Genomic DNA, 70,367 nt, shown 5'->3' with positions numbered 1-70,367 from the left:
GTTGGTCTGCATTTTGGTTTGTTTTGAAGCTGAGAGGAAAGTGAGGGAAATGGGTCACATCAGGGGCTTCGAGGGTGGCCAGGTTGGTGAGGGAATGTGAGGGTGAATGGGGAGGGGCGGGTGGTGGCTGGGATGGCGTCTCACTCCCTCGAAGGGCACCCCGGGTGGGCTCTGCTCCTCTGGAGCTCCCCCATCAACAGGAATGTGAGAGCTGGGGACCTCTCAGGGGGCCAGGAGAAGGACTCCACATTGAAGGGAGAAGACCCAGGTCAGAGTCATGGCTCTGAGTTCCCTCACTGTGTGACATTAGGCAAGGCCTGCTTCTCCCTGAATTTCAGCTTCCTGAGGCATCAAGCTCTGTTCCATCCTATGGAACATCCCCTTTTGCTGATGGGGAGCAGGGGAGGCACCACTGATGGGGAGACACTTATGATCTGACTTCCAGGTCTACCCTGAGTAGCTAGTCCTAGATCCATTGGAAAGCGCTTTGTATCTGCTGGGACCTTGGCCATCAGATGTGGTCTCCCCCAGCCCAAGCTCCCCTCCCCATTCTTCCCTCTGGTCTGGTAGAGGCCCCCTATCTGGGGTCCATGATCCATGCATGTGCCCCCACTGGTTCTGTGACCCCTCCAATAGGGTATGCAATTTCCTGAAACAGAAAAGATCAGTCCAAGGAATTTTCAGTCCAAGGGCAGAGAGGTCTCTTTTCTGACACTTCCCAAGGAAAGTCTAGGAAAAAAGTCACCTGAGCAAGGTGAACTCCATTGTGCCCAGAGCTTCCAGGAGACCAGCGATGTTCAGAAGGAGGTGCTGGGCTGGCCAAGTCCTTGAACCACCAAGGGAAGGAGCTGGAGGTGTTTCTCCTTCAGTGACAATGAGTTGAAAAGTGAGCACATTTGTTCCAGAATAAATCAACTGGATCCTAAATAGTTTAAAATTTAAATTTCTTTATTAAAATCCATCGGGCCAGGGATCCCTGAGTGGCTCAGCAGTTTAGTGCCTGCCTTGGGTCCAAGACATGATCCTGGAGTCCCTAGATCAAGCCCCATGTCAGGCTCCCTGCTCATTGGGGGGGGGGGGGGGGTCTACTTCTCCCTCTCCCTCTGCCCCTCCCTGCTGGTGTTCTCTCTCTCTTGCTCACCCTCTCTCTCAAATAAATAAAATCGTAAAAAAAAAAAAACTAATAGACTCCATCTGTTCGACAGTTCTTAATCTTTTGTGTTTTTAATCTTTCTAGTGGAAAGGGGTTCACATCCCTCCATGCTGAGCTTTTAGGAAGTTGAGGGAATCCAGGGAGAGATGACTGGCTCAGGTGCCCCATTTCTCATTTGGGGTAATTGGGCTTTTTTTCAAAGGGTACTTTGGAGAGATGTGGAGCCAGTTTCTTCTTTTAAGGCATGTGATGCCTGCTTAGAAGTAAGTCTCTCTTGGTTACCAGATCAGAAGGTAACTTTCTTGGGGACCCATGGGAAGGAGGCCCTGGACTCCTGGGCCCCAAGAGGGGCCTATTTTGGTGTTCCTGGAGCTCTTTAACCTAAAAAGGAGGTAACGACACCCCCCTTTTATTTATGTATTTATTTTAAATACTTTATTTATTTATTCATGAGAGACAGAGAGAGAGAGAGAGAGAGAGAGAGAGAGGCAGAGACACAGGCAGAAGGAGAAGCAGGCTCCATGCAGGGAGCCCCATGTGAGACTCCATCCGGGACCCAGGATCATGCCCTGGGCCGAAGGCAGAGGCTCAACCACCAAGCCACCCAGGTGCCGCCCATCTCCCCCTTTAAAGTAATTTCTACACCCACTGTGGGACTCGAACTCACAATCCCGAGGTCAGGAGCCAGCGGCTCTACCGACTGAACCAGCCAGGAACCCCAGCCCTTTTGATGTCTTAGTTGAGCAGATCATCGGTGGGTGGGAATTTGCGCTGCTCAGGTTGCAGCACTGCTTCTAGGACCCCTTGCAGCCCCAACGAAGCTCCACCAGGAACAGCGTGGAAATCCGGGGGTTGGGGGGCGCCTGCCGGTTGACCTCCCACACCCGGAGGGGATAAGACTCCAAGCGGCCGCGGCGAGCGCCTACAGCCCAGGCTCGGAGCGCGGCCCCCTCCCGGGCGCTCGGGTTGCGGCGAGCCGGGCCCGCCCCCGCACGGCTTCGGGCGGCTTCTGGCGCCACCTGCTGGCTGCTTCTCTCGCAGCGCCCGGATCTCCCCCTGGCCACGGCGGGTCCTCGCCCCGAGTCAAAGGAGGTCTTTCACGAAACTCCTACCAGCGGCAGAGGGGGGAGAGGCACCCCAGACGGATTAAATCATCATCTCTCGGGGTGAGGCTGGCATCCACGTTTTTTAGAATTCTCCAGATGGTGCCAAAGTAAAGCCAGGGTTGGGAATCACTGTGGGGGCAAGCGGGTTGGTTCCCCAGGCCTGGGCTAACCCACCAGCAAGGGGGAGTCCAAGGGGCTGGGGAGAAATTGCAGAGGCTTTCTGAAGAACATGCCTCACTCCCCTTGAGTAGACCTACTCAGTGCTCTGGAAATTCAGAGGCATGCGGACCAGGGAGTCGTGATCGCTCGGTGGAGAATGTTGCAACTAAAGAACCGAGTCTCTGATCTGGCCTTGACGTTAGGGTCTATGGACATTTCATGGGAGTCCCCAGGTTTTCTATGAGCATTTGCTCATTTTGTGTCTTATCTCAGGGAAAATATTTAAAAATCAACATAGACACACTTTGCATTACTTGGAGGTTTATTAACTGACTCTCTCTCCCAAGGTTTTAGTAATCCAAGGTCCATTTGGAACCTTTTTTTTTTTTTTTTTAAGATCTTATCTATTTATCCATGAAAGACAGAGAAAGAGGCAGAGACATAGGCGGAGGGAAAAGCAGGCTCCCTGCAGAGAGCCCAATGTGGGACTCCAACCCTGAACTCCAGGATCACGCCCTGGGCCCAGAACAGACGCTCAACCACTGAGCCACCCAGGCGTCCCTGGAACTTACTGTCTTATTGATGCTAAACAGAACTACTTTAGTTGTCATGGGCAAATTAGCAAAGGGTGAAAGGACTTAACTGGTGCAGAATGTGTTGAATCAGATGAAAGCTTAGAGAATATTCCAGAACATTCTACAAACAAAGGTTTTATAGCAGTTCCAACCAAGAAAAGGCTTGGGAGAATAGAGATCTCTTTTTTAAAAAAGTCCTTTCAGGGCAGCCCCGGTGGTGCAGCAGTTTAGCGCCACCTGCAGCCCAGGGTGTGATCCTGGAGACCTGGGATAGAGTCCCACGTCGGGCTCCCTGCATGGAGCCTGCTTCTCCCTCTGCCTGTGTCTCTGCCTCTCTCTCTCTCTCTGTCTCTAATAAATAAATAAAATCTTAAAAAAATAAACAGTCCTTTCATGCTTTTAGAATAAGGCTGTAGTTATTTTGAACTCTTAAGCATCTGCCTCATGCTGTCCCATGTGTATTTACCTTGTGAGTGATATTTGGAATGGAGAGGAGGAGTCACTGGCATTTGGACAAGAAATAAAGTCTCTACTCCTGACCATCGCAGGCAAAACCCTGTAGGCTCTGCATCTGCCTTTCTTCAAACCTCCCTTCTTACCCTTCTACCCTCCCTGGCTTTATTCTAGCCATACTCAACTTTTTGCTGCTTCTCAAGGATGTCAGACTTATTGCCACCTCAGGGCCTTTGCACCTCCTGTTTGCTTTGCTTGGATCACTCTTGTCCCAGATATTTACATGGTGTGCTCTTTGAGTTTTTTTCAGGCCTTAGCTGTGGCCTTACCTCACCATCCTAAGTAAATTAGGACTCTAACCTAGTTCTCCCTATTTTGTGTTCTCCATTGCAATCTTCACTCTTTGAAATGTGTCATTTATGTGTTTGTTTCCTTTACATTGTTGTGAACCCCGTGCATTATAACTCCTTGAGGGTAGAGGCCATATCTAGCATTTACTACGATGTCTCCAAGCTCTAGCACAGCGTCTGGTACATAGATGTGATTTAATACATACTTAAAAAAAAAAAAGCTCTATGCCCATCATGGGGCTTGAACTCATGACCCCAAGCTTTTCGGGGGACACAATTCAATCTGCTATATAATGGTATACTACATTTTATGTGAGAAAGAAGTGAAGGGGTATAAGAAAATATGTATATACATCTGAACATGGTCCAAAAAGAAGTTGAGGAAGGAGAAACTACTAATTAATGAGAGTGCTAACCTACAGGAAGGAGTGGACACTGGCAGGGGAGGGAATGAGAGCAAACACATAAATACACATAAAGTAGCTTTATCTTTTCATTAAAAAAATATTTTATTTATTTATTCATTCAGAGACACACAGAGCGGGGGGTGGGGGCAGAGACGCAGAGACACAGGCAGAGGGAGAAGCAGGCTCCATGCAGGGAGCTTGATGTGAGACTCGATCCCAGGACTCCAGGATCACGCCCTGGGCTGAAGGCAGCGCTAAACCACTGAGCCACCCAGGCTGCCCTATCTTTTCATTTTTAAAAAAGAGTTTTTATTTATTTATCTTAAAGTAAACTCTACACCCAACGTAGGGCTCAAATGCACAAAACCCCGAGATCAAGAGTTGCATGCTCTTCTGACTGACCCAGCCAGGAGCCCTGCACATGAAGAGGTTTTAGAATTGCCAAACCACAGCCTTCTGAGGAACAAATTCACTAACTAAAATATGGGTGCATATTCTTTTTGTTGTCTTCAGTCTTGGCGTGTGCCATCAAAAAATCATATTTCCCTAATTTATTAAGACCAGCTCTTTTCTTCCCCACTCTCTGGTGTGGCTGGCTTTGTTATTTCTTTCTAATAAAGTTAAATTCATTTCTTATCCTTTGTATTCCATTTGAGGCACCCCACATCCTGGTTGATTTGGATTATTATTACTATGATTTTTTGGTATGTGAAGTATTAGCATCAGGTTTTAAGACTCCGAACTGTACAAAGAGATTGGCGGAGAGGAGTGGCACTCTTTGTTACTGCTGTCTGCTCTCATTCCCTCCCCCTGCCAGTGTCCACTCCTTCCTGTACATTAGCACTCTCATTAATTAGTAGTTTCTCCTTCCTCAACTTCTTTTTGGACCATGTTCAGATGTATATACATATTTATTTTCTTATACCCCTTCACTTCTTTCTCACATAAAATGTAGTATACCATAGGTACTCTTAAAAAAATTTTTTTTAGGGTAGTCCGGGTGGCTCAGCGGTTTAGTGCCACCTTCAGCCCAGAGTGTGATCCTGGAGACCCGGGATCAAGTCCCACATCAGGCTCCCTGTTTGGATCCTGTTTCTCCCTCTGCCTATGTCTCTGCATCTTTCTCTCTCTCTCTCTCTGTGTCTCTCATGAATAAATAAATAAAAAAAATCTTAAAAACATTAAAAAAAAAGATTTATTTATCCATTTTAGAGAGAGAGAACACGAGCAGGAGGCAGGGCAGAGAGAGAGGGACAAGCAGACTCCCCATTGAGCAGGGAGCCAGACTTGGGGCTCAACCTCACCACCCAGGGGATCACACATCCTGGGCCGAAACCAAGAGTCTGATGCTTCACCACCTGAGCCACCCAGGCACTCTTTTGCATTTTTCCTTTCTTTTACTTTAATATCTCTTGGGAATCAATTTGTATCCAGTTCTTTCTTTTTCTTCCCAGCTGCAAGCTACTCTGTTATGTGGCGCACCATAGTTTATTCAACCATTCTCCTGTGCATGGACATTTAGGTGGTTTCCATATTGTGCAGTTATATACAATTCTGCAATGAATAACCCTTTGCAGGCATATTTTGTATTGCTGGAGGTGTTTCTTCAGAGTAAATTCCTAGAAGTGGTTTTCTGGGTCAAAAGGTAAGGGCAGATGTAGTATTGTGAGGTAACACATCAGTTTGCTAATGCTGCTATTACCACAAATCTAGTGGCTTAAAACAGCACAAGTTCGTAGTCTTCCAGTTCTAAAGGCCAGAACTCTGAAATGGTTTCACTGGTCCCCAAACCAAGGTTGTCAGGGCATGCTCCCTCCAAGATGCTAGGACAGAAACTGTTTCTGTACCTTTTCTCGTGTCTGGAGCTGCATTCCTTGGCCTCAGGTCTCTTCCCCATCTACAAAGTCAGCAGAGTAGCATCTTACTTCCATTGTCCCGGGGTCTCCTCCTTCTGTAAAGGACCCCTCTTTTGTCCATTGTCCCAGGGTCTCCTCCTTCTGTAAAGGCTCTCTCTTATAAGAACACCTGCAATAGCATTCAGGATCCATCTGGGTAATGCAGGGTAATCTCTCTATCTCAAGATCCTTAACTGAGTCCCTTTCGCTATATAAAAGGAATCTGTAAAATTCACAGATGGCCGGGATGGGAACCTCTTCAGAACACCACAGGGGGGATCCCTGGGTGGCGCAGCGGTTTAGCGCCTGCCTTTGGCCCAGGGCACGATCCTGGAAACCTGGGATCAAATCCCACATCGGGCTCCCGGTGCATGGAGCCTGCTTCTCCCTCTGCCTGTGTCTCTGCCTCTCTCTCTCTCTCTCTGTGTGACTATCATAAATAAATAAAAATTAAAAAAAAAAAAAGAACACCACAGGGAATACAGGCTTTTTTGAACGAAGTGAATATAATCCCTACAGATTTACTGCAAGTCTTCATTTTTATTATAAAATCTGTACAAGGCAAGGATAAGACCTGGAGGTCTTTTTTTTTTTTTTTTAAAGATTTTATTTATCTATTCATGAGAGAGAGAGAGAGAGAGAGGCAGAGATACAGGCAGAGGGAGAAGCAGGCTCCACGAAGGGAGCCTGACGTGGGACTCGATCCCAGGAACCCAGGATCACACCCTGAGCCGAAGGCAGATGTTCAACCACTGAGTCACTCAGGCATCCCAAGACCTGGAGGTCTTTAAAGTTCCTCGTTGTTGAAAATCCTATGTCTGGGGGTGCCTGTGTGGCTCAGTCGGTTAAGCATCTGCCTTTGGCTCAGGTCACAATCCCAGGACCCTGAGATTGAGCCCCACATCAGGCTTCCTGCTTAGCGAAGAGTCTGCTTCTCCCTCTCCCTCTGCCTGCTACTCCCTCTGCTTGTGCTCTTTCTCTGTCAAATAAGTAAATAAAATACTTTTTTAAAATTTTTATTTACTTTTAAATTTATTTTTATTTTTTAAAGATTTTTATTATTTATTTATTCATGAGAGACACACAGAGAGAGGCAGAGACACAGGCAGAGGAAGAAGCAGGCTCCATGCAGGGAGCCCAATGCAGGATGTGGGACTCAATCCTAGGACTCCTGGATCACGCTCTGGGCCAAAGGCAGGCACTAAACCTCTGAGCCACCTGGGAGTCCCTATTTTTATTTATTTTTTTTTAAAGAAGGAACAAAGAAAAGTCTATGTCTGGCTTTTGTTCTGTCTTGATGAGCTGGATAGTCAGTAAACAGTTGTTCCTAACGCTGTGTTGATCCCACACAATGTGGCTCTCCAGGATGAGGTGCTTGTAGCCTGTCTCATGAGTGAGTGACAAGTGATAGGATGGAAGTGGTGGCTGGAGCATTTTATTTTCTTTCTTCTCTTTCTTTTTTATTCTCTTAAAAGATTTTATTTATTTCAGAGACAGAGAGAGCATGAGCAGGGGGAGAAGCAGATGGAGAGGGAGAAGCAGACTCTCCACTGAGCAGGGAGTCTGATGTGGGGCTCGATCCAGGACCCCAGGATCATGACCCAAGCTGAAGACAGAAGCTTAACTGACTGAGCCACCGAGGCACCCCTTCTCTTTCTTTTAATTTTTTTATTTTATTTATTTATTTTTTATTTATTTATGATAGTCACACACAGAGAGAGAGAGAGAGAGAGAGAGAGGCAGAGACATAGGCAGAGGGAGAAGCAGGCTCCATGCACTGGGAGCCCGATGTGGGATTCGATCCCGGGTCTCCAGGATCGCGCCCTGGGCCAAAGGCAGGCGCCAACCCGCTGCGCCACCCAGGGATCCCTTCTCTTTCTTTTTAAAAAGATTTATTTGTGGGGATCCCTGGGGAGTGATTTAGCTCAGTGGTTTAGCGCCTGCCTTTGGTCCAGGGCGTGATCTTGGAGTCCTGGGATCAAGTCCCACGTGGGGCTCTCTGCATGGAGCCTGCTTCTCCCTCTGCCTGTGTCTCCGCCTCTCTCTCTCTCCGTGTCTCTCATGAATAAATAAATAAAATCTTTTTTAAAAAATAAAAGATTCATTAGTTTGTTTATACAAGTAAGTAATCTCTATACCCAACATGGGGCTTGAAATCAGGACCCCTGAGATCAAGAATTGCATGTTCTTCCCACTGAGCCAGCCAGGTGACCCTGGAGCATTTGCTGTTGGGTCTCTTGGTCTCCTTGGGACAAAAGCCTTGGTCTAGCAAATCTAGGCCTAATTCATGATTCTAGCACAAATGGAGAGCTGAAGAGAAAACTCCTTTACCCTGAGATGCATTGGTCTGAGTTTTTCTTATGATTAGAGTTGCCAAACAGGAACTTGTGGCTCAGTGAGTTTCTGGTCAATAGAAGTTCTAAACAGGTGCTAAATGACCAGAAGAGGACAACCTGGGTGGCTTAGTGGTTTAGCACCGCCTTCAGCCCAGGGCGTGATCCTGGAGACCCAGGATCAATTTCCACGACAGGCTCTCTGCATGGAGCCTGCTTCTCCCTCTGCCTGTGTCTCTACCTCTCTCTCTCCCTGTCACTAATAAATAAATAACATCTTTAAGAATAAATAAATAAAAATAAACTGTCTTAAAAAATAAATGACCAGAAGATATTGCTGGGGGATCTGTTACATTATTTAGGACCTCACTGTCCAACATAATAGGCACTAGCCATGTGTGCTATCTGATGCTTTATGCTTATTTTGTATTTAAATTGTTTTTAAAGATTTTACTCATTTATTTGAGGGAAAGAGAGAGTGAGAGAGAGAAAGAGATCACGAGTAGGGGGAAAGGGCCGAGGGAGAGGCAGATTCCTTGCCAAGCAGGAAACCTGATGCCAGACTCGATCCTAGGACCCTGGAATCATGACTTGAGCCAGAGCCAGACACTTAACCAACTGAACCACCCAGGCACCCTCCTATATAAATTTTTTAAAACCTTTTTATTTTGAAATAATCATAGATTTACAGGAAGTTGCAAAAATAGGAGAGAGGTCGGGATACCTGGGTGACTCAGTGATTGAGCGTCTGCCTTGGGTTCAGGGCGTGATCCTGAAGAGAGGTCTGTACCCTTGCCCCCACTTCCCTCAATGGTTACATTTTGTATGACTGTAGCACAATATCAAAACCAGGAAATTTGCATTGGTACAATGCGTGTAGTGTCCTATGTCACTTTCTCACATGTATAAGTTTGTGTATCCACCTCCATAATCAAGATCTAGCGCTATTTCCTCACCACAAAGCTCACTCACGTGGTACTCCTGCAGTCTTCCCCCACCCTTCCCCCCACCATCCTTAGTTCCTGATAACTGCTTCTGTTTTCCATCTCTGTAATATTATCATTTTGAGAGAATTACATTCATGGAAGCATAAAGGTATACTGTTTAAAGTTTAGTTCATTAAAATTAAAATTGAATTTAAAATTCAGCTCCTCAGTCGTACCAGCCACATTTCTATCTATCTATCTATCTATCTATGACAGAGAGAGGCAGAGACATAAGCAGACAGATCATGACCTGAGCCAAAGGGACATGCCCAACCACAAACCACTCAGACATCCCCAGCCACATTTCTAATGCTTAGCCACATGTGGCTAGCAGCTGTCAGGGGACAGCACGGATATATGACTCTTCCATCACTGCAGAAAATTCTATTGGCCAGTGCTGCTTTATGGAATAAGACCAGATCCATAGTTCACAAATGCTGATTCGTGGGGTGCCTGGGTGGCTCAGTTGGTTAAGCATCTATCTGCCTTCCAGCTCAGGTCCTGATCCTGATGCATGGTTCTGGGATCCAGCCCCGTGTCAGTCTCCCTGCTCCACAGAGAGCTTGCTTCTCCCTCTCCCTCTGCTGCCCCCCCGCTTGTGCTCTCTGCCAAATAATTAATTAAATAAATAAACTTAAAAAAAAAAAAAAACACAACCAAATGCTGATTCATATACCAAATCACCCAGAAGTGTGACAAAATAGATTCCTGAGTATATTACTTAACTATTATGTATAATAAATTATCCCCAAAGGTAGTGGCTTAAAACAATCAACCTTTATGATGTTGCATACTTTCTGTAAGTCGGGGTTCAGGAATGATTCAGTTGTGTTATTAGGCTCACAGGCTCTCATGAAGTAGCAGTAAAATGTTGGCCAGAGCTGTGCTCATCTGGAGGCTTGGCGGGCTGGAGGACCTGCCTCCAAGGTGGCTCCCTCAAGAGGCTGGCAAATTAGTGCTGCCTGTTAGGGTGACCACTTGTCTCCATTTGCACAGGATTAGATTAAGAGGTTTCCTGACTTGTAGGTAAGACTTTAAGTGTCAAAACTGAGACTGTCCTCGACACCCAGGAACAGCTGTTGATGGGAGGACTTCATTCCTCCCCACATTTGGCCTCTTGTGGGGCTGCTCTAATGTCCTTCTGACATGGCCATCGGGTTCTTTTAGAGTGAGTAATCCTAGAGAGCAAGAGAGAAGCTCCAATGTCTTTTCAGACCTGCCTTGGGAGTCGTATGGCATCACTTCTGCTGTATTTTGTCATTAGAAACAAGTCACTGAAAACTCTGGTCCACATTCAGGGAGAGGGGAATTAGGATCCACTTTTTTGAAGAGAGGTTTGGGAAGGGATTAGTGGACTTATTATTGTAAACCCTCCACACTGACCTATACCTGGAATCCTGATGGGACAAAGGGGGCAGGGCCGAGGAATCCATACTTTATCAAGATTCCTGGATGATCCCTGATGTGCCTGCCACCAGCTTCCCTGGCCTCAAAGGCCCTTCCCACCCTGAGATCGTGGACATCTCACCTACTTTGGTAAACACTCTTAGGAGGTAAGAGGACAAAGGATGATTCCAGGCCAGTTGAATTGGTGAGTTGAGTGATTCCTGAAGCTTTATTTGAGTATATGGATGTCATTTACTATGGTGTAAATGAACAACTAGGGAATCATTTAGAAAATCCTCCCTGGGGGATGCCTGGGTGACTCAGTGGTTGAGCATCTGCCTTTGGCTCAAATCCTGATCCCAGGGTCCTGGGATCAAGTCCCGCATCAGGTTCCCCACAGGGAGTCTGCTTCTCCCTCTGCCTATGTTTCTGCCTCTCTCTGTGTGTCTCTCATGAATAAATAAATCTGAAAAAAAAGAAAAGAAAAGAAAATCCCTGCTGAAACACTGAACCTGTTACAAATTATCATCAGCAAAACATATAGCAAAATGGGGAAAGATGTGACACAATATATTTATCAAGTGTGTATCACACACACTTAAGGGATGGTTGAGATGCTGTAGCAAGAGGTGGACAAGGTCTGGGAATGCATTTATTATACAAAAAAAGAACACAATTGCAGTTATGGTTGGTGGGTAGTGAGAGGGCTGTGAAGACTAAAGAAACTACTGCTGGTTTTATTGTCTCTTCAATAAAAGAGAGTCATTCCTTCTTCAGATCTTAGCTCAGCTGACACCTTTTCAGAGACCTCTCCAAACTTGGTTAACACTGGCCTCCTCTGTAATAGTTGATGTTTTATTGTCTTGCTTGTGTCCACATAGCACCTGTCACTTTTGCAAACATTATCTCCCCCTGCAGCCTGTGAGCTCCCTGAAGGAAGGCAGGGACTGGGTCTGCTTTTGTCCTCTGTGGTCTCTCCCGGGCCAGCACTAGTGCCTTGGACACGCTCACTGCCTAGGGATTAACTGAAGTATGAATGAGGTGAAGTCTGAAGGAAGGAGGAGGGAGCTGCTGGAGGTGCAGGAGGCAATCGGAGAGCTTGGAGAGCTCATGCTGGCTGGAGAAGGGGAGGCTGGGATCAGCCCTGGTGCAGTCGGCCCTGATCCAGGGAGACGGCTAAGATGACATGGGCCGACATTTGAGAATCTGATTCAATCTGTGTTTCTTGATCTTGGCGCTGTTGATATTTTGGGTTAGATAATGCTTTGTTGCAGAGGGCTGCCTTGGGTAAGATGTTTAGCAGCACCCTGGACCTCCGTCCAGTAGAGGCCAATGCCACATCCTCTCTTGTTGTAACAATCAAAAATATCCCTGAATATTGCCAAATGCACTGCCCATGGGTTGGCTCAGAGAACCAGTCCAGGGACGCCTGGGTGGCTTAGCGGCTGAGCGTCTGCCTCCAGCTCAGGGCGTAATCCTGGGGTCTGGGATCAAGTCCCACATCTGGCTCCTTGTGGGGAGCCTGCTTCTCCCTCTGCCTATGTCTCTGCCTCTCTCTCTGTGTCTCTTATGAATAAGTAAATAAAATATTTTAAAAAGAAAAGAAAAGAGAACCAGTCCAGCACCCTAGTGAGCCTAAAATCTTTGCATGAAGATGAACTGGGGATGTAAAAGAGGGACACTGAGGCCTGTCTCACGCGGGAAGGACTCTTGAGAATGATCTGGGCATCAGGTGCGGTGTGTGCTGGCACCTGCTGGTGCAAGGCTGGGAGTGCACCTATGGCAACACAACAAACCCGGGGACTGGAGCAACTTGGCTGGTGGGTGGGCGCCAGCAGTGCTGCCCATTAAGAGCCTTTCCTTAAGGATGGGCCAGGGCAGCCCCAAATAAGACAGCTGGGGTGTGCAGCAACCAGGGGAGCTAGTGGGAACAGGACATTTCCCCATCATTTTGGTCAAATGTTCAAGGATGTGCTTGTTAAAAAGAAAAAAAAGATCAGGCCAACTTATTTATTTCTCTTTTCCTTTTTTCTGCAGACACAATGGTCCCTCCTCCCTAGAAATTCTCTGATCTGGGTTTGGATCAGGACAGGGACCCTTCGAGAGGGGGTCATGCTCAGCTTCTTATTCCTCAACCACTCCCCTTGGCTAGACTGCTGGTGATCCCAGAGGTAGCTGCCTCCCATAGGCTACCCTAGTCGGGGTAAAGGGGTATGGGGGCGGGGGTTGATGGGGGAGAAGGCAGGAGGTTGGCACCTCCAATGGCCAAACCCACACTTCCCATCTTCTGCACACCTGCCCCTTCCCTATGCTCCCAGCTCAGTAGGGATGGCATCAGCTCTAGTTACAGAAATGTCACCTCCAACGTTGAGTCCTACAGGTTCTGCTTCCTTTTTTAATCTACCTTATCTACCTTCCCACCTCTGGGGCTGTTTTCACCACTGCCTGAGCCTCCCTCATCCCAAGCCTGGGCCACTGCTGTGGCTCAGTTGGACTGTTGTATTCCATGCAGTTTCACCTGAGGCCACACTTGTGGTTGCGTTGAGCTGAGACCTGGCCAGGGCTGGAATGTTCTATAGATGGCTAGTCTCACATATCTATCTGGTACCTGGGGCTGAGAGTGGGGGTAAGGAGGCAGCTCAGCCTCTCTCTCCTGCAGGAGAGTTGCACTTATCTGGGGGACTGGGGCTACAGAAGATGGAGAAGGAAAACTCCTTGCCTCTAAAGTCTAGGCCTAGAACTGGCGCACTGTTCCTTCTACCACATTCAGTTGGTCAGAACAGGATCCAAGGCCAGTTAAGTTTTAACAGGAGGGGAAGGAGACTCCACCTCTTTCTTTTATTTATTTATTTATTTATTTATTTTATTTATTTATTTATTCATGAGAGACATACAGAGAGTCAGAGACATAGGCAGAGGGAGAAGCAGGCTCCATGCAGAGAGCCCCACGTGGGACTCGATCCTGGGTCTCCAGGATCACGCCCTGGGCTGAAGGTGGCGCTAAACCTCTGAGCCACTCGGGGTGCCATATTTTTTTTTTATTTAAATTCAATTTACCAACATGTAGTACATCATTAGTTTCAGGTGTAGTTTTCAATAATTCATCAGTTTCATATAACACCCAGTGCTCATCCCATCAAGTGCCCTCCTCAGTGCTCATCACCCAAACACCCCATCCCCTCACCCACTTCCCCTCCAGCAACCCTCAGTTTGTTTCCCAGGGTTAAGAGTCTCTGTGGTTTGTCTTCCTCTCTGCTTTCTTTCCATTCTGTTTTCCCTTCCCCTATGATCCTCTGTGCTGTTTCTTATATTCCACGTATGAGCGAAACCATATGATAATTGTCTTTCTCCAATTGACTTATTTCACTCAGCATAATACCCTCCAGTTCCATCCATGTCAATGTAAATGGTAGGTATTCACCCTTTTTGATAGTTGAGTAATAATCTATTCTATCTATTTATCATCTATCTCACATCTTCTTCATCCATTCATCTGTCAAAGGACACCATGGTGCCTTTTATAGTTTGGCTACTGTGGACATCACTGCTAAGAACATTGGGATGCAGGTGCCCCTTCGTTTCACTACATCTATATCTTTGGGGTAAATACCCAGCAGTACAATTGCTGGGACATAGGATTAGACTCCACCTCTTGATGAAAGACTCTTGATAATTGGGAGGAACTGGCCATCACCTTTGCAGACAACCCACCATGCCCACCTTCCTCAGGTCAGGTCAGCCTTTCCATTAAAGATTCACTTACTCACTTTGTTTCTGCTTAAAAAGTTCCCTCCTTGGAAAGGCCTTTGCTTTCTACTGGACATTTACCAGCACTTGACATTATAGTTCATATTTATTGGCTAACTTTTAGCCTTGCCCATGAGACAGTAAGCCCCAAGAGGGGAGGGATTATGTCTTTTTAGTTCAGTACTGAGTCCTGGACACCTACCAGAGTGTCTGGCCCACTGTAGGAACTTAGTACATGTTTGTTGAAAGAATGAATGTTTCTAAGAAACTTTTTTTAAAGATTTTATTTATTTATTCATGAGAGACACAGAGAGAATGAGAGACAGACACAGGCAGAGGGAGAAGCAAGCTCCATGCAGGGAGCCTGACATGGGACTTGATCCTGGGTATCCAGGATCACACCCTGGCCCAAAGGCGGCACTAAACCACTGAGCCACCCGGGCTGCCCAGAAACTTTCTTCCATAACACTGGAGTTCATCATCATATGTTTATTTATATGGTGATTTGAGCAAAGTCTGTCTTTTCCACAAGGAAAGGAACAGTGTTTATACCCATCATTACATTATATTGCCACTTTTTTAGGGCAATGTCTGGAAAATAGGAACCCACATGAATTTTGGCTGAATGAGTGAACTCTGAGTGGAGGGACAGGCTGCAGGGCAAAAGTGAAGCATCTTCCTAGGGAGTCATCCCTCATTACAACGCACAGACCTTGGATCTTGAAGAAGAGGGCTATAAATAAAAATGTTCTGAATTGATACTCTTTATTTTTTTGAAAAGTCTTTTTTTTTTAAATTCATTTATGATAGTCACACAGAGAGAGAGAGAGAGAGAGAGAGGCAGAGGGAGAAGCAGGCTCCATGCACCGGGAGCCTGACGTGGGATTTGATCCCGGGACTCCAGGATCGCGCCCTGGGCCAAAGGCAGGCGCCAAACCGCTGCGCCACCCAGGGATCCCTGAATTGATACTCTTTAAACCTGCCTGAGGGAGTTGGTGTTTGGCGCAGCCGCACCCTGAATTTCTCTCTGTGAGGTTATGTAAGGTCATGGCATTTCTCTGAGGACCACTTGGGGTGCTTCTGAAAAATGCAGGTGGTGGCCCCACCCCCCAAAATATTAATGGAGCACCTTGAGTAGGGAGACCCCACCACCTGCATGTGCCAGGAGCCCTCCGGGTGATTCTCAGGTGCACCACATTTTCAGAAACATTGCTTTTCATTTCTGCATTCGAAGTTTGTGGTTCTGGGGGCTGGGTTTTCCTATAGACCACTTGTGTCTCTTAAGTCCTTGGTAGCTTTATTTATTTATTTCCCTCAGAAGGCTTTGTCAACAAGCAGTCTGTTCTATCATCCCTGGAAAATAAGGCTTGTTTCCTCCTCTTTTGAGGAGGCTGATGCTCAGGATCATGGAGAGGTCATATGGTGTAGTCCCCTGTGGCTGGGCAGGATCATGCTTAAACCACAGAAGGCAGAAAGGAAACAAAACTGGGTGTCTTCTCCTGCAGACTGATGATGTGTGGACTTATGAGGTTTGTGTCTGGGGCTTATAGAGAGAAGAGGTGGGGTCCTTGATATGGGGAGGCCCTTGGCTCAGTTAATGGAAAGCCAGTATCTCCCCAGGGTTGAGGAGGAACTGGGGAGGGAATGGGAAGGATAGAAGGCCTAATCTTCTTACGTAAGAGTCATGGAAGAACTTGTTTTGTAATCCCAGGGCAGCAGGGCTGCTAAGTTTAGATTTGAACCTGAAACTTCTGAACGTCGAGAGGCATCTGAGGCTGCCGCTCCCTTGGGCTGTGCTGGCAGGAAGGGCTGTGTCTCTGGCTCCATGGTCTCCAGCTGGGCAGTGGGGGGAAAACTGGGGCGTTAGAGGAAGGAGAGGCCTAACTAGTTTTAGGCAAGCTATGGCATTTCCAGAGGAAACTCTGGTGATCAGCCCAAGCCCCACAGTGTCTCCACCAGCAAGGACTATAGTAGGTCCTGGGGAGGGGGGTGAGGCATGAGAGACTGGGGTGGGAGCAATGGCAGGGACACTTTGGCTCAGTAGCCAACCTGGCTGCTGATTTGTTGCCTGCCTACCTGTCACTGTCCATATCAGCAAGAAAGTCCCTCTCATCGGCCAGGACAGAGGAGGTCCCTGTGGTGAGGCCAGTGAGGAAGCAACTACTGTCCTGGAGCTCCTGGAGGAGGCTTTGGGAATAAGAACCAGTAGGCAGTATAGTCTCAGCTAGGGCAGATGCTTGGTCTGAGAGTAGACCTTGGTCAGCCTGGAGAAACCAGGACAGTCCTCTTCCTACAGAGTGTATGCGTGTGTACCTGTGTTTGGGAATGGGAGTGGGGGGTGGCTTAGGGGAAGTGCTACGTGAGAGAGAGCAGTCTATCAAACCATGCCCCCCCCTTTTTTTTAAAGATTTATTTATTTATTCATTCAGAGAGAGAGAGAGAGAGAGAGAGGCAGAGACACAGGCAGAGGGAGAAGCAGGCCCCATGCAGGGAGCCCGATGTGGGACTCGATCCTGGGTCTCCAGAATCACGTCCTGGGCTGCAGGCGGCGCTAAACCGCTGCACCACTGGGGCTGCCCAAACCATGCCCCTTTTGATACCAGTTGCAAGTTTCAGGGTCTCCAAGATCACCTTTATTTTTTTTTTTAATTTCTTTTTAAAAAGACTTTATTTATTTATTTATTTATTTATTTATTTATTTATTTATTTATTAATGAGAGATGGAGAGAGGCAGAGACACAGGGAGAGCGAGAAGCAAGCTCCATGCAGGGAGCCCGACATGGGACTCAATCCTGGGTCTCCAGGACCAGGCCCTGGGCTGAAGGCAGCGCCAAACTGCTGAGCACCCAGGGCCGCCCAGTCAAGATCACCTTTACATGTAATAATTTACTAAAAGGACTTGCAGAACTCACCAAGGGCCATTATGGTTACAGTGATGGTTATGGAATATTGCCAACTAGGGAAGTTCTCTTGAGCCTTGGTGACCAGAGATTTACCGGGGCTCCATAGTCAATTGTCCATGTAGCTGATATCAACATCCAGTCCCTCTGGAGGTCCAGCTGCTACTGTGTGACTCAAAGCTCCCACCCTAAATCACATTGTTAGTTTATCTAGTTAGTAACTGGTCCCTGCTCTGAATCACATTGTTAGTTTATCCTGTGTGGCCAGCCCTCACCCTAAATGAAGATAGTCCTATCTGGCATGACCTCGCAAGGGCTCAGAGATTATTTTCCAGAAGCTAAGGGCAAGTTCCAGACCTCTCTTAGAATGAAGTAAGGTTAAATTCCTTATTACACAGGCAGATTAAACAGCCCTCCACCCACAATAAGGCTTTGAGGCCTTTCCTCCTGGATGATCAATGACAATCCTTGGGCACGATTTCTAGCTGTCTGGCCAGGAGGACCGAGAACGGCGGTCCTTAAAGTGTGCTACCTGCATAGAAGTCAGTCACCTCCTTTTACAGTGTGTGCCACTCACCATCTATTTCGACATTTGTTTACTCACCATTTACTGAACACCTGCAATGTGAGCAGCATTCTAAGGAGGGAGATGGAGAATCAAGAGCAAAACAAGTGTGAAAGAATTTTGAAGTGTGCTACATGCTAAAAAGGAAACAGAGGGCTGACCTCAGAGTAAGAAGAGAGGGGAGAAAAGAACCTGCTTTAGATTGCATGGCAGGAAAAGGCAGCTTTTAGTGGGAAAGACAGACGGACGAGTGTGCCTGGTGTAGAGGCACATGGGCCTCAGCTGCCATTGGATGCTTCCATATGGGTTTCGGAAAGGTGCCCAGCAGCAGAAACATAACTGCTTCCTTGTGGTCGACAACAGTCTTGTCAGGACCCAAGGCTTCCTGAGCCATGTCTGGACAGGATCTCAGCCCCACACATCCCCTTTGCCTGTGCTTGCGCAGCGTGTAAGCCACAGGACTCCTTGGACGAACAGTACCTGGAAACAAGCATCCCTGGGGCAGCCCTACCGTGCTGGGACCAGATACAAGGCCATTTTAACTGCATCTGACCTCACGCACATTTCAAATAATGTGTTGCCTGTTAGCAGAGGACATGGTGCAGAAATTGGGAAATTCTTCCTCAAGTCCCAGACCTTTGAGCAGTGCATGCAAGTCAAGGGCAAGAGGCATTTTTGTTTCTGTCTTCAGGCCATGCTGCATGCATCCACTTACTGGTGGGGTCTGGAAAAGAGATTCCCTGTCTCTTGCAGTAAAGGGGACCCTATCTGAATATTTGCCTGGTTTTCTTCATCTTTTGTAGGACCCAGTACATGCTGAGCAAAGGACAAAGTCTTACCCTCTTTTAGTTCAGAGGTCTCTGGTAGTATATTAGCCCAAGTCAGTTCTACCTAATACTCTCAGCCCCACCCCCACACACGCAGGCGCTTGCACACACACTGGTGTCCCTCTCCAGGGCCCTTACAAGTACCAGAGCTGGACCTGGATGAGGCTCAGGTTTGCCATACAGTAACATTAGATCTGCGTTCCAAATCACAGGTGGTTTTACATAGCAGAAATCCCTGCCTCTTTTCATAATTGTTTGATTTTAATTTGTTTCCCACACTGTGTGAAAGTTGAAACTTAGAGAAAATAAAACAAAAACAAAAACACTTAGAACCTTGCCATTTATTACGGACTGCATGTTTCTGTCCTCCCTCAAATTCAAATGTTGAAACTGTAACCCCCAACGGGAATATATTAGGAGGTGGGGCCTTTGGGAGGTAATTAAGGTTAGATGAGGTCATGAGGGTGGGGCCCCCTGATGTGAATAATGCCCTTATAAAAAGAGGAGGAGACAGGGGATCTCTCTCTCCTTCCCTTCCCCCTTCCCCTTCCCCCTTCCCCCTCCACCTTCCCCACCCTCTTCCTCTTTCTCTCTGTGCTCACACCAAGGAAAGCCATGTGAGGACATAAGCAGGAAGGGGGCTCTCACCAAGAACCCAACCATGCTGCCCGCCCCCTCCCAATCTCAGACTTCTAGCCTCTAGAACTGTGAGAAATTAATGTCTGTTAAGTTTAAGACACCTAGTCTTTGGTTTTCTGTTTTAGTACTCTGAGCTGACTAAGCAGTCTAACAAATCATTTATAGTATTGTCTTCCGAGGTTTGTGTATTAGTTTCCTAGGCTATTATAAAAAACTACCTGGGGGCACCTGGGTGGCTCAGTCGGTTAAGCATCTGCCTTCAGCTCAGGTCATGATCCCAGGGTCCTGGGATTGAGCCCTGCATTGGGCTCCCTGCTCAGTGGGGAGCCTGCTTCTCCTTCTGCCACTGCCTACTGCTCTGCGTGCTTGTGCTCTCTCTGTCAAATAAATAAAATCTTAAAAAACAAAACAACTACAATAGGCTTAGGGGCTTAAAACAATTTAGATTTAGTTCAGGTCAGAAGTTCAAAATTAGTCTCACTGGGCTAAAGTTAAGGTGTCAGCAAGGGCTGGTTCCTTCTAGAGGTTTTGAGAGGAGACTCTGTTTCCTTATCTTTTCCAGCTTCCGGGCTGTCTGCATCACGTGGCTCATGACCCTTTCTGCCACCATCAAGGTCAACAGAAAGGCATCTTCCAATCTTTCTCTCTGACCTTTGCTTCTGTTGTTACATCACCTCCCCTTGCCCCGAGTCTCTTGTCTTCCTTCATAACACCACCGTGAGTACAGAGGGCCCACCCGGACAGTCTAGGTTCACCTATCCATTTCAAGATCCTGCACATAATCATGTCTGTTAAATTACTTCTGATATGTAAGGTAACATATGTTTAGATCTGGGTGATTAGGGCATAGACATCTTTGGGAGGTCATTATTCTGTCTCTATATTTTTTATTTTTATTATTATTTTTTAAAAGATTTTATTTATTTATTCATGAGAGACACACAGAGAGAGAGGCAGAGACACAGGCAGAGGGAGAAGCAGGATCCATGCAGGGAGCCTGATGCGGGACTTGATCCTGGGACTCCAGGATCATGACCTGAGCCAAAGGCAGACCCTTAACCACTGAGCCACCCAGGCATTCCCGTCTCTACAGTTTTTAATGTCATGTTGCAGTAATACTAATACACAATTGCCTGCAATTAGCATTGTAGTAAATATTACCCCACCGGAAGTCTTTGTGACCTCCTTTCCTCAAGGCTATGAATGCTCTATAGAGGGTGTAAGCTTCAATTTGCTCAAGCTGGAAACCAGGCCGTATTCCATCCTGGGCTGCCATACATCTTTCTGAAGCTAGTATTACCCCTTCTTGGGATTGCTTTAGCATAGGTTCCCAGGAGCAGGTCAAAGGAGTAGGTTTATGATTCTTGTTATATATTGCCTAATTGCTTTCCAGGAATGCATCACTTTATACTACCTCTCCTGATCAACCTCATTTGGCTTTCAGGAAAAAAAAAAGTTCTCTCATTTTATAGTAAAGGTATTATATCTCACTAAAGAATATTTGGGAGATATAGAAAGAACTAAAGGAAAAAAATCAGTCCCATAAACTGATCTTTTAAAAAGTTTAGTTTTTTGTAAACTCTATACCCAACGTGGAGCCCAAACTTACAAACTGATGACCAGGAGTCACAAACTCCCAGAAATTGAAACACAACTTCCATTAATACTTAATATATTTCTTTCCTTTTTTTTTAAAAAAAAAGATTTTACTTATTTATTCATGAGAGACAGAGAGAGAGGCAGAGACACAGGCAGAGGGAGAAGCAGGCTCCATGCAGGAAGCCCTATGTGGGACTCCATTCTGGGACTCCAGGATCACGCCCTGGGCCAAAGGCAGGCACTAAACTGCTGAGTCACCCAGGGATCCTCCAATAAATTTCTTTCCAATATTTTTCTCTGAGTGTATGTATATATAATTTAAAAAAAATCATAGATACGATGTTGGAACTTCTTGGACCTGTTTTAGATCTGGGACACCTCATTGTTTTGGATCTGCAGGAGAAAAATTTTTATTGTGCTTATCTTGGGATGTCCCCAGGATATGGTCTGTTTCTCTTTTGTGGACTGGTTTCATTCTTAGGGTCTTTTTTAAAAATTTTATAAAGATTTTATTTATCCCCTGCAGGGAGCCTGTTGCAGGACTTGATATCAGGACCCTGGAATCACAACCTGAGCCAAAGGCAGACTCAGTAACTGAGCCACCCAGGTGCCCCAGCGCAAGTCTTTATTTCAAAAGCCCCTGAAGTCTGACGAAGATCATTGGTCCATCCTGTAGCCAGTAGGGTGCAGTGCTTTGATTGGTCCAAGAAAGGGCCTGGAGTCAGGGATGGAGTCAGCTCCATCAAAGCTTATGGAATGACTGGAGAGAGAGAAGGGTCATTCCCTCCAAAGAAACACTGTTATACCTGACCTGGGTTTATTAGCTCATAATTGCAAGAGAGGACCTGATTGGCTGCTCTTGGGTCAGGTGCCCCCCTCCAGTCGGAACCTGGGAAGAAAGAAGGAAGGTGGGGCTGGAGGTGGCAGAGCCAAGCCTGGCATAACCTGCTGCCTGGTTCAGCTCTTCCTTTGGGGCTGTGGCGGGGAGCAGTCAACACTAGGGTCTGAGGATGCCATGTTGCACCAGATTTCTTCACTGTGTTTGGAGTGCTTGCTCCCCATTTTAAACTTGCCCCAACCCTCTGAAATTGCAGCTGAGCAGTTAGCCCAGTTGCCCAGAGTCACACAGCCAGTGAGTCAAAGAACACTCGTGTGATTCATCTGAAAGTGACACCTGGGGGGAGCCCCAGAAGGGACCCAGAGCAGGTGGGGTATGGGGAACTCTTCCCACAATCAGGGTCCTGAAAGGTGCTGGAGAGGAGGGGAACACTTAGGCCCTTTGGTCCAAGCATCACAACTGGGCTTTACTGACCCAGGGTGAGATATCTGCTCCTAGCTCCTGTGACATTTCTGGAGCCCCATCTTCCCCTAGAGCTATCTGGCTCTGCCCTGCCTCCTTGAGGTCCTGTCCTCCCAAAGGCGGCTTTCCTGCGCTCATGGGTGACTCAGTGGCTTTCCTTGCCTCACCCTCTCCAGGAGTGTGCCGGGGCCTTTGTGTGTGGAGCGGGAATGACCAGGCTGGGAAGCTCTGAGCCCTCCAGTTAGCCATGGAGCAGCTCGTGGGCCTGGGGAGAGTTCCAGCATGAGCGCTCCACGCTCCAGGACCTCAGGGGGTTTAGCGTGCTTAGACCAGAGACCCCTACAGAGCCCGGTGCACTTTGCACCGCCCCCGCCCCCCTCCCCCTCCCAACCCCATAAGCTGGTGCCCTTCTTCTCGGCATCCGGGCCCCATCGGAACACCAGTCAGTTGCCTTTTCCTCCTCCAGCTGCCCTCGGCCCAGCAGCCTGTCCTCTGTCCTCTGGCCTCTGCCGCCGCCCCAGCCGCCTGCTCCTTTAATCGGCGCCACAGCTGGTGGTGAGCGAGCGTCCGGGTCCCGGAGCCCCTGCCTCCTCCACGGGCCCCGAGGCGCGGAGAACGAACGTTTGTTGGCGGAGGCCAAAGCCGCGCAGCCCCTCCGACCGGCCACGAGGCTCTGCGCAATTCTGGGTGACGGAGGCCGCCGGCTCGGGCGGGGCGGGGCGGGGCGGGGCGGGGGCTCCCCGGGGGCCCGGGCTGGCTCCCGCCTCCCGTCTGCGCTCTCGGGCTCCCAGCGGGGGACGTTCTGCCGAAGCGCGGTTTGCTGTTTTCACTTCGCAAAAGCTCCGAAAATGGCCACTGGCAGTCTCGCTCCCGGGGAAAGTGCCTGCTACTCTGGAGCGCAAGCTCGGCGCACGCGGGTTGCTCGGCGCTTGGCCCTCGGCCGCCGCGGCCGGCACGCGTGTCCCCGCGCACCCACCCCTCGCGCGCCGCCTCGTCCCGCGCCGGGGCCCTCGCCGCCCCCCTCCGCGCGCCCGCACTCGCCCGGGGCACCTGGGCGGTGTCCGGGGCGGGCCCAGGGGCGGGGCTCGCGGGCCCGGGCGCGCAGGGTCGGGGCGGGTCCGCGCCGCCGCCGTCCGCGCCGCCCCGCCCCGCCCTCGGCCCGGCCGTGCGCTCGGTTCCTCGCGCAGCAGCCTCCGCGGTAGGTGCCGCCGAGCCCGCCGCCGCGCCCGCCGCCGCCCGCGAGGTAGGCACCTCGGCCGGGGACCCGCGCTCCGCAGGCACCCGGGGGGGCGGGCCGGGCCGCGGGAGCTGAGCGGGAGGCGGTGGAGGGAGGAGCCGCGCGGACGGGGGGCCGAGGGCCGGGCCGGGCCGGGCCGGGCGGCGCGGGGGAGCGGAGCGGGGCGGGAGCGGGGCGGGAGCGGGGCGGGAGCGGGGCGGGAGCGGGGCGCCCCGCGAGGGCCTGGGCGGGCAGCGGCGGGCGCAGCAGGCCTCGGCGGGCGGCCCGGGCGGGGAGCGGGCGGCCGGACGCCCCGGGGCGCCTGCGGCTGGGGCTCGAGCCTGCGGGGACCGCGGGGACCGCGGGCGGAAGGGCACGGGCCGCGCGTGAGGGCCCGGCCGGCTGCAGGTCTCGGTGACCTTTGCCGGCGGCGCCCTCTGGACCTGGGTCCCGCCCTCGCGGCCCGGCGGGGGACCGCCCGCCACCCACGCTCGCCGGGCTCGGCCCACGGACCGGCGCGGGCCATGCGGTGGCCGCGGGGATGAGCCGCTGTGATGACCGAGGCCCAGCCCGGCCCCGGCCCCGGCCCCCGGCCCCCGGCCCCCGGCCCCCGGCCCCGCACGCCCTGCCCGGCCCGTGGGTGCACGCCCAGGGACGCTGGCGCCCGGCCTTGTCCGCGGGTGCCACTCCTCCCCGCGGGACCGGAGAGTCGGCCTAGGCCTCTAGGGCCCGGGCGGTGGGCTAGGCCTTGGGAAGGGAGGCCCGGCGGGAGCGGGATGTGGCCTCCTTGGCCTCTGGAGCGCCTCCCGGTTTGTTTGCTCGTTCATTCACGGAGCGCGGCGGCGCCTTCACGAAACTGGCTCGGAGCCCTTGGATTTCCGGACTTGCAATCCCAGTGACTTGTCCAAGGTCACACGGCCGGGACCACAGCAGGCCTGAGTGCTCTCATCTGTAAAATAGGAGCAGTTACAGCTCTCCCTCGTTGGGTTTTTGGGAAGAATAAAATGAGTTGGTCAACACGAAGCCTTCAGGGGAAAGCTGGACAGCCTTGAGGCTTTTTGGGAGGATTTAGCCCATCCTCTGCAGACCATTTTACTCCACGTGGTGTTCTGGAAAGGGTTCAATAAACAGCCAGCTGCTGTTATTTTAAACATTATTACTAAGCACTTGTATACTGGGCACTGAGTAATTTTCAGGATAATTCATGAAAAATCCTTATAGAAGTTTATAGACAGACAAGGTCAGGCTGAAGCAGGAACTTGCCTTTGGGTGCAGAGCTGAGGGAAGCCTAGCCTTGTTTGACCCATTCCCTTGACCAGCCTCACCTCTCTGGAGGAGATAGAGAATGGATCCCTCCTTTTCTGCATTCACTGTTGGCAAGGCCAGGGCAGACTGCCCAGGGCTTGCCTTGTTTCTCCAGCCCAGCTCTGGACTGAGTTCTACAGGGTTAGGCTTAAGCCTTATGCAGCTTTGTTTTCAGCGCCTGGGGTGGTGCCACTTGACCCACATTAGGTACTTGAGAAGGGTCTGTGGGGGCAAATGCAATCTTGCTTTTTATCCAAGAAGCAACTCACCCTTACTGAGAGAAGGATAGTTTTTACGATGGCAGCATGTGGCTTAGAGTAGGTGCTCATTAAGTATTTGTGAAATTATTGAATGGGCATATGTAGTGGATGCAGGCCCAGACCAGAGTTTCTTGATCTTGGACATCCTAAGGGACACACACTCATTCACTTCCAGCAAATACCCTTGCTTAGGAGAGAGTCACAGGTATTTAAAGACTCGCAGTTGAATGTACAGCCCTGGAGCACTGAGATGCAGATCTGTTTCCTTTTTTTTTTTTTTTTTTTAAGATTTTTAAATTTTATTTATTCATAGAGACACACAGAGAGAGAGGCAGAGACACAGGCAGAGGGAGAAGCGGGCTCCCTGCAGGGAGCCCGATGTGGGATTCGATCCTGGGTCTCCAGGATCACGACCCAGGCTGTAGGCGGCGCTAAACCACTGCGCCACCGGGGCTGCCCGCAGATCTGTTTCCTAATTTGAAATCTGCTTTAAACCTATTACCTTCGTTATGTGACTTTTTCACATCCTGTGGGAAACTTGTAGAACTGGTGTTTCTGGGCCTGCAGGGTGGTGGTGGTGGGGTGACCCCAGTGAGTCGGGATTCTCCTAAGGTTTTGGGCCTGGTGCTTTTCCTCTTTCTGATGAGTGGATTGGTAAAATGCTTGACCCTGGAGATTGTCCAGAGTAAAATTCTTGACCGTGGGGAGGGGGTAGTACTGCTCTTACTTGATTACTTAGTTTTATTTCTGTATTCTATTCTGTATGCAATAGGCAAGGGCTATCTGTAGACACAAATACAGTGGCTTAGGGGGACCATATAGTGATGAGTTGACTGTGGGCTGCTGGTCCTGCTGGGCAATAGGCAGATGTGGACAGTAACCTTCAGGCTGGTGCTAAGGAGGAACGCTGGCCCTCCACTTTTGCCTGTAAGATGTTCCCAAGGGACTGAAGTTCACTTGGTCCTTGATGGAATTTCTCATGGCCTACCCTCTTTGTTGGTGATGACTTTGTTGGCATGTGTGGTTGAGAGCCAGCTCAAATCTGCAGGCAGCCCCTCAGGGTACTCAGAGGGTCTGTGCCCTTGGGCTCCCTACAGACACTTCTGGTAGCCACTGAGGAAATGTGACCAGTGGGATCCTCCACCCGGCCTGGGCACAATCCTCCTTTTCATTGCTTGCTCTTAGTGGTGTGTGGGTGGGTATCTATATGCCCTTTACCCAGAACTGTGCTAGAAGGAGTCTCGGAGAGCAGACTGAGTTCACAACACAGCTCTGACAGGAGCCCCCGGATCTAGTACAGGTCAAGTCAATGTCTTGTTCCTTAGTTTCTCCCCTGTGTGATCATCATCATCATCAAAATAGTCCTTAATTGAGGGCCTGCTCAGCACCCTCCTGGGGGCTTAACATGTGTTCTGTAACATTGAATCCACTATCCTGCAAGCCTTGGGAGAGAGGTACTATGGTTTGTTTCTTTTTCATGGGTCAGGAGGCTTGAGCACAGATTTGGGATTCAGGGTTGTCTGGCTAGTTCCAGGGCTGGCAATTTTGTTTTTGTTTTTGTTTTGTTTTGTTTTTTTTTGGTAGGGCTGGCAATTTTGCACTGAGGTTGCCACACCAAGGGGCCACTGGGATGAGCTAATAGATGTGAATGCATTTTGAATGGTAGGATTTGCTGTTCAGAGGGGAAGTGTTTTCTTTCCCACTAATCGGAGTGAACATGTGTATGGCTGGGCGTAGGCTAGCTGTCAGTGGATTGCAGTGGATCACAGTCCTGTGGAGTCATCCCTCTTTGTCGCAAGGACAGTGACCCTGGACATCTGTCAGGATTGAAAGGTCAGTTTTTCCTCGGGTGAGATAGGATGCATTCTAGGACCTACTGGGAGAATATTCAGCTAAACAGTCCCTCATTATGGTCAGGTAGAGAGTGGCCTTTTGATAACTTGCATTGCAAAGGTAATTATAATAAGAAATACATAAAATGTAAATCTCTAATAAAATACTATCTGGTTGTTGCATACCTCCCAGGCACTATTCACTGTATTAAGTATTTCATGTTACCCATCTAATTCAGTTCTCACAGTGATGCTGAGATAGGTACTCTTTCCCCATATTAGAACCTGAGAAAAGTGAGACTTTTCTTGCCCTGAGCCACGTATCCAGAGAGTTGTGAACTGGTACTGGAACTCAGGGCTGCTTGACTCCCAGATCTACCTGCCCAAGCACTATCTATTTTAACCCCACTGGATCAAGCCAGGCAGTAAGGCTCCAGGTAACTTGAGTCTGAGGCCACGCCGGAGCTCTGGGTGTGCATGGGACCTAAACCTCATGGGTGGGCAGGCAGGCAGGCAGGCAGGCAGGGTGTCCCCGGGTCAGTTACATTGTCTTGAGGATTCTGATGGAAGGCTGTGCTGGTGGTGGCCTACCTCCCGGGGTGTTTGAAAATAGAAGCAATGCCTAGGAAGCCGGGCTGCCCAGTGTGAGACTGTCGTGGAGTGGGAGGGAAGGACAGCTGTGCCGGAAACACAGACTTGGTACCAGAGCACACGATGTTGGTTTTGCCAGCATCCTATAGACCTAACAAGGGGCTGCCTTTTCCCTGAGAAAATGTGGGATGGGTATGTGTGTGGCAGCTTCTGATGGTGTGGGCCCAGTATGTTGGCTTTCAGAGCTGGGCTGGCCTCCTCCTGGGGAACTTGCTTTTCCTGGTCCCCAGGGTTAGGGGGAGGTGCTTTTGTTCTAATCCCTGGCTGGTCTGATGCTCCTCCTATATGCTGGCCCAGTTCTGCTCAGACAAACCACCTCTAATGCTGTTAAGAGAAACAGCAGAACCAAAGGCTTTCTTACAATTTTCCCTTTCTAAGGGAAATCCAGGACGGTGGTGATGGTGATGGAGGTGATTGCCATGTTAGTTGGGGTCCTTGCAGGAATCAGGTATGCACTTATGTGCAGTAATAATGAAGGGATCATTTGCCAAGATGTGAGCAGAGTGTGGAGCACCTGACAAGTGATGTGTTCCACACCACCTCCTCCCCCTCCCCACAACTTTGGGTCCTTTGGAACCTGGATAGGGCCCCTTGGCAGGAGCCATGGCCTTGGAAGATCATCAGTGCCCACCTAATGCCCAGCAGGGAGGGAGCTTGGGGAACGAGTGCCCCAGCCTCACTCTTCCATCTTTTGCTGGTGTCTCCTATTGGCCAAGAAAGACACTATTGTTAGCTCCATTTTATGGAGCAAAATGAGGCACTGAGAATATAAGTTCATCAGAGGCTTGTCCAAAATTATACAGCTAGTAAAGGCTGGTGCCAGTAGAACCTCTGCCAGACTCATAGTTCCTTCTAGTAGTCACTGTATCCTGCTGCCTGGGCACCCGGATAGGCTGGGAAATGCTGTAGCAGGGTGGCTCCTGGTGTTTAGGTCCTAGCTCTGTTGTACCCTTGCCCTTGAAGATAGTGTCTGTCAACCCATTGGCTGTAATGTTGCTCAGAAGACTTATCCTGACTAAGCCTCGAGGACTTAAGGCTACCCTGCTTCCTGTGTGAACCACTTCAGTGGTGGTTAGCTCTCTGAGGGTACCAGGGCTCCTGTGTCTGGATCCTTCTGCCTCTGCAGAGAAAAGTGCTGTCCTGCCTGTTTGCTAGGCTAGGAAAAGCTGAGAGGGAGGGAAGGAGGCTTTTGAACAAGTGGCTCAGGTGATTCTCATGTACACTAAAATTAGGAAACTGTCCAACTCCTGCCTCCTGGACAGGATGTCCAGAGCTACAGGTGGTCACCTGGGAGTAGAATGTGTCCCCTATAGGCCTTGCTTGTTAACTGTGACATCTCAGTGTGGTTTGCATCTGTTGTTGGAACCAGGATAGATACTTTCCACATGGCTTTTCCTTTTGGCTCCTCTATTGCAACAGCCATTTAGAACATGACTTATTGCGTCGTGTAGGCAAACATAGCTCAATTTCAGACACGTTGGCTGGATTTTTAAATTTCCTGTCCTTAAAAAAAATTATCATTGTATCCCAACAACTTAAATAATAAAGTGGAATAAACATTGAAAATCCTATTTTTAACTCTACTACCTCCATAAACCCCCTCTTCTTTCCAGAAGCAGCTCCCAGGCAGCCACAATTTACAGATGGGCTTGTAGCATTTCAACATGCCTTTCCATCATTCACAAATGTGTGAATATACAAACGTGTTTGTAAAAGGGTTTTCCTCTAATAACATGGAATTAACACATTGTCTGTGACTTGCTTTTTTCATTTAACTACAGCAGGGCCTTGAGCAACATGGGAGTTAGAGATGCTTACCCCCAAGCAGTCGAAAATCCTTGTATAAAGATTTTATCTATTAGAGAGAGAGAGAGAGAGGGCATAAACAAGGGGGAGCAGTAGGCAGAGGGAGAGGGAGAAGCAGGCTCCCCATGTATCAGGGAGCCTGATGCAGGGGCTCAATCTCAGGACCGTGGGATCATGATCTGAGCTGAAGGCAGCCACTTAACAGACTAAGCCACTCAGGCACCTCCTTGTATAACTTTTGACCTCTCCCTCATTTAACTATGAATAGCCTATTGTTAACTTGAAGCCTTACCAATAAGATATAGTCGATTAACTTATATTTTGTATGTTGCATATATTATATATATATTCTTACAGCAAACTAAGGTAGAGAAAAAATAATTAAGAAAATCATAAGAGAAAACACATTTATAGTACTATACTGTATTTATTGAAAAAAATCCACATATAAGTAGACTTGTTCAAATCCGTGTTGTTCAAAGATAGCTGTATATCAAAGATAGCTTTCTTTGCCACAATGCATAAATCCATCCTGTTCTTTCTACCACATAGTACTCCTTAGTTTGCACGTACTTTAATTTTTATTCATTCATGGGATGCCTGGGTGGCTCAGCAGTTGAGCATCTGCCTTTGGCTCAGGTCGTGATTCCAGGGTCCTGGGATCGAGTCCCGCATTGGGCTCCTTCTAGGGAGCCTGCTTCTCCCTCTGCCTCTCTCTCTCTCTCTCTGTGTATCTTTCATTAATAAATAAATAAAATCTTAAAAAAATTTTTTTTTATTCATTCATTTCCCTGTCGATGGACATTTAAGGTACTTCCAGCTTGTGTGTTAAAAGTAATGCTGCAGTGAGCATCCTCATGTACACATCTTTGGGTGCCTTGGGTGGGTTCCTAACAGCAGAATTGCCACGAGGTTGATATATGCCCGCTTAGACACAGGCCGGCAACTGTCTCCAGAGGGGCTGTACTGTACAAAGTACTTACACTTGGCGTGAATGGGAGTGGCCATTTTTCACACCAACAGTGGATGTTTTCACTTACAGTTTTGCCAATTTGTTTGTTGAGTGAGCCTCTCAAACACAGATGTGTCATTCACTCTAAAGTGGCTCCCTGAGGCCCTTAGAATAAAGTCCATGCCTTGTTCCGAGGTCAGAAGAGGCAGTGATCACTTCCGCAGGCACGTAGTCTTGTCGGCTTGAGTTGAGCTCTCCTCAGGTCAAGGTGGGTGAAGAGGGTGCTGGTTGTGGGTCTCTCCACCCCCTGCTGCGGAGGGAGCTCTTACTGCCTGGTTTACATTGTCATTGACTTAGACCCTCTTGTTGGATACTAAGTTTCTATTTTTTTCCTCCTACTATAAAAATGCTTTCATGCTCTTTGCACATTTACTCATTAAACAGACATTTATATTGAATATCTGCTACGTGCTAGGGCTTGTCATCTTTGACACATAGCTTTTTACATATTTTGGATGAATTTAGGCGTGACAGGCTCTTGGATGCTTTGAGTTCAAGGGCGCAATTTGGGGGTAGGTGTGCATTGTGGGAGTGGTGGGGGCGCTGGGAGCAGAGCAGCCGTCACTGCTCGGCAACTGATGAGTCAAGGAAGCTATGTTCCCTCTAGGCGGAGGTTATGTAAGTGTTAGGCAGGCCATGCTGGGCGATATACTATCTCTAGGCTTTGAGCTTCCAGTAGGGCCTGGAGTTTCATTCCTCAACTGGAGTGGAGCTTGCGTAATCTGTTCAAGGTCAGCCAGGGAACGGTTGGGTAGGTAGGCTAGGCGGCAGTGGAGGGATACCAGGGACTCCTGTTGCCTGTTGTGGCTTACTTAGTCCTTGTCAAAGTTAGGTCTCCCCGGCCCAGGCCTGTCCATCCCTTGTGTCCCACATATCCTCGGGAACCATGACCCTGGGCTCTTTCTTGAAGCCTTCCCCAGGCAGACAACTAGGTTCCCGCCTTCCCCCAGGCAGCTTTCTGATTCCCATTTGTCCAGGGTCAGCTCTGTGTCAGAGTGCCCCATTTTGTGGTCAGCCTCCAGAGGATGGTCTCCTGAAGGCACATGGAGTGGATGTCACAGAGAGAGATGGTGAGCGATTTGGAGCTCACCAAATGTGGGTGGAGGTAGGGGCTAGGGCCAGAGTTCAGCCTTGGAGTCAGCACAGGCAGGATGTTAAGTGAAAAGGCAGGATACCTAGCTCTCTTCCCTCTGGTCCCGACCTGAGAAAACATGAATGGAAATCATTATTTCTACACTAAAAATTGTTTTTGCAGTGGGTGCTGAGAACTGTGTAAAAATGGGCATTTTCTGGGTGCTGTTGGCAGTTGTAAGAAAGCTGAGCTGTCTCAGGCCTTGCATGAATCCTCAGAAAATGCAGAAGGAGACTGGGCGGGGAAAGCGGAGGACTGCACCAAAAGCATAGGGGAAGCTACCTCTGCATGGCACACTGGGGCCTTTAGTGAGGGGGAGTCATCCTCTCGCCTTCCCTGGGTCCAGGAGTGGGCTTGGCTTCACTCAGATCCCTCACGTCTTCCCTGTAGCTGAGCTGGAGCTGCACAGAGAGCTTGGCCTGGTCCAGGCTCCCTCTGCGGTCCCCACTCCCTTGTCCTTCCATGGTAATCTCCTTAACGGCTGTGTACTTTAGGGCCATGTTTGCTGGCAGTGGAGTGTTTTTGGGCAGGTGGCTTTGCTTGTTGGGTTTTGGGGATTAGTAATGAGTGAGGGCATTTGGGGCACATTAAATGATGAGTGATCTGTCTTTTCACTGAGGGACAGACCAGTCCAGCTAGGAAAGCTGCCCATGTCTGGTGAGGTGGGTCCTAGAGGCAGCAGAGGGTACTTGGGAAGGCGCTGGACCCTGAGGTATGAGGGAGGGCTTAGCTGACCCAGAGACACTGGCACGGTCCTCCTTTTCCCCTCACCTGGGGGCTGCATTTGTGGCAGGGGAAGGGCAGCGCTGAAGATGGATGCTCAGTCTACTAATCCCTACTAGCATTGGCTGGGGTGGAGAGTGCTGTGGGCCCTTTGCTGAGATGTGCACATTTCCTGGGGGCTGCGTTGTCTCAGCCTTGACACATGGTTGTTTCATTGCTTCTCCTGGGAGGAGCCAGGGCCATCTGTGGCTGGAGCATGTTTATTTAGGCTGGGGGTATTCTGGTGCACGGTATTCTGGTCTGCCCCTGGGGTGGATGTGTCTGTGAGGTTTGCTTAGGGTGGGAGGGGAACAGGTCAGGAGAGGGGAGTCCCCAGACTTGAAACAGCCAATCAGGACAGCCTAAAATGGATCTTTCCCAGTGTTCTTTGTAGGCTGATGCAGACGTGGACTGAGCTATCCATGGTTCTAGCCGGATCACGTGCAAGAAATAACAAGAGCAACAAAAATAGGAGAGTGTAAACAGCTCACGGGGCTGCTCCACTCCACGCTGCTCTGACACAAAAGTGGGGTGAGGCAGAATTAGCAAAGCCTTTGAAAAAAGTAAAATAGGACTTGGACCACACTTTTGTAATTTCAAAATGTGGAAGTTTATACTTGCTTATTTTACAATATACTCCCTGCTTCTGTGGGCTTCATGCAATGTGTTGGAAGTTAAGGCTTAGGTCAGCAACACAGCTTCCAGTTGTGATACTGTCCCCCTGGGGTCACTTGAACCACTTTTCATTGGGTTCCCGTTTACCAAGGGCATGCTGTGCAGGTGTTGATTTGTGTGACTACATACATATGTGGCTTCAGATGGGGTATATGCAGATTCAGTTTGGCGATTTAGGTACACTACATATTAAAATTAAAAAAATTATTTATTTATTCATGACAGACACAGCTTGAGAGAGAGAGGCAGAGACACAGGCAGAGGGAGAAGCAGGCTCCTTGCAGGGAGCCTGACGTGGGACTTGATCCCGGGTCTCCAGGATGAGGTCCTGGGCCGAAGGCAGCGCTAAACCACTGAGCCACCTGGGCTGCCCTATATTTTAAAAATTAGTGGAACCATTTATGAGTTTATTGAAATTCTGCTAATTAAGGCTAATGATTCTGGAAATGAGGAAGATGCAGGCTATGGTTGCTTTCTCATGGCTCCTCCTGGGTGGAGCACACTTGTATGTGCCATCTTGGATTTGGATTTTAATTTTATGTGTGTGATACATCACAGCAAAGCCTCTCAGGGATACATTGTGGTTCTTAGGGCAAAGGACTGTTTGAATTACTTGCCTTCCTTGATCACTGAGGTATTTAATAAATGCTTGTTGACTGATTTAGTGATATGCAACAATTTCAAGTAGTATTTTGATAGTTGATTTATTTATTTATTTATTTAAAGATTTTTTATTTATTCATGACAGACACACAGAGGCAGAGACATAGGAGAGGGAAAAACAGGCTTCCTGTGGGGAGCCTGATGCAGAACCTGATCCCAGGATCCTGGGATCATGACCTGAGCCAAAGGCAGATGCTAAGCCTCTCAGGTGCCCCTGAGAGTTGGTTTTAAAAATAAAGTACCATTACAACTCAGTAAATGTCGGGATGCCTTGGTGGCTCAGCGGTTGAGTGTCTGTCTGCCTTTGCTCAGGGCATGATCCTGGAGACCGAGGATTGAGTCCCACATCGGGCTCCCTGCATGGAGCCTGCTTCTCCCTCTGCCTGTGTCTCTGCCTCTCTCTCCATGTCTCTCATGAATAAATAAATAAATAAAATCTTTAAAAACAAAATAAAACAAATCAATAAATGTTTGTTTGAATTAATTTTTGAGGGGTGTGTGTAGTTTTATTTCCTTCCATGTGAAAGTTGCCTAATTATTCAGTTTTACTGTATTCTCTATGAGGAATAGGATTCTTAAAAAATGGGTTCCCCTGAAGGGCGCCTTCTTTTCCTTCTGCTGCCCCTGCTTGTGCTCTCTCTGTGTCTGTCAAATAAATAAATAAAATCTTGAAAAAAAAAGTAGGTTCTCCTGAAATGCAAAATCTTGTGAAAAGTTACATTCGTTCTGGCACATAGTAGGTAATCTGTAAGTATTTTGTTGAATGGATGAAATCAGAACCATATGGAGAATAGGTTGGCCTGACAAGCTCTGATTTCTATTCAGTGAATTTAATGTCTTAGTAGCCGACATTTTGTAAGAAGATATGTTTCATTGGCAAGAGCCCTGCAGTTCAGTGAAGTAGCTGGCTCATGAGAATGTGTCTTTGACAATTAATTCATTCAGCAAATATTTACTGACTCCTGCTATATTCTGGGCTTGTGTTCAGTCCTGGGGATGCCAAGGAGAAGTCTAAAGGCAGGCTGATATGCTGTCAACAAAAACTCATGGATGCCAGGAGAAGCACTAGAGCACAAGACTCCCGTGCTCCTGTGCACATCTGGGAGAATAAGGAGTCTGGACCTCTGTGCTGATGATTTTTATTGGTGGTTAATTATAGCTAATAATTTTTATTGGTGGAAAACTCATTTCCCTAATTACTAATGTATTTCTCCTGGTGATTCTTTTATTGTAGCAGAAGATGGCTGTGCCTCCCACGTATGCTGATCTTGGCAAATCTGCCAGGGACGTCTTCACTAAGGGTTATGGTGAGTGTGTGAGCTCGCAGACTGGGTTGGCACGTAGGGATTTTACCCACTGCATTTTGAAAGACGTAGGTCAGGTAGCTCTTAGAACTCTCATGTCAGGAAAAAAAGACAAGCTGTCTATGGCTAGTAAAGTAATTTTGGTTTGTGCACCCGGTCGGGGCAGGCTCATGAATTGCTACAGGCAAGTGGACATTCTGGTTTCCTCTCCCACGGGTTGGAGCAGCTCTTTGTATGCCACTGCAGCAGAGTGTGATTTCTAAATGTAGCCCATCCTTAGGCACGTGCTCGCGCTATCATGCATCTTTTCCTCACATTCTGTTGGGAGTACAGGTGAGGCTCGGGGGTGCCGTGCCTTTTCGGTGTGCCACTCTTTGGTGACACCCTGAGTTCCACACGTAGGCAGGCAGCAGCGGAGACAGGCTCCCTACACACTCATGGCATTTTGAAACAACAGAAGGGAGGCAGAGATGCTACTCTAGTTATTTAACCTGTTAATAGTCATTATCTTCTTTCTTTTAGGATTTGGCTTAATAAAACTTGACTTGAAAACAAAATCTGAGAATGGACTGGTAAGTTGTCTAACCGACATGGAGTATGCCTGTTTATTGTAGATCAGTAAATAACTTCCATGTCCTGGGTGGCAGAGCCAAATGAAAGGCCCTTTTTGATTGTGGCGGTTGTGGCTGTCACATTCATTGCATCTTCTATGGGATGGGTGGTTCAGGGGAACCCTGCCTGTAGGTCCCCAATTTAGCAGCTATTAGTACTCATTGTTGTTTTCCTTGTTTATTACTTTAAAACAGACCTGTTTCGGGGCACCTGGGTGACTCAGTTGGTCATGATTTCAGGGTCCTGGGATCAAGCCCTGTAGTTTGCTCCATACTCCTTCTGCCCTCCCCCACCGCCCCTTGTGTGCACTCTCTTTCTATCTCAAGTAAATAAATAAAAATCTGTAATAAAAAAAATTGACGTGTTCTTTTTTTGACCTGTTTTTAATGCCACAAAATTATTTTAAAAGTCTTAGTAGTTCCTTTTATTTTTTTTAAGATTTATTTATTTTAGAGAAAGAGTGTGTACACACGTGTGTGTACAAGTGAGGGAACTACAGAGGGAGAGGAAGAGAATCTCAGAGAATCTCAAGCAGACACCCTGCTGAGCATGGATCCTGAAGACCCAGGGCTCCATCTGAAGACCAGGGGCTTGATCTCACGACCCTGAGATCCTGGCCTGAGCTAAAACCAAGAACTGGATGCTCAACTGACTGAGTACCCAGGCCTCTTTAGCAGTCCCTTTTAGATTGTGCATGTGGTAATTGTTAGAAGGAGGAAGTTTTGGGGTTGATCTACTGCAGTGTCATCTTTAGCTCAGTGCTAGAAGTAGGATAGAAGGGGGATTGCTTTCCTGTCTAGACCAAAGCATTACCAGGGAGGAAGGAAGCTGTCTCCTGACAAAGAATTCCCCATAAGAGTCCTTTAATCAACAGATTTCTTTAGCCCCATCTGTATTTAAATACTGAATTGAATTATAGGAATAGCTTTTGTTCCCATATATATATATTTTTTTCCATATATATATATATTTTTAAGATTTTACTTATTCATGAGAGACACAGAGGCAGAGACATAGGCAGAGGGAGAAGCAGGCTCCCCTTGAGGAGCCCGATGTGGGACTCGATCCCAGGACTGAGGGATCACGCCCTGAGCTGAAGGCAGACACCCAACCACTGAGCCACCCAGGTGCCCCCTCCCCCCACCACATTCTTACATAAAGGAAAATGTATTCTGTTTAGGGTGGCATGATGTACCATGGCAGTGCTGGCATACAGGTTATGACTCTCTTTCTCCTTTTAAAGGAATTTACAAGTTCGGGTTCAGCCAACACTGAGACCACCAAAGTGACGGGCAGTCTGGAAACCAAGTACAGATGGACTGAATATGGTCTGACGTTTACAGAGAAATGGAACACTGACAACACTCTAGGCACAGAGATCACTGTGGAAGATCAGGTAATGGTCACCTGTGGAAAGACACATTTTTATTCATTGACATCTGTTGCCCTGCCTTTTGACTAAGCCTGGCAAATTTCTTTTCGGTTCAGCTTGCACGTGGACTGAAGCTGACCTTTGATTCATCCTTCTCACCAAACACAGGGTAAGAGTCTCGTGTGTTTTCTTAGCAAGGACGTTTAGCCATGTTGTGTAGTAAGGTTCTGTGCTGCCCACTGTGGTTCTCCTGGCCTTAGCTGTGGCCAGGCTTCAGGACTTGTGGTCTATAATGCTCTGTGTCATATGAATGAGGCTGCTGCTAATGCAAATGGCCAAGGCAATAGGGCAGCAGGCGACGTTTGGAAGCAGGGGTTAAGTGAACACTGTGCCCAGCCCCAGTTTTCAGGCTGGGAGGGCCCTCTCCTCAGCTTTCTGCTTAGGAGCAGGGAGACTTCTAACTGAGGGTGGCTCTGGAGGCTGCTCTTTTCCTCTGTGACCCTCAGCCACAAAGCATTTAAGCTTTACAGTTATTGGGCTCATCAGGAGGCAAGATGGTGTGTTGGTTGCCTCAGCTCCTGAGTGCTTTTCAAAGTGGCTAGGAGAGGAAAACTTTCTTTTTTTCCTCCCTGCTTAGAACAGTGGGTCTCCTAAATCTGGGGGAGATTGTTTTGCATATCGTTGACAGGCTCAAGGGCATATACTGAATTTCACTTTTTGGTTTTTAAACATTATAGTAAAATACACATATAAAATTAATCCTCCACAGTCTTTAAATGTACATTAAGTGGCATTATGAATTTCATCTTTTGCTGTTATATATTATTTCTTTTCTTCCCTTCTGAAAAATGTCTTTTGGAGGGAGGGTCTACTGAGTTCAGACCCTGCACTGCATGCAGGGTAACTGCAAAGAACTGGACACACAGGGCTTCTGTGTCTGGAGGTTATAGTTTTTTGTAACTTTGTTATGGATCACGTGAAGACCATTGGGCAGGAGCTGGATTTACTCTTTTTCTCATCTCTGCTGTAGTTTCTCCTGCAGCAGCATTGGTTTCTTGCTTGCCTACTTCCTCCCGGCACTTTGCCGTGATGAGAGAGGTTACCCAGAGAAACCCTGTGATAGCATGAGGGGCAGGAGGATATACTCACATGCTTGAATTTGCTGCCTAGGATTTTGCCTGCTGCCCTGAGATGGCACACTTTGGAATTTGTAAGGTATTTCCTATTACCTTTGGGAGGTTTGCAGAGAAGTCTCTAGGTCCTATAGTAATACACATAAGAGGAATGCTTTTTTTTTTTTTTAAATTAACTTTTTATTTTGAAATAGTTTTATAGTTAACATACACAGAAATGCTGCACAAATAGTGTATAGATTTCCCATATATCCTCAACTTAGCTTCTCCTAATGTTAACATCTTACATGACGACTATAACATGATCATCAGAACCAGGAAATTTATGTAGCTTTCATATAGTTAACTGATCTGTTGTCCTACTAACGTCTTATTTCTGGTCCATGATCCAGTTCAGGATACTAGATCGCATTTAGTTGTCAAATCTCTTTTGTCTCCTTTAATCTGGGCATTAGTTTTTCTTTCTCTTTCGTGACCTTGACAGTGTTAAAGAGGATTGGCCAATTATTTTGTAGAATCCTTCAATTTGGATTTGTTTGATGTTTCCTCATGGTGAAACTCAGATTATGCATTTTTGACAGCCACAGAAGTGATTTTTGTGTTGTGTCTGTCTTGGTGTGTGATACTAGGGCATATATGTCAGTATGCCTCATTACCAGTGACATTAACTTTGATCACTTGATTAAAGTGCTGCTTGTGAGGTTTCTCTATGTAGCTATTTTTCTCTTTGTAAATAAGTATCTTGGGAGATTCTTTGAGACTCTGTAAATATTCTGTTTCTTATCCTTTGACTAAGAAAGTTAGTATCCATTAGTGATTCTTGCCTGCAACAATTATGTTTGGCAAGTGGTGATTTTCTCTTCCCATCATTCCTTCTGCATTTATTAATTGGGATTCTGCTGTGAGAAAGAGTTCTTTCTTTTTCTCCATTTATTTATTTAATCAATTATTTCTTTCAGCATGGATCCATTGACATTTTTTTTAAAGATTTTATTTATTCATGAGAAACACACACACACACACACACACACAGAGGCGCAGAGACACAGGCAGAGGGAGAAGCAGGCTCCATACAGGGAGCCCGATGTGGGACTCTATCCTGGGACTCCAGGATAACGCCCTGGACCGAAGGCAAGGGCCAAACCACCCAGGGATCCCCATGACTCCTTTTTATTTTTTATTTTATGTATTTATTTATTTTTATTTTTATTTTTAAAAATATTTTATTTATTCATTCATGATAGACAGAGAGGGAGAGAGAGGCAGAGACACAGGCAGAGGGAGAAGCAGGCTCCATGCCGGGAGCCCGATGCGGGATTCGATCCCGGGACTCCAGGATCGCGCCCTGGGCCAAAGGCAGGCACTAAACCGCTGAGCCACCCAGGGATCCCCTCCCATGACTCCTTTTTAAATAAGCATAACCACAATATGATTACATTGTAACAAATAAGTTCCTTCATACTTTTAAATCTCTAGCCTGATCAGATTTACATGATTTTATTTTTTTACAGAATCAAAAGTTACCCATGCAAAATTGCAAAAATTGGTTCATATGGCCCTTAAATCTCATTAATTTTTAGATTTTCCTCCTCTTCCTTTTCCCCACTTGCAATTTATTGAAGTTGAAACTAGGTCATTTGTCCTATAAGATTACATATAGACTGCATTTTGCTGTTTGTGTCTCTGTGGTGCCATTTAACTTGTTCCTCTGTCTCCCTCATTTACTGTGAATTGGTAAGTCTAGAGGCTTCATTGCATTTAGGTTCCACTGGTGGGGGGGGGGGGGTTGTAGAATATAAATGGTGCTGTATGCTTCTATGATTTGGACATAGAAGGCCCAATTTGTTCTTTGTGTGTTAGTGTTATTCACAATTCATTAGAGGTCACAAACTGGCGATAATTCTACTTTAAACATTCATTCTTCAGGTATTAGCTAGAATATTGCAATAAAAAGAAACTTCTGATTAACTATTGGTTACTTTAAGATAGAGTTAGTGTAGGAAAGGTGGATTAAATGTTTGCCTCCTTTTTAATTTATTGTTTCAAAGTAACATATTGCTTTTCTAGTCTCTGAAGATGACTTAGGTATGTGTTTTAAGTGTATGAATGAATTCATAGATTTGAACATACTTGTTACATTTCAATCCATTGCTGGTATTGTTCTTAATAATGTCCTCTTGCCTCCCATGTTGACCTTTGGTAAAGGCAAGGTAATATGTTTGCAGGTGACATGACTCACCCATGTTTCCTGAATAGTAGGCACGATAGGCACTCACCTGGTCATATATGCAAAACTGGGATTAGCAGACAAGACCTGTGGACTTTTCCTGACTTGCAGGGACCTGGCCCCCATGACTGCAAGGCCTCCAGTTCATCTCAATACCCAGGTCTCTGAAATACATACTCATTGGGATCTCATGAATAATGAATTAAAAGCTATCAGTTATATTTATACTTAGAAGGATCTGGCTAGTGTTTGATGGTTTATTTACTTACTAAGTGAGCCACAAAGTAAGAAAGTAACCATCTCCTTAAAAGTTGCCGTTGAGATTGCTGCCTTCATGACAGATACACCATATCTTTTTCATAGACTTGGAGGATAGCAAAGAAACATCTGTTTCATAATTACATGGTGGCACTCTCCCTAATAAATGCCTGTGTAAATCATTACATTAAGCATAGGGAGAGGTTAGTAAAAGACAATTACTTAGTGCTTTTTCCCCCCAAGCTTTTCCAGGCTGTGTTCTCACTTCATTATTATGGCATTTCTGCAGACTGGATTCTGGTTGGAGAGTTTGTGTTCTGCTGTTAGAGCGCAGCAGCTGCATAAGGAAGATCTGGGCCCTGACTTGGCCCTGCATCTCTGTATATAAACTGGGATTAAATTTTTTTTTTTTAAATTTCTTGGTATGCAAGGTAAGTTAGTAAGTTAGTTTGTGTTCTTAATCCAATTTCTTTTTCTTCAGGAAAAAAAATGCTAAAATCAAGACAGGGTATAAGCGGGAGCACATCAACCTGGGCTGTGACGTGGATTTTGACATTGCTGGTCCTTCCATCCGGGGTGCTTTGGTGCTGGGCTATGAGGGCTGGCTGGCTGGCTACCAGATGAATTTTGAGACTGCAAAGTCCCGAGTGACCCAGAGCAACTTTGCAGTTGGCTACAAGACCGACGAATTCCAGCTCCATACTAATGTGTAAGTGTACATGAGTGTGGTGTGTGAGTTTGTGTAGAAGAGAAATTGCTTTTCAAGCTCAATTTTTTTTTTTTTTTAAGATTTTATTTATTGATGAGAGCCACAGAGAAAGGTAGAGACATAGGGAGAGGGAGAAGCAGGCTTCCTGCAGGGAACCCAATGTGGGACTTGATCCCAGGACCCCAGGATCACCACCTAAGCCGAAGGGAGATGCTTAACCACTAAGCTACCCAGGTGCCCCCAAGCTCAATTTTAAATTACTTTAATATGAGTGTATTCATTTTTTTTTTTAAGTGAGTATATTCAAATCAGATGAACCAAATGGCCTTCTGGTATTTTTCTGTTTCCCACCTGCTCATCTCCAGAAGTGGCTTAGAGTCTTTCTGTTCTAGAGATGGTCAGTGTTGTAACTGGTACACATAGAATGACTGATCAGTTACAGCAGTGGCATGATGTCTGTCCAGAGGAGTGTCCCTTCCCTGCTAGTGTCCTTTAGTGGACATTAGAGCACCTTTCAGTTTTAGTAACAAAGTGGTGGGGAAAGGTGCTGCTCTCTTTCTCTGTATGATGCCTAAGATCAGGTGGCTGTGCTTAATGAAATGTAGATCTGAGAGACAGGTTAGGGGATGATGATCTTGGTTGCATACGGTGTCTTCTCTACATGGCATAGCATGCCCATTTTATTAATGACTGGACAGTATGGTGAAGGGGCAGATTAGGTTAGAGAGCCCCTTGTAATCAAATTTGGGAGTTCAAGTGGAGTGCTGCTGATTTAGGTAAATGGAAATGCACTTTTTGTTTTTTAAAGATTTTATTCATTTGACAGAGAGAGCACAAGCAGGCGGAGGGTCAGAGGGAGAGGGAGAAGCAGGTTCCCTGCTGAACAGAGAGCCAGATGTGAGGCTTGATCCCAGGACCCTGGGATCATGACCCTGAGGTGAAGGCAGGCGCTTAACTGATTGAGCCACCTGGGCACCCTGGAAATGCACCTTTAAGTCTAAAATCACCATAGGCAGGAGGTACCTGTGGCATGAGTAGGGGACAACTTTACCAGTTTTCTTTCTTTCCACTAGAGGTCACTAAAGAAGTGACTTAAAGACAGGGAAGGGATACTAATATCTTAACATTTCCATTTATAAACTTTTTTGAGGAGTTTTTTTTTTTAAGATTTTATTTATTTATTTGAAAGAGAGAGAGAGAGACAGCAGCAGAGAGCAGGAGCTGGGGGATCAGAGGGAGAGAGAGAAGCAGACTCCCCGCTGAGCAGGGAGCCCGACATGAGGTTTGATTCCAGGACCCCAAGATCACAACCCAAGCTGAAGGCAGACACTAACCAACTGAGCCACCCAGGCACCATGAGGAATTTTTATTTATTTTAAAAGTTTTAATTTTTAAAATATTATTTATTTATTTATTCATGAGAAACACAGAGAGAGAGGCAGAGACACAGGCAGAGAGAGAAGCAGGCTGCCCATGGGGAGCCTGATGCGGGACTTGGTCCCAGGACCCCAGGATCATGACTTGAGCCAAAGGCAGCTGCTCAACCACTGAGCCACCCAGGTGTCATGAGGAATTTTTATACAGTAGTTCCCCCATATTTGCCATTTCACTTTCCACAATGTCAGTTATCCATTTTCAACCACAGTCTAGAAGTAGATGATCCTCCTTCTGATGTATTGTCAAGAGATCAGTAGTAGCCTGACGCTATGTCACATGTCTTTGTCATTCACCTAAAATTTATCCCATCATGTAGGTGTTTTATCATTCACAACATCCTAAGAAGATTGTATATACTCTGAGGCGCCTGGGTGGCTCAGTTGGTTAAGCATCCAAATCTTGATTTTGGCTCAGGTCATAATCTTAGGATCATGAGATGGAGCCCCGTGTCGGGCTCCATGCTGGGCATGGAAGCTGCTTGAGATTCTCTCTGCTTCTCCCTCTGCTCCTCCTTATACCTCCCTCTCTAAAAACAAAACAAAACAAAACAAAACAAAACAAAAACCACCAACAAAAAAGCCCCCAAAACCAAAGACGGGGATATACAGCGCAATAAGATATTTTGTGAGACAGAGAGACCACATTTATAGAACTTTGAGTACAGTATATTGTTATAATTGTTCTATTTTATTCAAAAATTGTTATTGTTGCTAATCTCTTACTATGTCTAATTTATAAATTAAATTTATCATAGGTATGTATGTATAGTAGAAAACAGTAAGTTTAGGCTTCAGTACTATCTGTGGTTTCAGACATCCATTTGCGATCTTGCAACATATCCTCTTCAGATAAGGGAGGACCACTGTAATTAATATAACGGAATTAACATAATAGATATATTAATGGAGTAATTTTTGAGTTTTTTAAAACAAGAGAGTCCCATGAAAACCATAGTGAAGGATAGTCTAGGGTTTCCTAGGTTGGGGGTGGGAGTGTGTGACCACAAAGGGGTGGTATGAGATTTGGGGCGGGGGGCAGATAGAATTGTTCTGTATCCTGATTGTAGTGGTCACACAGATCTTGTACATGTGTTAAAATCCGTAGAAATATACACCAAAGGAGTACCTGGGTGGCTCAACAGGTTAAGCATCTGCCTTCAGCTCATGTCATGATCTTAGGGTCCTGGGATGGAGCCTCTCTAGGGCTCCCTGCTCAGAGGGGAGCCTGCTTCTCTCTCTCCCCTTGCCTGCTGCTCCCTCTGCTTGTGTGCTCACTCTTTCTCTGTCAAATAAATGAATAAAATCTTAAAAAAATATATACCAAAAAAGGTAAAAAAGATGGGTAAATTAAAAAAAAGTAACATACAAAAATGTCACGGGAAAAACAGTACAAGCAATAGAAAGATTTATTAAGTTAGAATTTTTGTTTTATTTTGTTTTGTTTTTTTAACATTTTATTTATTCATGAGAGACACACAAAGAGAGGCAGAGACACCGGCAGAGGGAGATGCAGGCTCCCAACAGGGAGCCTGATGCAGGACTGGATCCTGGCACTGCAGGATCACACCCTGAGCCGAAGGCAGATGCTCAAAACACTGAGCTACCCGAAGTTAGAATTTTGACTGAAATGGAAAGACCTTCTTTGGTTTGGAATTGGAAATTGGCATCAGTTCTAGGAATAACAATGACTGTTAGCTGTTTTCCCCACATACCTGAGCCTCACATACCTGATTTTTAATAAGTGGACATGGTTTATTTTTAGCTGGCGTGGAAACAGCTGACACAGCTAATCTGGGTTGCTCTGGTGCTTGTGAAGGCCCCAATGTGTAATAGACGCTCTTTGTGCTTTTTTTTTTTTCTTTGTGCTTTATATAGATGAATTGGAACAATGAATTCCCTCCGTTTAGGGTTTTGAGAGCTCAGTACAGGAAGATGGCCGTGTTGCTGGTTTTAGAGTTTATTGAAAAAACAAGTTTTTTAGACAAACATGTGAGGCCCCCAAATTTTCCCATTTTAGTTATACTAAAGTCACTTATAAATCTGTTATTTGTGACAAGTTGCTGTTTTGTAGCATACTCAGTTTTTCTGAAGAAGTTAGGATTCCGTGTGAATTGGGGTTGCCTGGGCTCAACCTGTACTTTCTGGAAGCACAACGTCTATGTGGTTGAATTCCAGGGGAACATTTCAGCATTTAGAATGTATTTATGAGCATCTACTTCAGGGAGAGTGTATTGGTGAGGAGTAGAATTTGCAATGAATCAGTAACTATTTGTCCTTGGATTAGTGAGTGACTTCTAAGCTCTTTGCTGAATTCCAAAGCACATGGGCTTTGCCTTTACTAGTTTCCTTTCCTCTCCTCTCCTCTCCTCTCCTCTCCTCTCCTCTCCTCTCCTCTCCTCTCCTCTCCTCTCCTCTTTAAGATTTTATTTATTTATTCATGAGAGACACACACAGAGAGAGAGAGAGAGGCAGAGACACAAGCAGGCTCCATGCAGGGAGCCCGACACGGGACTTGATCCCAGGTCTCCAGGATCACACCCCAGGCCGAAGGCAGCGCTAAACCGCTGAGCCACTGGGGCTGCCCTCTTTACCAGTTTCTGATGACGTTTCTACTTGAAACACCCAAGACGATGAGGCACAACTCTGAGATTGTTTCATGTTAAAAATATAAGGAGGGGAGGGGGATATCTTCAGAGGCTGGAGTCAATATGGGGTGTTTGGAAGAGAGGAAGGAGTTTGTCCCAGTTGGGTTTCATTCCATTTTTGAAAGCTAGAAACATTTTGTAAGCACCAAGTAGCTCCCTTTCATCCATCAGAACTGTAGAGATAGTGCGGTTTGCGCTAAGAGTTTTGCATAAGTAGAGGAGTTTGAGTTTCAGGTTAAGCTCTTTTGTAATTGCTGGTCCTCTGAGGGACCGGGTCACTTTTGGCTGTGTCTACACAGCAGTGGCTGCAGCTGGTGGTGCTAAGGGCTGTAACTTGCCTTCTGAAGAATACTAGAGGCCCAGTCTTTCTTACCATTTCTGGCTGTGTTCTCTTCTCAATTGCTTCTGCTTCCTTACCATTGTAATTTATAGTCACTTTTATAAAAGTAATAACATCAGCAGCAGCAAAAAAGAAAAATTTCCCAGAATCCCAATGTCTTACTTGCTGGTTTTATTTTAAAGAATATTTTGGAAGCAAACCTCCAAAGTTCCATGCATCCTGAGCTTCCTGACCTTTGGTGTTCCTAGTGATGGTTCAAATAGCCTTTCCCTTCCTTTGAACCTTCCCAATGCTGGTGTCTGTTCTATTCCTGTCAGGCTTTTCCCTAATTTGGTACCTGCTTTGTGTCAGCTTTGGTCCATTTATAGCATCCCTGCCCTCTGTTAGACTTGGACAGCTGTGCCTGGTTCTAGCCAGTCTTTGGGCATCTGTGCTATGCTTGTTTGCAGAAATGATGGGACAGAGTTTGGTGGCTCCATTTATCAGAAGGTGAACAAGAAGTTAGAGACCGCTGTCAATCTGGCCTGGACAGCAGGAAATAGTAACACTCGCTTTGGAATAGCGGCCAAGTATCAGATTGACCCCGATGCCTGCTTCTCGGTGAGTACCTGTGGAATCATGCATTGCCCAGGCTCCACCTGAAGGTTGGGTTGCAATCACTCTGGAGGGCTGGGATTCTGTGCTTGGGCTAGAGATTTTCTCCCTGTGGAAAGAGTTTGAAATGAGGAAAGTGATAACAGTAATAGCACTCACTGTGCATGCCAGGCACTGTGTGCAGCCCATTATAGGTGGGTTACTGTGTTTAATTCTTACACAACCTATTTGAGGTAGGTGCCTTAAAAAAAAAAAAAAAAATCATCCCAACCCTGTTTTCACAAATGAGGAACTGAAAATTCAGAGAGGTCAAAGGCAGATGGGGCAGACAGTTGGTAAACACTGAGGTCTGGACTTGATGGTTTGCTGGGGAGCCTCTTCGTCTAATCAGCCCTTATTCCACCTGCAGACTGTAAAGGGGTTACCTTGAACCTTAAGGTTTTAAATGTTCATTTTCCTTCTCATTTTTCATTCTCTTGCCCTGCTTCTGTATTGGATATTAAGAAACCAGACCCTGGCATTTAGCAATTGCTGTATGGTTTTTGCATTAAATCCTGTTCAGCTCATCTCTTTTGTCACAGGGCATTACTAGCTGCATCCTTTTTGGAGTGGAATGAGGAAATCTCATGTTACGGGATGGTGCTTGTGTAATTTACAAACAGCCCATTTGAAGTCTGAAATGGAAACTGAATCTGGCTCCCTGAGTGTTAAGTGCCTTAGGAAAAGGGGCCTTAGTAATTAGATGGTATAAGCAAAAACGAACAGCCAGATGGGGCACTCACTCACTCACTACTGGGAGATCTTCCTTCCCCTTGCTTTGTTCTTTCTCATGGGGGTTGTCAGGTTGAAAACATGTACCTTGGCAGCCTCAGCTTTTTCCAGGACTTGGTGTTCTCATGACTTGAGATTGCTGTGCTCCTGACCTCTCTTTATTTCACCAGAAAGGGGCCAGGGAGAGGCCCTACAACTCAGGCAGAAGAGTGAGGGCAAAATTATTATTGACTCAACTGCTTTATTGAATTAATTATTAATCAGCATTCACTAAGTGCTGAAATTTAAGTGACTGGCAAAGTCATTCTTTTGCTCCAGCATACATTTTAAATTCAGGCATGGCAGTGCCAAACCTTCTTCATGTCCATATGATTTTTGCTTGCTTTTTTCATGAAGGGAAAATTCTAACAATGCTATGCCTTAAAAAACAAACAAACAAAAAACCCCCTCAAAACCCCATCTGGCATTTGCTGTTTTCCCTTATCCTAATTAAATAGATCTTGAAGAAGTCTTTCATATAAGAAAGATTTCTATTTCTCTGGCCACAAATGAAAGTGTCTTCACCTGTTACAAATTCAGACCTACTCAGTATAAATGAAATTGGGCATTCATACCTTCAGGAATCAAATTTAAATAATAACTTCCTTTTAATTGATAGTTGTGTTGACTCTTTGAGTTTCTTTTCTGAGACTTAGCTCTCAGATTTTATATATTTCATGTTGACTTGAATGAATCCCATAAAAAAAGTTGTCATAAAGATAGAGAATTTGATCCTGAAGTCCAGAGTTGGTTGTTACAAAGCTTTTACTCATTTTGGAGAAGGAAACATAAAGTACTTAACGGTTTCACTGTGTCTTATCTTTTCCTTGACTAGGCTAAAGTGAACAACTCCAGCCTGATAGGTTTAGGATACACTCAGACCCTAAAGCCAGGTATGTGTTGCTTGTGAAAATGAGTGAGATTAATTATTTACTTTAAAGAAAATTAGGGTGCTGGTTTGCTGCTTTATGTTACTGCTTATATAATGCCTGTCTTGTAAATTTTAAATGAGTGTATATAAGGTTTTTATAATGAAATGTTTATAAAAGGTTATAGAGTCATTATAAGACATTTGGAAACTAGAAGTAGTAAATAGGAGAAAAAAGGTCAAGGCTAACGTACATTATACTTTTGGTTATTTTTTTCCATCTGTTTTTCCAGTGTATTCATCATGCTCGATACTTATTTCCAGCAGGTTCTTAAAATTAGCACATAGATCATCCTTATTGTATAACTTGTGCAGGTTTCCTTTGCACGATTGGCTAGACCAGTCCCTTGTGTATTAGAACTACAGGAGATGGTACCACCTTGGGGTTAGTTTCATCATGTTGGGTCTTTGAACTCTAGAAATCTAAGATTATCTGATGGCAAAATCAAGCTATTGTAGGGAAAATACCAATTAGTTGTGTGCGTGTGTGTGTGTGTGTGTTTGTGTGTACACTGAGTGTGAGGCCTTGGAGTCTGATTCATGGTTGGGTTTCATTTCAAGGTATTTTTGCTGAAGAAGTTTACTGCATGGTGCCAGTGGTAGAGAGGTTATTGTAGCAGGGGGCGATGAGAGGACAAAAGAAAGTGGACTCCCTAAAGTGGGTTTGGGTGGGCTGTGGAATAATAATTGGTGTTTTATAAGCTCCTTCTAGGCTATCAATTAATTAGTCAGATGGTGTTCAGTAACAGGGATTGATGGGCCATGTGGTTTGGCCTTGCTGATCACACACAGCCAAAGCAGGTTCTGAAATTGCTGTGGTCTTGCCAGTGTGCTTTGGCATGCCTCCATGTGTTAACCTGTCTTCTATGTGTTGAGATTTCTTATATTTTCTCTCCTCCATTCCTCCCTCTTTCCTCTCCCCGATTCTTCCCCCTGCAGGTATCAAACTGACGCTATCGGCTCTGCTGGATGGCAAGAATGTCAATGCTGGCGGCCACAAGCTTGGTCTAGGACTGGAGTTTCAGGCGTAAATGGATACTGTACAATCATTTAATTTTAAACTATTTTGAGCATAGCTACCTTCAGAATTTAGTGTACCTTTTAATGTTGTATGTCTGGGATGCAAGTATTGCTAAATATCATGTTAGACCTCCAGGTTAAAGATGATTGAGCTTTAAAGTGTTACCCTTTCAGAGGTACAGAAGAAACCCAATTCCATGAAAAGTCCTTTCAGCTGTAGACTTGGGGGGACCTTGGTGGCCCCTCTAGAGAGTTCAGGTTTCTTTTTTATCTAGAAATGGCTGCAAGTGGAAGCTGATAATTTGTAGGCACTTTGTTAATTGATATTGAGTCAATGAATGAAATGATGAATTCTTGAGAATTGAACTTTGGTTTCCTACCCGAATGAAGGAGAGGCTCATTGATGGTGTGTACAAACTCATTGAAAGAGATTTTTTTTAGACAGATTTTCATGACCTGTTTCCACCCACTCCATCACCTCTTTTACACCAAAAGTAGTCTGCAGGGCGTGATAGCTGTTTCTTTTGTGCCATTTTGGGGTGGAGAAGGTGGATGTGATTAAGCCAATAATTCAGGACTTAATTCCCTCTCATGTTGTGGTTTTCTACCCTTGCACCAGAGTATGAAATAGCTTCTAAGAGTCCCAGCTCTAAGCTGGGAAGAGTCTCTGTGACTGTAATCACGTTGTGACAACACTCGGAATAAAAATTGGACTTGTTATATTCTCACTACTCAGTTTATTTTTTAGCAGTTTAATGGGTACATTTTAGAGTCTTCCATTTTGTGTGGAATTAGATCATCCCCTTCAAATGCTGTAATTAACATCACTTAAAGTAAAACTTGAATAAAATATTGAAACCTCATTCTTCTGTTGTCTTTATTAATAAAGGGGTAAATGGGGCATTTGTTTGACATTTGTGTTTGCTTGCACTGTGTGTGTGTGAGAGAGATTTTTAGTTTTCTGTTGTTGCATAACACATTAGCCAAATTTAGTTGCTTAAAACAACACTCAATTATTTATTTCACAGGCTTGTAGGTCAGAAGTCTAGCACAGTATGGCTGGGTTCTCTGTTAAGATTCTCACTATCCTGAAATTAGGATGTCTGCCAGGCTGTGTTCTCGTCTGGAGACAAGAGCCCTCTTCCAAGCTCATGTGGTTGTGGCAGGATTCAACTCTTTTAGGTTATAGGATAACGATCCCTATTTCCTTGCTGGCCATCAGGTAGAGGTATTCTCAGCAAATAGAGGCCACGTGCATTCCTTGCCACATGGTCCCCTCCCATCTTTAAAGCTGGCATGGAGGAACTCCCTTGCTGTCAAATCCCTCTCATATTTGAAATCTCTAGGAGGAGTGCCAGCTACACCATATGCCTTTAAAAATTTTTTACTATTTGTTCATTTATTTAATAAAGATTTTACTGAGGCGAGAGATACTGTGCACATGTGCGTGTACATATGAGGGGAGGGGCAGAGAGAGAGGGAGAGAGAATCTCAAGTGGACTCTGCTTAGTGCAGAGACCAATGTAGGACTCGATCCCATGACCCTAAGATCATGATTTGAGCTGCAATTAAGAGTCGGACATTTAACTGACTGAGCCAGCCAGGCACCCCTATTTTTTATTTATTGAGGTATAATTGACATAGAATATATTGGTTTCAGGTGGACAACATAATGATTCAATATTTGTATTATAAAATGATCACTACAATAAATCTAGTTAGCATCTGTCACCATACAGTTACATTTTTTTTCTTTGTGATAAGAACTAAGATCTGCTCTCGGGGCATTTGGGTGGCTCAGTCGGTTAAGCATCTGCTTTCGACTCAGGTCATGATCCCAGGGTTCTGGGATCAAGCCCTGCATTGGGCTCCCTGCTCAGCAGTGAGTCTGCTTCTCCCTCTCCACCACTTGTGTTCTCTTGTGCATGTTCTCTCAATAAATAAACTTTAAAGATAGAAGATCTTCTCTCTTAGCAACTTTCAAATAGACAGTACAGCATTATTAACTATGGTCACCATGCTGTACATGACATCCCCAGGACTTAACTCATAACTTCTCCAAACCTTTTAAGGGTTCACCTGTTGAGGTGAGATCTTCTTAGGAAAATCTCCCCTTAACGACTGTGCCCTTTATTATTTTTTTATTTTTTTAAAGATTTTATTTATTTATTCATAGAGACATACACACACAGAGAGAGAGAGAGAGAGAGGTAGAGACACAGGCAGAGGGAGAAGCAGGCTCCATGCAGAGAGCCTGATGTGGGACTCGATCCAGGGTCTCCAGGATCACACCCTGGGCTGCAGGCGGCGCTAAACCACTGTGCCGCTGGGGCTGCCCTTACTGTGCCCTTTAGTAACCTATCACAATAATGATAATCCCATCATGTTCACAGGTCCCTCTCATACCCAAGGGCAGTGGATCATACAAAGGCATGGATCATTGAGGTTTGTTCTAGAATTCTGCAGTTTAGATTTTAAAAAATGACAGTGTGGGCAGCCCAGGTGGCTCAGAGGTTTAAGGCCGCCTTCAACCCAGGGCATGATCCTGGAGACCTGGGATCGAGTCCCATATCGGGCTCCCTACATGGAGCCTGCTTCTCCCTCTGCCTGTGTCTTTGCCTCTCTCTCTCTCTCTCTGTATCTCTCATGAATAAACAAAGTCTTAAAAAGAGATGCTTTAAAAAAAGTAACAATGTGTAAATTTCAAACATTTACAAAGTAAAAGAGTAAACTACGTATACATTATCCAGCTTCAGTAAATGTGAACATTTTTTTCTATTCCATAATACATTTTTAGGCAGAGTGCCTTTTTATGGATGTTTGGAAGTGACAGTGCCAAACAAATTATCAGATTTACTTGAGCATTTTGTGTCACCCAAAACTTGCTGGCCTCTATTTGTCATACTGTCTTCATCAGGTTCATGAGGATCTGTATCTTTTAAAGCGAGCTTCTGAATTTGTCCAGAGATTTTGGCAAATAACAGTTGGGTACATCCAGTCCGAGGCTAGGTACAGTACTGGTATTTTGAAATGTACAAAGGGCCCTCTGAATATTGAAGGGTGTATTTCCCTCCCCTTAGATATTAAGTATCTGCCTGTTGTATGCAGCATGTCAGAATATTGTGAAAAATGCCTTGAGTTAATGATATTTCATAGGTAAGAGAACCCAAACATGCTGATCTGGGGACACAGGAAGAAAGTGGACAAAGAAGAGAAGATTGAAAGTGTGTTTATTACAGAAAAAGTCTTACATCTGAATCTCCCAACAAGCAGAAGCTAGAATTGAGAGGCTTATTCATTAAACTGAGTTGTGGTTTCTGTGCTCAGAGAAGGGAAAGCTCCAAGGGAATTGGGAAGCCTTAGTATCCTGGCTACCATGGAGGGTTTGCAATAAGGGCACCATTCAGTCTGTCTAGGCTTGTGGTGGGCTTCGGGAAAGGAACATGAATGACCTCTTAGTTTTCTTAACAACACAGAGTTTGTGTGTTTCTGAGCTGTCACTGGGGCCAGATAAATGTTAAGGGAAACCAGATTCAGGAAAACGGGCCCTTCTCTCGGGCAGCTCAGCTGTGTCTCTGGAGGATTCTTCTGTGGGAATCGCAGACATCAGAATGGTGAAGCTATGTGTACAGCAAATGTCTTGCTTCATGCCACAATGATTTTCCAGCAAATCAATCAAGTGGAACTTCTAGGATTTCAAGTCTACAGACATTTATTTAAGAAACACTTGCAGAATACCCCACAGCATGTGTCAAGGCAGTAAGGGAACTCTCTAAATCTGCATTTTTATATACTGGAGGTTTTATGTTAACAAAATTTAAAAAGTAACAAGTGTATTGTAGGAAATGTGGAGGCTGTTTGCAACCTACTTCCTAGCCTGCTTTTTCTCCAGTACACCTTTATCATTGTATAGTGTCTGTTTTACACTATCTTCTTCCTCACAAACTCCACAAAGGTATGTAATTCATTTAGTTAACTGTTGTGTCCTGAAATATGAAAAGGTGCTAAGTATTTGCTGAAGTAACAAATGATGAGGAGAAAGTTAGAAACATTTACCTATAATTTCACCACCCAAATATGATGACTGTGAGCAGTTGTGTTTCATTTGCATTTGGGAGAGGGAGCACAGCTACTTCTCTTTTGGGATCAGTCTGTTAAACAGTCAGATCTTCCTTTTAACAATTTTGTTTTTTTAAAGATTTTATTAATTTATTTGAGAGAAAGAGCAGGAGGAGGGGCAGAGGGAGAGAGAATCCCAAGTGGAGTACCTTGAGCACAGAGCCACAGGTGGAGGCAGTGCTGGATCTCATGACCCTGAGATCATGATCTGAGCCAAAATCAAGAGTTAGCCACTTAAATCAAGTCAATCAGAGGGAGACAGTTATCTGATTTCACTCATATGTGGAATTTAAGAAAACATGATCATAGGGGAATGGACCGGAAAAATAAGATGAAATCAGAGAGGGAAACAACTCATAAGAGACTTAATCATAGGAAACAAACAGGGTTGCTGGAGGAGGGGTGGGGAGATGGGGTAACCGGGTGACAGGCATTAAGGAGGCCAGGTGGTGTAAAGAGCACTGGGTGTTCTATGCAACTGATGAATCACTAACCTCTACCTCTGAAACTAATAATATACTATGTTAATGAATTTAAATAAAAGAGGAATTGGCCACAACCCACTGAGCAATCCAGGTGCCTCTTTTTTTTTTTTAATGACTTTATTTATTTGAGAGCCCCAGAGAGCGAGCACAAGGACGGGGAGCATCACAGGGGGAGGGAGAAGCAGGCTTCCCTCTGAGCGGGGCGCCTGACTGCAGGGCTTGATCCCAGGACCCCGGGATAATCTGAGCCGAAGGCAGATGCTTGACCCATTGAGCTACCCAGGCGCCCCGCTTCTTCCTTTTAATGATGTTTTCGGGGCACGCGGCTGGCTCAGTCCGTAAAGGAGGCCACACTTGACCTTAGGGTCGTAAGTTCGAGCCCCACTTTGGGTGCAGCGATTACTGAAACACAGTCTTTATAAAAACGCCAACGTTTAAAACACTTTCACGACCTGGACGGCGCCCGTCACGCGGCAGGCAGGGAGGGGCTGCCCCGACCCTCCCGGCAGCGAACACTTTACAACCCGAACCGCCAACGGGCTTGGGCGGGGCCTGCCCTTCGCTACAGCTGGGTGCCCTTCCTCCGCGTCCGGGTTTCCCGAGCTCCCTGCCAGGCTGCGACGTCATCACGTTGAGACGCAGATGCCTCTGGCGGCGGCGCCTCACGCAGTGTCTGACGTCATGCCGTAGAGCTTAGCAACAGCGCAGGCTCCCGGCGGAGTCCGTTATGGCCGCTGCTGCCTTGAGGAGGATGAGGGGAGCCGTGCAAGCGAAACTGCGGCCCTCGCCGGGCCTCCAGGCGTCCGGGGTGCTGGCGCGGCCGCTGGTCCTGGCGCTCCTGCTCGCGTCCGCCACCACGTCCAGGGGTAAAGGGCGCGCGGCGGCAGCGCGGGCGCGGGCGCGGGCGCGGGCGGGGAGACGGGCCCGGCCAGGGCGCGGGCGCTTCCGAGTGTCCGGCGCAGATGGCGGCGTCCGGAGACGGCAGCGTCTCTCGGGGCGAGGTGGGCGAGCAGGCTGTCGGGAGGAGTCTCCGGCGGGCCCGGAGCGCGGCGGGGGGATGCGGCCATCCAGGGAGCCGGAAGCGGCGAGCGCGGGTGGGCGTGGAGGGGGGGCGGTGGCGTGGGCCCGGGACTCGAGCGCGTTGCCGCGGGAGTGGCGGTGGGGGTCTGCGAGGTTGCTCGCAGGGGCGAGTCGCGAGGGGGCCGAGGGAGCAAGTGCTGCCGGGACGGCGCAGTCAGGTGTGGTGTCGGGGCGGGGGGGGGGGGCAGCGTAGGGGGAGAGGCGCCGGGGAGGGGGAGTGTGGGCGCTCTCCGGCGCGGGGCAGCGGTGAGGACCTGGGGGGCGGGCGCCGACCCCGCCCGGCTGCTGCCGCATTTCGGCGAGCAGGAGCCCGACGGGGGACAGGACGCTGCAGACGCGGTTCTCCGTGCCCTGCCTTAGCCGGACGAGACTGCTTCGTTTTAATAGGGTCGTTAGGATTTGATTAGTTAATTAAAATTCTCTTAGACTTTTTTGTTGTTATTTATTGAAGCGTGGTTGGCATGTGACACGTGAGATTCGGAGGTACAACCTCATGATTTGACATTTGTAGACACTAGGAACGTACCGGCACGATAGTTGTAGTTACCACTCATCACCATACGGAATTAAAAATGATCTTTTCTCGTAATGAGAGTAAATGTTAAGATTTTCTATCTAAGCAACTTTCAAATATGCATTACTATATTCTCGACGATGGCCACCCCGGCTCTATATGTTGCATCCTTGCGAGTTACTTATTTTGTAACAGGAAGTTTGTACCTTTTGATACTCCTCTCCCAGCTCACCAGCCTCCAACACGCTCTTTGGCAGCCATCAGTCTAGTCTCTTCTCTGGGAGTTTGGCTTGTTTGCTTGTTTGTTTCGTTTTGATTTTTTTTTTTTTTTAAGATTTTATTTATTTGAGAGAGAGAATGAGCACGAGGAGGGGCAGAGGGAGAAGCAGACTCCCCACTGAGCAGGGAGCACCAGTGTGGGGCTCTATCCTGGGACCCCAGGATCATGACCTGAGCAGAAGGCAGATACTTAACTGACTGAGCCACCCGGGGAACCCATTGTTTTGATTTTTTTTATTCCACATATAAGTGAGGTCATACGGTGTTTGTCTTTTTCTGTCTGACTTATTTTGCTTAGCATAATGCTTCAAGGTCATGTCATGTGATGTCACAAATGCCATATTTCTTTTTTTTTAAAGATTTTATTTACTTTTTATTTTTTAAAAAAGATTTTATTTATTCATGAGAGACGCAGAGAGAGGGAGAAGCAGGCTCCACACAGGGAGCCCCATGTGGGACTCGATCCCAGGCCTCCAGGAGCATGCCCCCGGCCGAAGGCAGGCGCCAAACCTCTGAGCCACCCGGGTATCCCCCAGATTTTATTTATTTCTTCATGAGAGACACACAGAGGCAGAGACACAGGCAGAGGGAGAAGCAGGCTCCATGCAGGGAGCCCCATGTGCAGGACTCGGTCCTGGGCTCCGGGATCAGTCCTGAGCCAACCAGGTGTCCTACAAATGCCATATTTCATTTTTGTGTGTGTGTGGCTGAGTAGTATTCCATTGTGTATACATACCACATCTTGATCTGTTCATCCATCCATGGGTATTTAGGTTGTTTCCATATCTTGGCTCTTGTAAATAATGCTGCATGATTAAGTATTTCTTTTCTTAGAAATGTTACATTGTGAATGAAGATATTGAAGGCTTTATCAGGAAATAAATATGTAACCTACGGCCTGAGACTTAGGGAGAACAAATCCATTAATAAGAATTTGTAATGATTAAGCAGTATTTTGTTCAGTAGTCCGTTTTTCCTTTAGATCAAGACACAGTCCTGTTTTTCTTCTTATATGTTTTTTGAATTTTCAAATGAAAACCTGTGAATAGGATAGTGTTTTCTTGTTTGCCAACAGGGGCCGGGCTGTCTAGCCATAATTTGTCTACTACAGTGCTGTGGTTACTTCCTTAGGTTTCCTCAGCAGCACTGAGGTTAGGGCAGCCCCCATCCCAGAAGCATTTTAAGTCTGTGGGGGAAGGACTGAGGTTTGTTTTCCCAAGGCCTTTCATCATGAGTAAACATAACGAGGGTTTGTCTGGTTGATGCAGATATTCCTATTCCTAAAGTCCTTACATATCATGATTGTTTTGGTTATTTAATCATTAAAGAAAAAACCTGACAGTTAAACATTTATTTTTCTTACTGGAATGCTTAAGACATACAGTTTGAGGGATATAGCTGGTAACTGTAGTTTCAGAAACAGCTTTTCCCTTGGTTGAAAATTTTGTGAGAAGGGGCAAGCGAGGGGGAAGTGTGGACTCTTAAGGTATCCTCTTGTCCCTTTATTTATTAGAGCCCCATAAATGATTGCTTGATCTCTATTGGGACATTTTAGGTAACCTTTTTCTTTATTAAATCTTTCAGTTTAAAATTCTTATTCTCTACTGAAAATAATTTAAAATGTAAACTAACATACATGCTCTTGGAAGCAGCTACACTGCAGTACATACCTTATGGTAGAGTGATTTCAAAGTACTCTTAATAAAAAAGCTTACAGTCTAGATAGGGGGTGTGTGTGTTTTAAAAATCTTATTTATTCATGAGAGACACAGAGGCAGAGATGTAGGCAGAAGGGGAAGCAGACCCCCGCCCCCCCCCCCCCAGGAGCCTGATGCGGGACTCGATCCAAGGACCCCAGGATCACAACCTGAGCCAAAGGCAGGTGGCTCAACCACCGAGTCACCCAGGTGCCCCTAGATAGGATGTGTTGAGTTCCAAACTTCAAGTAAGCATAGAAAGTTACTACATTAGATTTATTTAAACTTGTTCCATATAAGGTTTCTTAAAATTTAAATACTTGGGTGTATTCTTGGCAATCTGTAAGGAATTTAAAGTTTTATATTTTATTTTGACAAAATCTAAAAAAATTAATATAAGCATTATTTTAGATCACTGGATGATCACCTTATGATTAAGTTTTGCCATGCCATTTCAAAAGTACCTACTTTCTATTTTTGCCATCAAACTACTCCCAAATGACCACCTCAATTTAATGTGTAATGTGTTTAATTTTTTTTTTAAAGATTTTAATTATTTATTCATGAGAGACACAGAGAGAGAGGCAGAGACACAGGCAGAGGGGAGAAGCAGCCTCCCTGCAAGAAGCCTGATGCGGGACTCCATCCTGGACCCCAGGATCATGCCCTGAGCCAAAGTCAGGCGCTCAACCACTGAGCCACCCAGGTGTCCCTATTTTGTTTTTGGAGTGGGAAGTAAAAATACATTTCTTTAAACTTTTTATTTTGAAATAATTGTAGATTCTCTTGCTGTTGTAGGATATAATACATATCCTATGTACCCTTTACTCAGTTTCCCCAGTGGTAACATCTTAAGAAACTATAATACAGTATCACAGTCGTGATACTGACTTGGGTACACTAAAAGAGCATTGCCATCACCCTCTTGTGTTGCTCTTGTATAGTTACTCCCACTTCCTTCCTATCCCCCATTCCCTCTTGAAATCATGGCAACCACTTATCTGTTATTTCTTTAATTTTATCATTTGAAGGATGTGATATAAACGGAATCATATGGTATGTAATTTTTTGGAATTGGCTTTTTTTAACCTAGCATAATTCTGTGGAGGTTAATATAGTTGTTTCATTTGTTCTTTTTTATTGCTGAGTGATTCCATTATTGTATAGATATATTGCACTTTGTTTAACCATTCACCTTTTGAAGGACATCGGGGTTGTTTCCGGGTTTTGGCTATTCTGTGAATGTTCATGTACAGATTTTTTGTGTGATTGTAAGTTTTCATTTCTTTGGGATAAATGGCCAGGGGTGCAATTGCTGGATCATAGGGTAGTTACATATTTAGTTTTTTAAGGAATTGCCAAAGTGTTTTCTGGCATTGCTGTCCTTTTTTTAAAAAAAGATTTTATTTATTTATTCATTCATGAGAGACACACAGAGGGAGAAGCAGAGACACAGGCAGAGAGAGAAGCAGGCTCCATGCAGGAGCCCGACGTGGGACTCGATCCTGGGTCTCCAGGATCATGCCCTGGGCCGAAGGCTGCCCCTGGCATTGTCGTCCTATTTTATGTTACCACCAGCAACACTTAAGTGATCTAGCTTCTCTGCATCTTTGCCAATATTTGGTTTTGTCATTACTTTTTATTTTAGTCATTTTGATAGATGTGTAGTGATATCTTTATTGTGGCTTTAATTTGCATTTCCCTGATGCATAATATCTTTTCCTGTGCTTATTTGCCATATATATATGTCTTCAGTGAAATGTACCTTTGTGTCTGTTGCCTGTGTTCTAGTTGGATTGTTAGCTTTTTCATTTTTTGAGTTTTCAGATTTCTTTATGTATTCTGGATACTAGTCCATTTTTGGGTTGGGGCTTACAAATATTTCTTCCTTTGTATAGCTTATCTTTTCATCCTCACAGGAAAGTCTTTCGTGGAGCAAATTTTTTTCATTTTGATAGAATCAAATTTATAGGGTTTTTTTCCTTTTATGTACTGTGTTTTTTGGTGTCAAGTCTACAAATTTGTGTTTAGTCCTAGATTGCAGATTTTTTTTCCTTTGTCTTTTTCTAAAAGTTTGTATAGTTGTACATTTTACCTTTATTTTTATTTTTTGAAGATTTATTTATTTGAGGGAGGGAGTGCTAGCGAGTGAGCCTGTGCCTGTGCTTACAAAAGCAGGGAGTAGGGGGAGGGGCAGAGGGGGAGGGAGAGGAAGAGGGAGAGGGAGAGAATCCCAAGCGGAATTCATGCTGGGTGAGGAGCACGGGGAGGGCTTGATCTAACTACCCTGAGATCATGACCTGAGTTGAAACCAAGAGTTGGGTGCTTAACCAACTGAGCCACCCAGGCATCCCTACATTTTACATTTAAATTGGTAATCCGGGATCCCTGGGTGGCGCAGCGGTTTAGCGCCTGCCTTTGGCCCAGGGCGCGATCCTGGAGACCCGGGATCGAATCCCACGTCGGGCTCCTGGTGCATGGAGCTTGCTTCTCCCTCTGCCTATGTCTCTGCCTCTCTCTCTCTCTCTCTCTCTCTCTCTGTGTGTGACTATCATAAAAATAAAAAAAATTGGTAATCCATTTTATTTTTATTGTATTTATTTATTATTTTTATCTTTAAAGGAATCTCTACACCCAACATGGGTCTTGAACCTACCATCCCAAGATCAAGAGTCCCATGCTCCTCTGACTGAGCACTGTGAACCATTTTTAGTTAATTTTTGTATAAGGTGTGAGGCTTAGGTCAAGTTTCATTTGGCTTGTTAATATGGTGGATTGCGTTGATTGATTTTTGAATACTATCAGTTTTGCATCCCTGGAATAACCCTTGTTCATGGAATATCATTCTTTTTATATATGACTTATTTCTATTTGCTAATATTTTGTTAAGAATTTTTGCAGCTATTCACGAAAAATATTAGTCTGCAGTTTTCTTTTTCTGTAGTGTTTTGGTTTTGGTATCAGGGTAATAATACTACCTTCATAAATTGAATTGAACAGTGTTCCCTTCTGTTCTCTGGAAGAGGTTCTGTAGAATTGGTGATAGTTCTTTAAACATTTAATTCTCCAGTGAAACCATTTGGGCCTGGAGATTAATTTTTTGGGAGTTTTAAAATTCAAGATTTAATTGCATTAATAGTTATAGCGCTATTGGTATGATGTATTTCATACTGGGTGAGTTATAGTTTGTGTTTTTAAGACTGATCTTAAACTTTTCTCTTTTTAGTTGGCTTTTTATGACATTGCTCTGGCAGGGGAGGAGGGGTTGCTCTACAGTACTGTCAGATAGATGTAGAAATCTAGGGTCTCCATTTGATCTCTGTTGACACCCAAAGGGTGATAGTCTTCTTGTTACTTTCTGGACAAGGGTGGGGGTTCTGTCTCCCCTCATGGTCTGTACTTATATGGTAGTGAGGGTGGCTTTCTTACTACTGGGTGATGATTAAAGTCTTAACTCTCCACTAGGCCTCTTCTGACACCATTACACTGTGGAGAGGAAGAGGCAGTTTGTCACAGCCTGCTGAGGGTGGAAGTCTAGGCTCTCTACTTGGCCTTTGCTTGTGTAGATGCGAGGAGAGCCACAGTGGTGGTTTTTTGTTTTTGTTTTTGTAGATGTTTGCCTGGAGTAGAGCAGTCATTATCTAAAAGTTTTCTTTCTTCCTAGGCTGCCTCTCTCCTGATTTTTTGGTTAGAGAGAGCAGGCTTTTTTTTTTTTTTTTTTTTGTGGTCCGGGGATGGTTTGTGTACATACTCCCTGATGTTTCCAGGTTGCTGGTTTCTTTAGCTAGAAGTCCAGAATATGTGAGGTAAAAGAAAAATCCAGGGAAGTTCCCACTAGGTTGTTTCTCAGGTCCTGAGGTTTCTAACCACTCTGCCTTATTTTCTCTACCTTTCAGAGTCTTAAGCTATTTTTTATATAATATACAGGGTTGTTTTCCATGGAGGAATAGGGAAAATTTGTCTACTCCATATTCCTGGAAGCCTAAGTAAGAATTCATTTTGAATGTCAGACATCCAAGAGGAGATGTCAAGTTGCAGTTGGATTTATGAGTCTAGAGTTCTGGTAGTTCATGGAAGTTCCCTTCTTATGGCTTCCTTTTTTCCCAGAGAAGTTAGGAAGTGATGTCATCCATTGAGAATGAGGACAACAGAGAAGGTGTGGAAAGTTTGAGAATAGAGGAGCGTATGAATAGTCTCCTAAGGAAGTAGGAAGGTAAATGGACTAGAAAAATAGAGTATAATTGCCCACAACATTGCATGTGTGCCTGAATTTTTGGCATTTAATTTAAAATGAAATAAAAACAGTGATATGGTCATGTATTTATTTCTAGATCTGTTCAGCTGCTTGGTGCAGATGGGGGAGTAGTCAGAAAATTTGATTTTACTTGGGATGTAGCCTTGCCAAGTGAATGGGACAAGGTGAGAAAGGGGTTAGGGGCCTGGAGGTGTACATAAGGGAGGGTTAATAGCTGACTATAAAACTGAATCTGGATAAAGAGAGAGGACAAGAGTATTGGGCAAGTATGGGATGGTGGCCCACGGAGGACTGAAAAGATGGTAGGATCAGATAATTGTAGGTCCTGAATCCTGAATGAATTAGGATAGATGGTCATGTCAGCAAGTAGGATGCGTGAAATTTAGATCGTGGAAGATTTGTGAGGATACTGACCATGATATGACAAGTTAAGGGGGAGGTCTGGCTCATCAGAAGAGAGGTCAAGGATTTTGAAATCAAAACAGTACTTGAGTAGATTGAACTAGAGTTCATTCTAGAGCCAGGAGCTAAAATAATTGAGAATAGGAACCGTTGACCTGGAGTTCATGGACAAAGATTATAGAGGGTGATAGGTGATGCTAGGAGAATCAAAGCTGGTGCATCTAGGGAGGGGAATGGGATAATGGTCTGAAAGGGCCCCTCGGCCCCCCACCCCCAGTAATTTTCCCCCTTCCAAATTCAGTGGTGCAAGGATGTGGGTAAAAAAACAACTTTTAATTAAAAGGGCTTCAGGGAAAGTGTATCTTTAGGGGAGAGCTAGTTTTCAGTTATAACAAGAAATTGAAGGATAAGAGATTTGCTTATATCTGACTGAATTCCAGAGTGCACAGTGGATAAGTTTCTGGACATAGAGAGAGGTGGCTGGTGTGGACAATTACAGTCATTCCCACTCCTATCAGCTTGTGTCCTTTAAAAATACACGATTATTCTATTTTAGTATATATGCTGCCGAAGTGAGTAATGTACATGATTATTCTAAAAGTCAAGTATAGAAAAACAATTTTTAAAAAAGTCACGATTAGTTAGTTGCTTCTAGGTTTAAAAAGTTATAGTTTAAATCATACTTTCCCCAATTTTGGCAGGAAAGTTAAATCTACCAGAGAAATAGTAATTTGTAAATGCAAATGTAAAAATTCTTTTAAGAAATTCCTGTTAATAGTTTTCTGAATAATGTAGGCATTTGTAGGCCCTGTTTCTTTTCTTCCAATGGAAAGTTTCAAGGAACCAACTGTTGAAAGTATTTAAGACAGTTTTACTAATATTTTTTTTTTACCACTTTGCTAGTTTATTTTTTTCTAAGAGATTCCATTCAGTCCAATTAAAACTAGCTATTTATTTTTCCTATACAAAATAGGTGTCAACTTTCTATACAAAATAGGTGTCAACAAACCACAGTATATTCATGTATTCAAGTATTACATGTTTGAACAAAGAGTAGCCTTTTAGGTTGCTAATTTATGTGCATGTACACATTTGTGAAAGTCCAGGAATGATTTGGTTTAACTTACCCCTATAAAATATTTTAATTTGATAGACTTTAAAATAGTATCTGTATATTTTTAGATCTCATATGACAATCACTTTTTTTTTTTTTTACAAGATTTATTTATTTTTAGAGAGTGTAGGGGAAGGGACAGAAGGAGAGAGAGAGAGAGAGAGAGAGAGAGTCTTAAGTGGACTCTGCTAAGTCCAAGCCCAACACAGGACTTAGATCTCATGACCCTGAGATCATGACTGGAGCTGAAACCAAGACTTAGACACTTAACTGTGCCACCCAGGTTCCCCAGACAGTTCCTTTTTTAACAAATATAATGGATGCTCTTGAAGTTTTTTTTTTTTTTTTTTTTTAACAGATACTATATTAGATTGTTAATTAGAAACACTTAAATTTCATCAGGGATTCTTCTGAACTTTTGGTGTATAGAGTTATTTCTGTAAATACTTTACTGTAGTAAACCATACTGAGTGGGTAGGAGCATAAGGAAATAAGAACTTGTATGTGTTTGGTGTCATTCCCATACCTGGATTGCCTTTCCCAAGCTTTAAAATAGTCTAGTTCAAAAAAAAAAAAAAAAAATCTACTTCACACTTAGTTTTCAATTTCCATTTCTTCCCCTTTAGGAGTTTTCACTTTCTTCTACCTAAGAATACTTAAAAAGAAAACTGGCAGAGGAGGCCTTCTGGTTCTGGCATCACTTAGAAATGCTGCCTGCAGCTTGCTTATAGCGTCTCTTAAATTTGTTGTATATTTTGAAAATATTTAGGTTTGCATTCTATGTCTAGTTTTTATTTTTTATTTTTATTTTTTGTATATTTTTTAATTGGAGTTCGATTTGCCAACATATAGCATAACACCCAGTGCTCATCCTGTCAAGTGCCCCCTCAGTGCCCGTCACCCAGTCACCCCAACCCCCTGCCCACCTCCCCTTCCACTACCCCTTGTCCATTTCCCAGAGTTAGGAGTCTCTCATGTTCTGTCACCCTCTCTGATATTTCCCACTCATTTTCTCTCCTTTTCCTTTTATTCCCTTTCTATATCTAGTTTGTGGCCTACTTGAGCTAGGATCAGCCACCAATCTCTGTTCTGGGGATGGTGTGCAGTCTGGACAGGTGTTACTCTGAAGTCCAGCCTCTATGTGAAATGAAAACAGAGGGGATGGATGAGAGCTTTGTGTGAATTTCACCATTGTTACCTAAAGTTATCCCTCTCTGTTCTTTCCTTTTTCTTTTGGTGACAGGCTATGTAATGTAGTAGGTCTTTCATTTCTTTCTGGCTAAAGAGTTATTACCTGATGAATAATTGACTAAGAAGAAATGTAACGGATTGCTGGCTATTGAGGCATATTAACAAATAACAAAAGAGAGAGGAATTTACCAAAGAGAAATGCTTAGTGAAAATTTTAGGTAAATATGCTTCTGGCTTGGTGGAGATGAAGTTGGAGATTTCAGTTTAATGTTCTTTATTCACTATTTTAGCTCTTCCACAAACCAATTTGTCGAGCCACACTGTACTCCAGCCAGATGTTTCTGCTCCAAGTACGAGTGCTGTAACACATGAAAACCAAACCAAACTTTCTGTCTTCCAAATCCGCACCACTCTCCAACCCACAGCTAGTACAGAGAAAAGTGGAGGAGCATCTGTGGCCCCTCATCCCTCACCTACTACTTCTCTGTCTCAAGAGGAAACAGGTAACAATGAAGATCCCAGCATAGAGGAAGAGGATCTTCTCACGCTCAATAGTTCTCCGTCCACTGCCAAAGACACTCTGGACAATGGAGACTATGGAGAACCAGACTATGACTGGACCACCAGCCCCAGAGACGATGAGTCCAGTGAGGCCCTGGAAGAAAACAGGAACTACATGGAAATTGAACAGTCAGTGAGGTCTTTTAAGAGCCCATCCTCAAATATTGAAGAGGAAGATAGCCATTTCTTTTTTCATCTTATTATTTTTGCTTTTTGTATTGCTGTTGTTTACATTACATATCACAACAAAAGGAAGGTATGTTTGGTCTTTTCAGCCCCTCTAATTATCCTTTCTTATCTGTTCCATTTCTTACTAATGTTTTTGATGATTCAGAATTTTGTTCTTTTTTAGTCAAGTGTAAATTGATGGTAAAATATCAAGATGTCTGATCAATTTGTAAATCTGTGGTGTATTTCAACAAATTACAGACAATGCTTTATCTTGTGTGCTTCTAAAAAAACGTTGAAAGGTTTTTTAATTAGCGAAACCAAAGCCTGGTGTTTTTTTTCTTTTTAATAAATTTATTTTTTATTGGTGTTCAATTTGTCAACATACAGAATAACACCCAGTGCTCATCCAGTCAAGTGCCCACCTCAGTGCCTGCCACCCAGTCACCCCCACCCCCCACCCCCCACCCACCTCCCCTTCCACCACCCCTAGTTCGTTTCCCAGAGTTAGGAGTCTTTCATGTTCTGTCTCCCTTTCTGATATTTCCTACCCATTTCTTCTCCCTTCCCCTCTATTCCCTTTCACTATTATTTACATTCCCCAAATGAATGAGACCATATAATGTTTGTCCTTCTCCGATTGACTTATTTCACTCAGCATAATACCCTCCAGTTCCATCCACGTCAAAGCAAATGGTGGGTATTTGTCATTTCTAATAGCTGAGTAATATTCCATTGTATACATAAACCACATCTTCTTTATCCATTCATCTTTCAATGGACACCGAGGCTCTTCCACAGTTTGGCTATTGTGGACATTGCTGCTATAAACATTGGGGTGCAGGTGTTCCGGCATTTCATTGCATCTGTATCTTTGGGGAGCCTGATGGTTTTTAAAAAACAGGTTGTATGTCTTAAGTTAGCATTGCTACTTCAGTGGCAATATTTGTGGAAAAAGATTAATTGCTTATATATACTTTTAATTAAGCTTTGAATTTAATGATCTTTTAATAACTTTTTTCCTGGTTGTAAAATACATATTTATTTTGAATATATAAATACATATTTATTTAGAATGCCAGTGATATTCTATCCCAGTTTTGAATGTTGGGCCATCTCTGTTATAACTACCTAAGGGACTCCTTGGTTCCCCTGTGATCTACTAACTCATTTCTGCAGATGGAACCCAGAATCAATCTTCAGCAAGCATTCTGCATTAAATTTTGAGAAGCACTGTTTTACTTTTTTTACAAAATGGAAAATAAAGCCCTTCTGTTGTTGTTATTTTGCTTTCTGAATTTGGGGGCCTAGGACAGAGATAATACACTTATTATAATTGTTATACTTTTAGCATATCCCCACGTTCTTTTTTGCATATCTAATTTATTTATTTATTTGTTTGTTTATTTATTTTTTCCAGATTTTCCTTCTGGTTCAAAGCAGGAAATGGCGTGATGGTCTTTGTTCCAAAACAGTGGAATATCATCGTCTAGACCAGAATGTTAATGAGGCAATGCCTTCTCTGAAGATTACCAATGATTATATTTTTTAAAGCACTGTGATTTGAGTTTGCTTATTATGTAATTTTATTTGCTTGACTTTTTTATATAATATTGTGCAGATGTTTGCCATAGGCAGTTGGTACTTAGAGAGATGGGTCTCTCTTTATTTTGCCTTGGTGCTTTGGAAATGAAATGTCACAAACAAGGAGTATATAATTTTTTATCTACACTTTTAGAGGTAAATTTAATCAGGTGTCCAGAATGTGGAGCTAAGCATTATCTGTTAGTTTTGTTTTAGATTTCTTTATTACTTCTTTTGGAAGTATTAGTAATACTGGTTTTAAAAGATCCCAACCTTGTAACTAAATCCTAACATATCTGGTACTGTTGGCTCAGATTCTCTTTCTGCCATCCAAGTACTATTTTTTAAGCATACATTCTGTGCTCCCAAACTATAATCTACAAGGATGTGTGTAATAGTGCTTGGCATATAAGTAACATTTTTTCTTCCAGGAAAATTGCTTTGGATATTTTTGGATAATTTAATTTAAACATAACTTAAGATAATGATATTGCTCAATCTGACCACAATTTTAGGCAAAACATTAATAAATGTCTCTAGAAATCCTGGCAGTAGAGAGACTCTGCAGTTTGCAGTGGACGTGGATAAAATGTTATAGAGATACTGTATTTTGGCTTAAATTACTGAATTAAATTTAGAGGTAGAAATTGTGGCAAAATATTAAATACAAATTCAGTTGCTTTTAGTTAGCAATTGATTGTAGCACGGGTTCCTCCAAGCTTTCAAGCAAGGAGCAGAGTTTAAAATTATATCAGATTTGTTCATTTTGTTTATTACTTTATAGTAAGTTTGAATAAACCTTAGGGGCCATTATCACTTAAGTAATACTTTATCTAGGCTTTTCAAAATTATACCTCAATGAAGTTGTTTGTATACATAAAGGATATATGTGTACACTGACTTTTTCTCCCCATGTACTTGTTTTATTTTCTTCTGTTTTGTTTTTCACAGCAACTGGAAATTATTTAATGTATTTCATTTTAGCCTGTCTTTATATAATAAAGAGTTGATCAGTTTGTAAATATGTGATTTAAACCATGGTTGACTTACAAATGTCACTGCAATTTTTTAGAAAACATAATCCCTAATATATGTTAAACACCTACTCAGAAAGCCCAGGTGAGCCAGTGAGCATGTGCTTTGTGTAAAGATGGAAGAAGTAGGGCAATCCATCATTTCTTTCAGGTGGACAATTTACTGTCCTAATAAGGAAGGGAGCACAATGGAAATACACCTGAACTGTTTTATTGCAGTAATTTTTCATATCTGAAATTGTATTATTTAATATTTTGAATAAGATTTTAAAAATAAATGGCAAAGATATAAATCTATGATTTTATAAGTATGTTTCATTTTAATGATGGCATGAGTCTTTCATTTGGGTGGTGACAGAGAGGTCGTGCTTTGGGAACAAGATAAACTGACTAGCTTGCTTTTGTTCCTTTTGGCAGTAGTACTCTGCCTCTACGAATCCTCTTAGATTTCTAAATCCTACGTGAGGTCCAGTTTTCTGCTAGGTACTGAAGTTTAATGAAAACTCTTGCAAAGTAAGTTTGCGAAGAAAAGTAAAGGAGCTACATCAGTGTATGCTTTCTAGTATTCTGGCCTCCCTTTTGTGCCCCTGTTGAAGGTTCCCCTATCAGGAAGCTTGTACCATCTTAGTGGATCTAGGGTTCTTGGGCTTTTCCTGATGGCACAGTCTCTGCATTCCAAGCCCCAGTGCTGCAATCAAGTAGTCTTTGACTTTTGGAGCATCACATCATACATTGATTAAAAATGCTGCTGGGAATGCCTGGTGGGCTCAGTTGGTGGAGCATCCAACTTTTGATCTTGGGGTTGTGAGTTTGGGCCCCATGTTTGGTATGGAGATTACTTAAAAAACATAATTTTTTTTTTTTAAGATTTTATTTTTCTGAGAGAGAGGGCATGAGCAGGGGGAGGGGAGAGAGAGAGGAAGAGAGGATCTCAAGCAGACTCCTTGTTGAGCAAGACCCGCATTTGAGTCTTTTTTTTTTTTATAATAAATTTATTTTTATTGGAGTTCAATTTACCAACACCGCATTTGAGTCTTACAGCACGGTGTAGCTGACCTGTGTGTGCTCTCTGTTCCCTTCTCCCACTCTGGGTAGGTGAGGCATTCTGCACCAGGTGTTGGAACGAATGGCATAATAGGTTACCTTTTAGCTTCTATTTCTTACCTGAAAAGGGATGTTTTAAAACTTGTGAGGTAGATAGAAACAGACATTTTGAATTTGTGCAGGCAGGAATGTCGTGACTGGGGTTTTGATTTTAGGTGTGATCTCATGAGGGTGAGTGCAGTTTCTTAATAGAATGTGTGCAGGGGGCAGCCCTCTCAATACCTTGCCCCAGAATGTAAGCTTGAGAACAGAAGACTGGCTCTTAGTCATCTCTGGCCCCATATTCAGCACTGCCTGGCTCCTACTAGGTCCCTTGAAATTATTCAGTGATGTGTTTGTGAAATTAGGTAAGAAAAGACAAAGGAGGCTCAGCACAGGCTCATATAGTTGACATTCAGTCTAATAATACTACTGACATTTGGGACTCAGACCTGCACTCAGGAGGGGAGAACCAAGACGTGTGCGTGTGTGTCAGCTTTATCCGAACAGCCACATTCCTACATTGTGTGCGATAATAGCCCTTCCCCCAAATCCCAGGTTCTGATCAGAGCAGCTGCTGTCCATGAAGGCAAAAGGAGTGGAGGATGCCACTGCTGGTGCAGCTTCCCAAAGCGTCCAGTTCTTTCTCTCGCCCTGACTGACTTTGCCTTCTCTCAACCTGTTCTGCTGGTGCAATAGTTTGCCTCCCTCCTGGGTCCAGCGGCGAGCAGTTCCATCCTTCTCAGCAGAAGTTGAGGTTGAAAGTCTTGCTGAGGGCCTGATGTCTTCCAAGGGAGTGGAGAAGGAGGCTGTCCTGAGGTTTGAGGTCAGTCTGTGAACAGAATTCTGTTCACTTGTGTTTTTAACTCCGACTTGAGGAAGTTGCTGGGACAGATTCTGCATGCACATAGACCTGGGGTCATTTCTGACTCCCATTTCAGTAACCCGGTGGTGGTGTCCTGCTGTTTGGGTGAAGTGACTCAGGGAACCTGATTCTGGAGCAGAAAGCAGCAGCTTCTACGCCTTAAGCTCCAAGCCTGCCTCTCTTTCGGCTCCCGGAGGAGTCCCAGACTCCTCTGCCCCTGCTCCCGAGGAAGCTTTTCTCTGACACCCTAATATCTCTGCTTTAAGACCCTATGCTTCTTTTTCTCACAGCCCCCAAACTGTCTCACTTCTCTGCTGAGTAATGATGGCATGTTCTGGGAATCATTTACTTCCTGCACACCCTTCTTGTAGGATCCCTTGTGCCTCTCTGCCAGGCCACCCCTTGGCATGTGGGTTGGATGGCACTCCCATGTGAGACCCTTGTAAAAGAGACAGTGCCGGGCAGCCCGGGTGGCTCAGTGGTTTAGCACCTGCCTTCGGCTCAGGGCATGATCCTGGAGACCGGGGATTGAGTCCCACGTCGGGCTCCCTGCATGGAGCCTGCTTCTCCCTCTACCTGTGTCTCTGCCTCTCTCTCTCTCTCTGTGTCTCTCATGAGTAAATAAATAAAACCTTTAAAAAAAAAAAAAAAAAGAGGGCAGCCCTGGTGGTTCAGCAGGTTTGGCGCTGCCTCCAGCCCAGGGCGTGATCCCGGGGACCCGGGATCGGGTTCCACGTCTGGCTCCCTGCATGGAGCCTGCTTATCCCTCTGCCTTTGTCTCTGCCTCTCTCTCTCTCTGTGTCTCTATGAATAAATAAAATGTTAAAAAAAAAGAGAGTGCCTTGGGTTAGAAG

The 70,367-nt window shown here is 45.1% G+C and overlaps 2 protein-coding genes and 1 long non-coding RNA gene across 7 annotated transcripts in view; 2 read left to right on the top strand and 1 right to left on the bottom strand.

Annotated features, from left to right (window-relative positions):
• Positions 1–1,987, bottom strand: part of LOC144322101 (uncharacterized) — a 6,701-nt gene extending 4,714 nt beyond the window's left edge. For all 3 annotated transcript variants that reach the window (XR_013387665.1, XR_013387664.1, XR_013387666.1), the window contains exons 1-2: positions 1,821–1,987; positions 746–922 (exon numbers count right to left, since the gene is read on the bottom strand). This is a non-coding gene — a long non-coding RNA (uncharacterized LOC144322101). The remainder of the gene's footprint in view (positions 1–745; positions 923–1,820) is intronic.
• A 21,060-nt stretch (positions 1,988–23,047) lies between these two features.
• On the top strand, positions 23,048–49,945 carry VDAC1 (voltage dependent anion channel 1). Of its 3 annotated transcripts, none has more exons than XM_077911671.1 (9): positions 23,048–23,067; positions 34,929–35,001; positions 35,521–35,570; positions 36,854–37,006; positions 37,099–37,151; positions 41,082–41,309; positions 46,180–46,330; positions 47,970–48,027; positions 49,002–49,945. In XM_077911671.1, exons 2-9 carry the CDS (start codon positions 34,935–34,937, stop codon positions 49,091–49,093), a joined length of 852 nt encoding a protein of 283 aa, XP_077767797.1. In that variant the 5' UTR covers positions 23,048–23,067; positions 34,929–34,934; the 3' UTR covers positions 49,094–49,945. The 3 variants fall into 3 exon arrangements, with proteins under 3 accessions (XP_077767797.1, XP_077767795.1, XP_077767796.1); XM_077911669.1 differs by lacking the exon at positions 23,048–23,067 and adding an exon at positions 23,509–23,623; XM_077911670.1 differs by lacking the exon at positions 23,048–23,067 and adding an exon at positions 23,559–23,578.
• A 4,413-nt stretch (positions 49,946–54,358) lies between these two features.
• On the top strand, positions 54,359–67,862 carry C10H5orf15 (chromosome 10 C5orf15 homolog). The gene is made up of 3 exons (XM_077911673.1): positions 54,359–54,552; positions 64,509–65,035; positions 66,368–67,862. Exons 1-3 carry the CDS (start codon positions 54,414–54,416, stop codon positions 66,497–66,499), a joined length of 798 nt encoding a protein of 265 aa, XP_077767799.1. The 5' UTR covers positions 54,359–54,413; the 3' UTR covers positions 66,500–67,862.
• Positions 67,863–70,367: the final 2,505 nt, after the last annotated feature.

The sequence above is a fragment of the Canis aureus genome, chromosome 10 (assembly GCF_053574225.1).
Source record: "Canis aureus isolate CA01 chromosome 10, VMU_Caureus_v.1.0, whole genome shotgun sequence".
In the NCBI taxonomy this organism is placed as follows: Eukaryota; Metazoa; Chordata; class Mammalia; order Carnivora; family Canidae; genus Canis; species Canis aureus.
Note: the sequence above shows the minus strand (reverse complement) of the source record. Positions and strands in the feature narration are given on the sequence as shown.

Excerpts from the sequence above, each read along its gene's own strand:
- VDAC1 (XM_077911671.1), top strand. The coding sequence starts at position 34,935 with ATGGCTGTGCCTCCCACGTATGCTGATCTTGGCAAATCTGCCAGGGAC. Across the intron at positions 35,002-35,520 it reads CGTCTTCACTAAGGGTTATG|GATTTGGCTTAATAAAACTT; the intron begins GTGAGTGTGTGA and ends TCTTTCTTTTAG. Across the intron at positions 46,331-47,969 it reads ACCCCGATGCCTGCTTCTCG|GCTAAAGTGAACAACTCCAG; the intron begins GTGAGTACCTGT and ends TTCCTTGACTAG.
- C10H5orf15 (XM_077911673.1), top strand. The coding sequence starts at position 54,414 with ATGGCCGCTGCTGCCTTGAGGAGGATGAGGGGAGCCGTGCAAGCGAAA. Across the intron at positions 54,553-64,508 it reads GTCCGCCACCACGTCCAGGG|CTCTTCCACAAACCAATTTG; the intron begins GTAAAGGGCGCG and ends TCACTATTTTAG. Across the intron at positions 65,036-66,367 it reads CATATCACAACAAAAGGAAG|ATTTTCCTTCTGGTTCAAAG; the intron begins GTATGTTTGGTC and ends TATTTTTTCCAG.